This window comes from Miscanthus floridulus, chromosome 1 (assembly GCF_019320115.1).
Source record: "Miscanthus floridulus cultivar M001 chromosome 1, ASM1932011v1, whole genome shotgun sequence".
Classification (NCBI taxonomy): Eukaryota; Viridiplantae; Streptophyta; class Magnoliopsida; order Poales; family Poaceae; genus Miscanthus; species Miscanthus floridulus.
This window is the reverse complement of record NC_089580.1, coordinates 28,840,468-28,912,556: the sequence shown is the minus strand read 5'-3', so window position 1 is coordinate 28,912,556 and position 72,089 is coordinate 28,840,468. Positions and strand designations below refer to the sequence as shown.

The following is a 72,089-nucleotide window of genomic DNA, read 5'->3' as shown; positions in this document are numbered from 1 at the left end:
GTTCATTAACTAACCATTCTATGTAAGCACCTGTGCTACTTTCAAGCATGTGGTAAGCAATTATAATTATTTTACCATCTTTCATCTTTCAGTTCTTACTACGTTGCTAGACTATAGATAAGTCATAACGGATCACCGATGATTCGCGAATTAATGTGTCTAGCTGGATATCCCGAAACACACGCCCCGCTTATATATATTCAGGAGCGGAGGCTTGGAGTCCAAATTTGGACGGAGACCTAGACCCCGTGACAGGACCCCGTGTTTTGCCATTTTCTTTCTTTTTCTTTTACCAAAATATATAAACAATTATGTAATTACAAATATGTCATTATTTCTTTATCACTAATATCCCTACACACCTGCATATATTTATTGTATGTTTAAACGTATACTTATCTATAGAAATACACTCGGGGAGAAATAAGTTTGTACACTACTTTAATTAATATAGCAACATGCTTATTAAAATGAGATACGTGAGTATATATATACCTATATATATATCTATCGGTTTACTAATTTAGACAATTAGCAACATCTAGGCACAAGAAATTTTTTAACAAAGCTCGAATTTAAATTAGATTCAAAAGCTATATATATATATATATATATATATATATATATATATATAGTTCTATTTAATAATATATTTTATTTCATTTCATTTTTGAGTTCTCTTCTAATCTAATCTTGCTCTAATTTATTATTAACAAGTTAATAATTACATGTTTAGGGCTAAACGGTTCATGTAACACTGGAGGTGTTACAACCAATCCCCTAAAAAGAATCTCGTCTCGAGATTCGATGTAAGAATCGGAAGTGGGGAAAACACGATTATATTTCGTAAATCGGAAAATACACGAAAGATGACACGACTTCGAATGCTAAACCACATAGAGATTTAGATATACATGATTAAGAGCAACCGAATACAAACGAGGCTTAATCCAGAAGTCGAGATAGACGAGGGCAATGGAGAAACAACAAGATAATGATTATCCAAAACATGGCGTATGACCAACAGATCCAGAAACAGGAGACTGAGAAGTCAAACATCGTGAACCCTAAGACCGAACTAACCAACGGTAGACTTGATCTTCTTCGAAAACCATATCTTTCTTCTTCTCAGATTACACCATCATCTCAGACTGACGAACCTAGTTCCACAATGACGACTGAATCCCGTAGCTCTGCGTTGTGTTCGAGGGGATGAGGATGAAGAAGAAGAGTAAGGACCAAGGGCATCTTATAGTGGCGAACGAAGGTGGGGCGCAACACACCGAAAGTGGAGATGGCGTGGAGTACACTGACTGTTCACGCTGTGGGGATAAGGTCAGCCATGGTGCGCTCCCTGTGTGAGCGGCAAAGGGGAATAAAGGAGAGAGGAGAGGTTCGCTCGATGAGGGAGGCGTGCGGGTGGCCGTGTCCCCAAAAGAAGAAAGCAGGGAGGGGAAGGGGGGGTCCGGTACGGGGACTAGGGTGAGGAGTCGAGAGCCAACCGCATGCCGAGAAAAAGGAGAAGCGCACAGTATACGAGGACGGCTAGTGCGGCACGATGTTGCGGTCACGTTCAAATGACCTGTTCGATTGGCTGCTAAGCCATGGCAGAAAGTTAATTAATTTATTATGAGAGAAAAATATTATTCATTTACTGAAAATATACGGCTTACCAGCCCCGCCAATCAAAACGACGACTAGGCGGCAGTGGTCAAGCTCGCATGCAGCTACGTACAGTACGTCCAACACGCAATCCATCCATCTGCGTCATGTCAAGCTAGCCGTCAATCTTTCACCGATTTGGAACTTGAACCGCTGCCCTTTTCCTTCTCTAGAGCTGAAGCATCATCGATGAGGAGGCAACTAGCTGGCCATGGTACTGCGTGTTGTGTGACACACACCGGCCGGCATCAGTCACGGAATTTATTCATCACTCTGGCTTTACAAAAAAACAGCTGCACGAGCAAGGAAAGGGGAGAAGACGTACGTACGTCACGCCGGAGGTGACAAACGCAAGAACCCAAAGAGAGATGAAGTCATGGTTTCATATTTTTCATTACATAAAAGTCACTGCAAGCAAAAGTATTCATAGAAACTAACCTTTTTTTTCATTTTAGTCTTACTCTACGTGTCTTTGCGTGTCTTCCTATCATAGAAATTATCAAGAAGTGTATCAGTTGTGAACTCAATTACAATCTCCTTCTCAATGTATATTATCAAGCAATCTCTCATAAATTCATCTCCTATTTTATTTCGGAGTCTTGTCTTCACAAGTTTCATTGCAGAAAATGCCCGCTGTGACGTAGCTGTCAAAACTGGTAGAGTTAGAACAAGCCGAATCAATCTGTCAAAGAAAAAAAATGCTTAGTATTTGCCATCTATAAAAATGATTTGGGATAATAGATGAAAAATGAGGGATGTTATATAACCTGTCAATCAAATAATAATCATTTGATTTTCTAGTTTCAGCTAGTCGACGGCATAGATCAGCAATAGTTGATAAATTCTAGAACTGTGGATTTGCGAGGACATCAACCTCATAATGTTGTAATTGATGTCTCAAGTTATTTCTTTATTTTTCAGAAAAATCAGCGCGTGCCCTCAAACCTAGCTTGATCCGCTTCTTTTTTCATCCGAAACAGTGTTTTTCTCTCACAAATTCCTCCAGAATTCCTCCAAGCGAACGGGGCCAGAACTTTGAAGCTAGCAAGCAAATATCATCAATTTTGAACGATCTAAATGAATCTCTAGGATCCAAAGATGTACACAAAACGAGAAGCTCTGTGGCTTGTTCACTGAACCTGCTATTTAACTCATGTAATTGGTGATCAATAGCAATTGTGAAAATGTCATATTTGTAGTGATGCTCAACTGATAGCTCATTCTCAACACGAGATCGAATATAGTCCACATAGAAGGCATTCATATTTGGCACTTGTATTCCTTGTTTTATGCAAAAATGATGTCACATCATTAAGAAGGGCACTCCAGCCATGATCTCTTAAACTTTGGATCAATTTCTTAGTAGTGGCCACATCATCCATAGCATTGACAATATCCTGAGTTTTTTGCTGTAGCTTTTTGTAAAGTAGGTCTGTGATGCCCATGAGTTCTTTCATAACATGCAAAATAAAAACAAAGTCAAATGACATCATTAATTTAACAGCACCAGCAGCCTTTGCTCGTCCAGCAGGTGTGCTTCCTGAACCTTTAGCAGTAGCAATATGTTTCAATGCTAGAAATGTAGGCTTGTAAAGCTTTAAAAGACTACAAATTGAATCATAATGTGAGCTCCATCTAGTATCCCCGGGACGATGCAAGGTTCTAATCTGGTTAGCACCACTTCCAGTTTCAAGCTCATTAAGTTCAATTAGTATTGACAACAACAACAAGATGTTCAAAAAAAATTATGAACCTCAGTTACTTCTTTGGATGCAGCAACAAAAGCTAACTGTAATTGATGGGCAAAGCAATAAACATAATATACATAAGGACACTCTTCCATAAACTTTGCTTGGAGTCCATTCCACTCTCCTCTCATGTTACTAGCACCATCATAACCTTGTCCATGAATATTTTGGACATCCAAATTATGGGCAGATAAAACAGAGCATATTTCTTGTTTTAGAGTTGCAGAGTTTGTATCGTGAACATGCACAAGATCTAAAAAACGTTCTCGAACAAAGCCTTCTTTGCCAACAAAACGAATAACAACTGCCATTTGTTCTTTTCTGGACTCATCTCTTGATTCATCAACAATCAAGCAAAACTTAGCATCACCTATTTCATTACGAATGGCTATTTGCACATTACTAGCCATAAGGTCCAAGATTTCTTTCTGAATCTGTGGTGATGTGTATTTAGCATTCAATGGAGCATTATCCAGTACCACAACCTTTACCTCATCATCATAAGAAGCTAGAAGTTTTACCATCTCAAAAAAATTATCTTGGTTTTTTGAGTCAACAGATTCATCGTGTCCTCTGAAAGGACAAGCCTAGAATGCTAACCATCGGACTGCATCAATTGATGTTCGAAGACGGAGTCTATTCTTTTTTATTTCTTCATTTGTTTGCTTCTCCACTGCATGCGGCATAGCTGATTCTTTAAATTCTCATAACACTAAACATTGTATTTATGAGTTGAACCATAATCTTTTCCCATGTGAATCATGAAGGCACAGTTTGATCCATCATTGACTTTCTTCCAACTTTTAAATCCTTTCACTGTGAATGCATTAGATCCTATTTTTCCGACTGATTTCTTTGAAAACAGGAAGCATGGAAAACAAAAGGCGGCATCTTTTGTAGGTGAATACTCTAACCAAGGAAAATATTTGAACCAATTAGACTGAAAACTGCATTGATGTTTCTTCGAACCTGAAGGAGGGTACACATCTTTAATAAATTGGTACGGACCGTGCTTCATATATGCTCTAATAACTTGGTCTTGTTCATCTGGCGGATAATCCCAAATTTGGCAACGCGGGCCTAGATCACGCTCTACCATTAAAACACTAGTACCTTCACAATTAACTCTCTGAACTTTAGCTGTTGTTTGCCTTGGAGTCTCCACTGCTACCTCTTCATCTTTTTCATCCTCTTCTTGTTGTGCAGCAAGCCAATTAGCAATTTCATCTTCGGGTGTCTCTTCATCAGAACAAATAACACCAATGTTCTTCTTGTAAAAAGAATCTAGTGTCCTCTTTCTGAGTACCATGATTATCCTTCAGAAAAATAATTTTCAAATACTCCAAATTAGAATATACAAAAATGTTTGTAGCTTCTATAGAGTATAGGCTACAGCCTACTGCCTACATGAACTAAATAAAAGTGATTAACCAAACAAGATTATTTTACAAAGTATAGCTAAGTTACCGTGATCAACTGATTGCTTGATTAGGTCTTCATGGCCTGGCCTCCTGGAGACTGGAGTCTTGGTCGCTGGCCTGTGGGCTCCCTGCTCCCCGATCTATCTCGCGAACTCGTCACTCTTGGCCTGAGCCCTGGGCGCCTCCGGCCGCTCTCCGCGGCTCCACGGTTGGCCGGGAAGGAAGACTGAAGAGACCACCAGGACCAGGGTTAGGGATTTTTTTTATTTCTGGTGAATTGGAAGACGAGGTCGAGGAGGCTAGCGGCGCCGCAGCGGCGATTCGACGAAGGGCTCTCCGTTCGTTGCGTGTGAATATCCCATGAGGCCGTGGCAAGCTCTGCGTGTGTGCTTTCCTGGCTTCCTGCATTGATGGCCGGATGGCCCAGGCCCCCACGAGTCACCCAACTACAACATAGGGGTTAAAAATTTACAGCAGTGTTGGGGGGCCCCTGCTGGCGCCCCCTTAGCTCCGCCATTGGATGCACGTATGCTCTCTCGCTCTAACCAGGGTAAGTACGCGTGGTCCACCGGTGTACCGCTGGTTAGTGAAGGTGTCGCAATGGCGCGCGGATGGCAGCTGTCGGTCAGTCCATAACCATAAGCGTTGCCACTCTTCTTCGGAGATGCATGGACGACCAGCCTTGCAGGCTGCTGGCTGAGTATAGTCGTGCTCTCTCCATCACAAATTATAAGATGTTTGACTTTTTTTTTACATCAAATTTGATCACTTGTTTTATTCAAAAATTTGTGCAAAACATCACTTCTTTTACCGTGGCTGGCTTTATTAATAAAAGTTTTCAAGAATGACTTTAAATTTGACTATGTTTGTATAATTTTTTTAATAAGACGAGTGGTCAAATTTGAAGTCAAAAATCAAACGCGTTATAATTTGGGATGGAGATAATATATCATGTTTTCACGCATAAAACTATTGTTTTTTTACAAGAGCATAAAACTATTGTTTGACTGTGCCTGCGCGCAACAAATGTCAAGAACGTGAGCCCTGAAAGGAGGACCAGGTGGCTTCGGCGACGAATATTCGGTTGTTTTATAGTACGCGTACCGTCCAAACGTCAACGGCAGAGATTTCCCGCACCATCGAGAAGGCCACCCAATATTTCAAATTTTTTTTGTCGACTTTTGATGCTACGTACTACTCCTAGTGCCGTTCGATTCCCCAGAAAGATTCCTTGCTTATCCTTCTCGATCCACATGCTTTAGCATTGTTTAGTTTCAAAAAATTTTTCTAAAAAATACTATAGTAGCCATCACATCGAATCTTACGATACGTGTATGTAGCATTAAATGTAGACGAAAAAAATTAATTGCACAATTTAGTTGGAAATCGTGAGACGAACGTTTTGAGCCTAATTAGTCCATTATTGAATACTAATTGCCAAATAAAAACGAAAGTGTTACCGTAACAAAATTCCTAAATTTCACCCAACTAAACAAGGCCTTAATAACTAGACTTGCTTCTGATCTTCCAAAAACCTTAACAAAGCCTTGCCCTCCCGTGCTGCCGTGCATCTGTTGATACTTGATCCTTATGGGGGGAAACAAGCAACCAGACCTTTAAATTGTTTACAGTTATTCAGCTAATGCCCATGCATCAGCAGGGGGTTATAGCCAACCAACAATTCAAGAATTCGTCGCGACTTTTTTTTTAAAAAAAAAAGAGAACATGACTCATGCAACACAGCAACAAAAACCAAAAGATATTCTAAAAGACACCAGAACATTAAATTCTTGCCTATCTTTAGCTCGTGCTTCAAGTCATCCAACTTTGCATGAGGCGGAGCCCCCACTACGGGCAGCTTGGGACATTTGCCCCAGTTAGCCGTGACAATGTTAAGGGTGTGTGTAACGATACTCCGTAAGTCGGCTCAAGTTGTTAAAGCAGAGAAAGGGCAAGGGCAATTCTCCGAAGGATCGAGAGAAATGATAAGTCATGGTAAAAAGTTGGCTGATTTATTATAAGAAAAAAAATATTTATTGATCGAAAATACGGCTTAGGCGGCAGTGGTCAAGCTCGCATGCAGCTACGTACAGTACGTCCAACACGCAATCCATCCATCTGCGTCATGTCAAGCTAGCCGTCAATCTTTCACCGATTTGGAACTTGAACCGCTGCCCTTTTCCTTCTCTAGAGCTGAAGCATCATCGATGAGGAGGCAACTAGCTGGCCATGGTACTGCGTGTTGTGTGACACACACCGGCCGGCATCAGTCACGGAATTTATTCATCACTCTGGCTTTACAAAAAACAGCTGCACGAGCAAGGAAAGGGGAGAAGACGTACGTACGTCGCGCCGGAGGTGACAAACGCAAGAACCGTAAGAGAGATCGCAGATTATTCACGAGAGTAGATACGGTGAACCCAGCCACGCGGGCATGCATGGCCAAGGTCGCATGCATCCATACATGGCAGTAGTATGGCACCACTAGCGAGTAGCGAGTGTGAGCAGCTGCTATGCCTATGCTAGCTCGTGCTAGCAGTAGCTAGGTAGCTAGGCACTGCTGGTCAGACAGACAGAGGCAGAGGCAGGCCAGGGCTAGCTAGCATTCAGCTTCCAGCGCAGGCAGCGAGAGGCGTGCTTGTACAGGAGACAAAGCAAAAAAAAACAAAGGCGGGCATGCAGGAGAGGAGAGGGTTCGTCTTCGTCTACGGGGCCCTGCTGTGACCTGGCCTGCCGGTCGGCTGGGCACTGGGCTCATCCATCCATCCGGGGGTTCTGAGACGATGCAAATGCAAACGGGCAAGCAGCAAAGCAAGCGCGTCGTTGCTGCTGCGGCCCGTGCTGACCGTGCATGCATGCGCGCGTCGCCGCGTGCATGGTTGTGGAGGCGCGTTTGGCCGGCACGGGGGCGGCCATGCATGCATGCGCGCGCTGTCGTTTGCGTGCTTGGCCTTTTGACCCTACCGCTGGCGCCGTGCCGTACCCAACACCAACAGTGTCGCCTGCGCTGCCATGCGTTTCCCATATATGGCCTGACACCGCGCGAAACGGGCAAAAACGGTCTGCACAAACCAACAAAACGGCCGAGCAGGGAATGCGAGGAGGATTGTACTCCTCGGTCATAAAAAAAAATTGGAACGTATCTGTCTGGTACCATAAAAAAGGATTTTCTAAGCAAGAACAAAAAAAAAAAATCGCTTAGACCTTTTAAATATTGTAGCCAAAAGACAACCACGAGGTCTCCGACTCGCCCGAGGCCCCGCGCGCAAGGCCTCGGACGAGGTACCGGTTCTCCGACTCGCCCGGGGCCCTGCGCCACAAGGCCTCGGACGAGGTACCGGTTCTCCGACTCGCTCGAGGCCCGCGCCACAAGGCCTCGGACGAGGTACCGGTTCTCCGACTCGCCTGAGGCCCCGCGCGTAAGGCCTCGGACGAGGTACCGGTTCTCCGACTCGCCTGAGGCCCCGCGCGGACGGCCTCGGACGAGGTACTGATTCTCTGACTCGCCCGAGGCCCCGCGCCACGAGACCTCGGACGAGCACCCAGTTACCGACTCGCTCAAGGCCGGCTCGGCATCAACCCCGTCACCACCGCCTTGACCGACTTCTCTGACGAGACATCACATCCAACTAGCACGTTCAACCACTCCCGCGACGTCAGCCGAACGACGGCACGATACAGCGGAGTGGCCGACGAGACGGGAGTCACATCGACGCCATGCCGTCCGGGACGGGACGGGGCAGGGGTTACCGGCCGCTGTGCCCACGGCTGACACCCGCGCTGCACTGTGCTACCTAACCCCTGCTCCAAGGACAGCGCGGCGTGGAAAGTCAAGTCCGGGTCCCTGTAGCCTTGAAATCGACGTATAAGGCCAACTGCACCCTCCGAGCCTCGGCTACCCGCTTCTGGGCTCCTGTAGCCTCGGGACTCGCGCCCGCCGAGCCCCCCACGACGGTCCAGCCTCTGCATCGACTAGGCCTCGGCTCTCTACGTTGTCAGCGCTCTGGGACCGGCACGTCGCCCATAGTACGCGCCATGCCCTACGTCGGGCTGCAGGAGCTCCCACGTCGTGCACAAGGCCTAGCTCCTGTAGCCTCGGAATCAGTGCACCCGCGCCGTCGCATCTACCCAGCCTCGGCTCTCCGCGTCGGTCAAACATATAGTGACCAGCATGCCTCCAACAGAAGAAGGCGCGCCTGCCACCACAGGAGCTCCCATGTCGCACAGGATCAGGCGTGACCGGCGCGTCCCTCCAGTGCACCGAGGACAAGACCGCTCCACCGACCATGCTGCCACAGTGACGACCTACCGGGCTCGGACAGCCTCTGCTTATAAAACGTCACGTAGCAAATACATGTACCGCCCCCCTTCGACTATAAAAGGGAGTGGCCAGGGCCGCTTCTGGGGGAGGAGAGGAGACTCACACGTGCAAGCAACGCACAACGCTCTATAACACACACGCTCCCTCACTGCAAGAGATCAACATCTCAAACAATGCACGCCACTCTACGCAGAGACCTGGGACTAGCTCCCTCTCTCGCGCTGAGCTTGTAAGCCCCTACTACAAGCACCTCGGTGCAAGGAATACAAGATCGCTCTCTCAGACTGGACGTAGGGCACCTATTGCCTAAACCAGTATAAATCTTGTGTCTCTTTACATCACCATCCAGGATTAGGAACACGCAGTACACTTTCACTAGTCGGTTGAGGATCCGCCGGACCAAAACACCGACAGTTGGCGCGCCAGGTAGGGGCCATACTACGTGTCAACTTAGTCATCCCAACAAGTTCCGGATGGCAGACCCCGTGCGATCACTGCGTCTCGGCACGGTGATCTAGTTCGGGAGCCTAGAGTTCGTGTCTCTAGGATATTAGTACAATATGGTACTCCTCCCACCTAGAGCCCCATCGACCGACGACGACATCACGCACCAGCAACCTAGGCGCAAGCGGCGCCCGGGTCCCCGCTCTTATCGCGCTCGCCAGGCAAGACATGGGCAGGACCACCCCGAAACCCCACAAGCTTAGGGTGACGCACCACGCTCCGCTGGTATCCTATACTCGACTATTGGTACAGAGTCCCTGGCTGGGAACCTGTCTAGCTTAAGCCTAGGCAAGGGAAAGACGTCGGTGGCGCGCAGCAACGCCCCGTCATCAAGCTCTGCCCCGCCACCTCCCGAGGAGTCGACTCCGGCGAAGCGGAGCCCGGCGACGACACCATCCCTGTACCCCTTCAGGTTGGGCAATGCCGCCACCGCCTACGCTTCCGCCTACGCTTCCACTCACGCAGAGCCCCTAGGATGCCACCAATGTTTTGCCCTCGACCTCATCGCCACAACCTCGACCCACACCCACGCTGACTCCTCGGAGGAGGACGAGACGTTGGCCAGAGCAAACTTCTCTGGGCTTCACGACCCTAAAGCCATGCACCGCTTCATGGCCATGAGCGACTACTGCTTTGGCTACTCCGACTCCGATGACGAAGACACTTACGATCCCACTCGTGAGTGCTTCAACGTCGAGCTTGGGATGCTGAGCGCGAGCGATGAGGACAAAGGGGCAGGCAATCGCTCCCCGCCCCACAAGGGGGCAGGCGACGTCGCACCTCCACGCGTCGAGCCCCTGGCAGCGCGGAGCGAGAACCCCGCCCCTGAAGAACTTCGACGTCTAGACCTAGAGCAGCTCCATGAGCTTCAGGCTAAGGTCGAACAAGACCGACTCCTTCTGCAGCAGCTCCGAGACACTCTCGAGCAAGAGCAGCGGGGTCGCGGTGATGGCGGAGCAGCCCGGTGGAGGTCTCGCGACGTCAACCATCGCATCAACAACGACGAAGGGGGCGAGCAACCCTCTATCTTCAATCACACTAGCCAGAACATCGCGGCAGCAGCGATGCTACTCTGGACAATGCCCGAGCCCTCTACCTTAGAGGGGCGATGGGTCCATGGCGAGCTCCAAGACCTCCTCGAGACCACCGTGGTACAACAGTCCGAAAGTTCTGCCTCTCGACGGCGCGGGGGCGCCTCGAAACTACCCACAGCACCGCCTCGGTAGGATAGAGAGGCCTCGATTCATCCTGAGCCTGCTCGGGCACCAAAAGCCAACAAGGCCCCCTTGGTGCACGACCGCCTCAGCGACCGACGCAAGGCGCAAGGCGACCACGATGTGGTCAGCAGGCGAAGGCGCCGCACCAACGATGGGCCTGCCCGAGGCTACCACCCGCACTGAGGCAGTCGCTTTGACAATGGGGAGGACCGCAGTCCTTCTCCTAGGCCACCTGGCCCTCGAGTCTTTAGCAAGGCCATCCGTGGCGCCCACTTCTCGGTCCGGTTTCAGCAACTGGCCAACATCTCAAACTACAGCGGTGAGACCAACCCTGAGTTGTGGCTGGCCGATTACCGCCTGGCTTGTCAGCTAGGTAGCGCGGACGATGACCTGCTCATCATCCGCAACCTCCCCTTGTTCCTATCAGACTCGGCACGAGGCTGGCTCGAATACCTCCCTCCCTTGCAGATCAACAACTGGCGTGACTTGGTAAAGGTCTTTGTCAAGAATTTCCAGGGCACATACGTGCGCCCTGGGAACTCTTAGGACCTCAAGAGTTGTCGTCAGAGGCCGGACGAGTCTCTCTCAGACTTCATCCGACGCTTCTCCAAGCAATACACCGAGTTGCCCAGCGTCGGCGACTCAAAAATTGTCCAGGCGTTCCTCTCCGACACCTCCTGCCTAGACCTGGTCCGAGAGTTAGGCCGAAACGTACCAACCACGACGGTCGCGCTCCTCGACATCGCCACCAACTTCGCCTCGGGCAAAGAGGCTGTCGGGGCCATCTTCCCCGACAACGACGCCAAGGGTGAAATCCTCACCAACGCTTGGAACATAGAACAGCTACGTCGCTTCTACCCTTAAATTCCCAAGCATTGTATACATTGTTTCTCGAAATAAAATAAAGAAGCGTTCTTTAGTTGTTCTATTTTTTCGAGAAACCTCCCGAGTCCATCGATGGGTGATCGGCGTTACGATAACGCTATAAGGGAGACTCGGCTCTACCTTTATAGAGGTGCCCACCGTGAGGCAGAAACAAGACTCGGCTTTGCCTCTGCAGAACCGAGCCTCCCTCGGGGGCTAGAAGGGGGGACCCTCCCTAAGTCTCAGACACTGTTTTTTAGTCGTTTTTCAAAAAAAAATTCTACGCCAAACTCTCTCGCGTACTCTGACAAATCGGTTGTAAAAAACCTAAGGACCGAAAGTCCGTCTCAGGGCCAAAAGGTCGGCCGAGCCACGAGACGACCTACGCCTCTAGGCTACGGCAACTCCCTCACCACCTTTTGCCCGAAGGGCAGCTTAGGCTCCGAGGAAGTTTTTTGCAAGAGATATGTTCAAAGACGAGACAGAGGGCAGAGGCTCAGAAATACAATAAAAAACGATTAAAAAGCATATACACACAAGTACTTTAAAAGGCCTTGACGACCACCAGCGTCATGGTACAATGATGTAAGTCATAATCTATTTACATGGCCCCTTTGTCTCAGGTCAAAACTCAGGGTCACCAGCGTCGGCGGTCGGCGTAGGAGAAACCACCTCCTCTTCAAACAACCTGACCAGTGCCGTGCCAGTGGCCTCAGCCGCCTCCACCAGCTTCATGACCTCCTCCTCGGCCTTCTCGTCATCCTCAGCCACGACGTAACCGTCGCTGACGGCCTCGAGGTCGATGCCGGCGTAAGTGTGAGGAGACGACAGCCAGGGCGCGCTTGACACCTGTCGGACCAAAACACTGACATTATCATATTTTAGTATATCAAGTTTGACTAAATTGGTCCGGTTCGGCTGGCAGAATTTTAGCTGAAACTGGCTGAAAAATACTGTTCTGGCTGAATTGTTGTGAGAGAAAACACTATTCCGGCTGGAAAAAGAAACCGAACAAGCCGAATATGAAGTAAGCCGAACGGTGCCAATAAATAAAAAAATTATAAATATTTATAATATCAAATAAACACCATTAGATTAATTTTAAAATATATTTTCATAACAAATTAATTTGAAGCCATAAATATAAACAGTATTTACTAGAAACTTTGTCAAATGACACGCAACACATAGTTGAACCTTTTGGTGACAGAATTAGTAGCTGGGTTTCCAACGTATCCATGCATCCTTATATAAACACTAGTACACGGTGGACTTCAATCCCGGTTGGGAACGAAAGCCCATCTCCGGAATCGAAACTATAAAAATAGTTTAAATCCTAGAGACCTATTTCTTGCGCCGCACACTACTTGTGACAAAGTCCTGAGTACTCTGCTTTTGAATTCGACCGTGGGGGATCTTTAGTCCCGGTGATGTTACCAACCAAGACTAAAGGTTGGAGGACCTTTAGTTCGGACTGGTAACACCAGCCGGGACTAAAGAATGGCTTTTAGACCCAGTTGGTGTTACCAATCGGGATAAAAGGGCATTCGGTGCCTGTGAAATTTAGACTCGGAACTAATGCTCGCATTAGTTTTGAACCCAAACACAATCGAGATTAAAAGTGTGAATCGAAAGTCGTTTCTTTAACAGTGAATGGAGAAAATAAAAGTAAAAGAACGCATCCATATCCATGTACTACTTGTACAAGATACCTTGGACTTGGAGTGGAGTCTCCATCGGGTACATTGCTACCATAGCTAGAGCAACTGCACATGCTAGTAGTGCCAAAGGTGTGATTGTGAGGACCAATTATCCATTTCTTATTATTAATTAGGTAACTTAGGATTTTGGTTTTGACTGTTCGTGTAGTACATGCATTTTAAAAAGATATATTAAGCTTCAAGGCTAACGGTATCGAGTCCGAGTCTTATTTTGCACAACTTAATAAATATTATTATTTATATCTATACTTAATATATTATTATCTAATTTATATCTATATCATATCTATATCTATACCTAATATTAAAGAGCAAATGATTTCTTTCATCCTGTTTTTTTTTTACTTTTTTTTTTCTAAAACGCCCTTGCACCCTCCATCTTGGATGTGATCCGAATTCATGGTCCGTGTTCGCACGAGTACGAGTTAGAAAAACTCGTGTCCAGTGGCAATATAGATTCAGATTCCAAGATATATTAGGTTCCATATAACGTATAGATAGGTTAGCTAATTGCTTACTCATGTCCAAGTCTAGGGCTAAGGGAGCTGAAGCATAAATTAATTATCCACATTTCACCATCTTCGTCTTAGCCTTTTATTAAAAAAGTTCTTGTTAGCCTTTAGATGAATATATAATCAGTGAATTCAACTCAATAGTGAGTACATGATTTAAATACTCTTATCGATATTTATTAGATAAAATGGCTATGTGTATTTTTTTGTCGGTATATAGAGATTAGAGGTTACAGTATCTTGTTATTTTCATGCAAATTTAATTTGTCCCCCCACCCCCACCCCACCCATAAATACAAATTAGTGAAGTACGACAAATTTAGGTAAGAAAATGAATGCTCCCTCTGTCTTATAATAAACACACATCTTATTTTCTGAAAAGTCAAAATTTTAAAAAGTTGAAGTATATATATATATATATATATATATATATATATATATATATATATATATATATATATATATGAATTTATTATTCATGATAAAAAAATAAGTGTTATTAGATTGAGCATAAAATATAATTTTATAGTAAAATTATTTAGACATAGAAATGTTTATATTATTTTCTATATCCTTAGTTAAACTTTAAAAATGACGAGTTTTCTAAAATGTGCATTTAGTTTAGGACGGATAAAGTAGACATACATAGTGTACCGAAGAGGACATTTCTGGTGTCCACTCGGGCACTTAATATTGAGTCAACTTAGTAATTGACGGTGTCCACTCGGACACTTAATGTTATAGTCAACTTATTAGTTGTAATTGATGGTGTCTCGTCGGACACTTTAATGCTGAGTCAACTTAGTAATTGACAAGATATACAATGATCCGGCTTTTAAATTGTCCTGTAAAAACTCATAATTTTTCCATTTATGTATATAAAACAAAGAAATGTCGTAACTTATACCGTAACAACTCTGATAGTGCAGGAGTTGTTATTTGGCAAAAAAAAAAAAGTTTTCCTCTTAGAGATCTCTTCTATCCTCTATAACACAGCTCGCAACAAAATTAAAACCCTACACAGCAGGACCTACGAGTCCATTGACGTGTTCTAACAATATATATTTTGCTCACTAAAAGTGTGCAACGATGTAAGGATTATTATGTGCCCTATGCATGATCATGTTTGGTTTTAGTGATTTAGATGACAAGACAATTACTAGAACTAACACGTACGTGTGGTAACATGTGCTCAAAAGTTTAATTCCTAAGATCTAGGGATGCAGGAAATAAAAAAGAATGAAAGATGTAAAAGCCGTGATAAAAAAAAGATGGTTAAATAGACTTGCCTCATGACTTCATAGTTGGTCAAATTTGCGTGATATTTGATTGAAGGTATAAATCACTTCGCAAGCCTTCCAAAAATGTGACCATTGGAGCAATGGTTAGTGGGCTTGTTTCGGGCTATTTATACCCCTCGAATCGATATTTCATTGTGGCTGGAGATCATTGAAGTTTGAGGGACTTGCTATACATGAAGACACGCTCTAGGCTCGTATGAGAACTTAGTGATCATATCAAAGCATAGTAATAGACTAAGAGCAAATAGAGATGATTAGGGCATGTATAGACCTTCGTTATTCGTGTGAAGCAACGACAACTTAGTGTTGTTAGTTGATCTCCACCAACAGACCCAACGGCCTATTGAGCCCTTATTTCTGCTCCCTGATCGGGGGAGCCCAACCCTAATCCGGTTGGTGGGTCCCTGTCGCACAGCACACATAAAAGGAAGGTGGGGGTGAGGGCTCGACGGACGAGGTTCAACGGAGCCGCCACCCACCTACAGCGAAACCCTAATCCGATCCTAAAGAGTGCTGTCAGCGACGGGATGAGTCCGCCAACCCCGCCGCCTCTGCCTCGCCCCTGCAGGACATCGTCGACGTCATTGGACTTCATCTCGCCAGCGCTGGACGTCTTCTACACCGCGGCACCGGCTGCGGTGCATCTACTGAAAAGGCGAGGAGCCTATCCGGATATACGGGTTACACAGAAAGGTACACACACTTCGATTCTAACAATGGTATCGGAGCCAGGTTACTAAGTGTGTAACCCTAACCCTAACCGGGTAAAAGCAAAAAGAGAGAGACTGGGGTACTGTCTACCGGTCACCACCGCCACCGCGTGTGGGGAAGAGAACAGATCCGTGTTCGGATCAGAGAAGAAGAAAATCAAGGACCCTCGGCACTTGAACCCTAACCCTAACTAGGTTAAAGAAAGGGGGAAAAGAAAAGTTTTCGGCCTTAAGATGAACAGAGCCGAAACCCTAACCCTAGAACGAATCCTCATCCCTAACCGGTTGAATCCGAGAAGAATGAAAAGAAATCCAAATCAGACTCGATCGAAAAGAGAAATAGAAAAGAATCAAAGAAGGGGAAGGGAACCGATTCGGATGAACCCCGAAAAGAAAAAGAAAAGAAAATGGAACCGTATCCCTAGATCTTGTTTTCGGATGAACTCTGAAATGGAAAGAGAGACGATCAATCCAAATCGAAGAGAAACAGGGGTCGGCACATGAACCCTAACCCTAGATCCATTCGGATGAACTCCAAAAAGAAAAAGAAATATCACAAAGACAAATCAGAAAAGATGACAGGTCGGATTCCGAATCCTAGATCTATAACCAATTCGAAAAAGAAAAGAAAAATCCAAAGAGGAGAAGAACGGGGGTCGGCACACGAACCCTAACCCTAACCCTATTCCCCACATCAGTTCGAATAAGAGAAGCACAACCAAATCAAAAAGAACTAGGGGAAGGGAGAAGAAATCCACCTGAACCGACCCTTCACCGGCGCGGGAGAAGAAAGGCCGAACCGGGGCAACTGCTCGCCAGGCTCGGCAAAGGGGGCACCGCGGCCAGGCCGCTCAACGGCAGCGTGCTCACCCGTTGGGGAGCACACGCGTCGGCGAGGGGGCTGGCGATGCCGCCTTGCCTCGCTCCACCGTCCGCTCGCTCACCGACTCGCTCTCGTCGCTGGCTCGGTTGTGCTCGGCTGAGAAGAGAGAGCGAAGAAGAGAGAGGAGAGAGTGGCGAAATGACTCTATGGTTTGGCTGTGCACTGGCTGCGGCGGGGTTTTGACCTCCCAAAACGCGCGGGCGAGCCGTCGATCAGATCGAACGGCTGCAAATGATCGGGCCGACCGAGTGGCCCAGGCGGGCGCGCGGGGCGCGATGCTTTGCCGGCCTAGGCCCAGGTTGTGGCCTGGGTGCGGCCTGAGCACGCGCGGTGAGCTAGGCCGAGCTGGCATTTGCCGTTTTTTGGGCCAACAGAGAAGGATTGAGCCCGAGTGAGAAAGAATGATGGGCCGAGCCACTGTGGCAGTTCCGGTCCAAATCAAAGAACAAGTGAGAAATTGTTTTTTCATTTTCCATTGAATAAGGTTTTATTTCCTGGAAAATGAAGGAATGGCTCAAAAGAAAATAGAAAAAGTAATTAAAATGAAAGTTTTTCCAGCAAATGTTTATTTCCTGGAAATTGATTAATGGCTTAAATAAAATGGAAAAGAGAATTTCCCTGTGGGTAAAATTCAAGAAATTGAATTATTTTTCCGCTGCTAAAGAGAATGTGTTTATTCTCCAATTAATTTGTACCAACATGGTATTTAATTGGAGAAAAAGAAAGTTATTCCGCTGCTAAAGAAAATGTTGATTCTTCAGTTATTTTGAACCAATGTGGTATTTAATCGGAGAAAAAGAGTTTTCATATGATTATGATGTTGTTATTTTCTGACCAACGTTGTTAATAACAATATCGTAATGTTAATGATTTATGCATTAATTCTACTTCTGCCCAACGGTGATGTAGAATTAGTATATGAGAACAGATGTTAATTTTAATGATTTATACATTAATTCTACTTCTGCCCAACGGTGATGTAGAATTAGTGTGTAAGAACAGTTGAGAAAGTTAAAGATTTATGCATTAATTCTATTTCTGTCCAACGGTGATGTAGAATTAGTGTATAAGAATAATTGCATGCAAATGATGTTATTTTTATGTTAAGAAAGGTTTTGACCTGGTTTTTTCATCTGGTTTGAGGTGGACTGGGTAGTCACCTCACCGTGTTCCACTGAGTTTGTGGCACCGATGAGGGAGATAAATGAGAATGATGCCATTTGGGCAACTAAAGAAAGGGATTTGAATCCCAAAAGATGTCCTATGATTTTTGAGCATAGGAAGTGGGTCACTGCCAACAAGAAAATTTTGGCTGTGATAAAGAACGTGATTGAACCTGCAATTGTGGGCTCAATCCCAAATGTGTGACACGGTCACCGAGTACCTCGATAGAATAAAGAGTCAGTTCACTGGCACTTCAAAGACATATGCTACTCAGCTGATAAAGCAGCTGGTGACAGAGTGTTACTCTAGAAATAATGGCATAAGAGAGCTCACGATGCGTTATCGAAATTATGGCACTATCGTTCAGGCCATATTTCGAGGGGGAGAATAGAAAGACAAGTTAAGAATGATACTCTTCCTCCATTAAAGCTCTCAGATTAAGAACAATGCAGAGAATGCATAAAAGAAAAGTATGTAAAGAAAGATGACAAACAAAGCACAGGAATTTTATAGATTATTCACACTGACATCTGTGGTCAGCTTTCCTGTAAAGAGTGTGGATGGTTATAATCTATTCACAGATGATTACTCCCACTATGACTATATTTATCCAATCAAAGAAAGAAAAGATGTATTGGATAAATTTAAGATATTAAAGATTAAGATAGTCAGGTCTAATCATGGGAGAGTACTACGGTCGGCATACCCTAAAAGAATAGCATAGTAGCCCAGTATTCTATACCGGGTGAACTTCAGCAGAATAGAGTAGCTAAAAGAACCAATCGTACCCTGATGGATATGGTGGGCAGTATGATAAGTTACTCCACCTTATAGTTGAGCCTGTGGATGGAGGCGTTAAAAACCTCCATTCATATTCTTAAAAGAGTACCAAGTAAGTCGGTGCCCAAAACACCGTATGAGTTGTGGATAGAAAGTGTACCCTCACTAAACCACTTACGTGTGTGTGGAGAAGCCCTGCTGAGGCTAAAGTATTTAACCCAAACATTGGGAAGTTATATTCCAAAACAGTAAGTTGCCATTTGTTTGGCTACATAGAAAAATCAAAATGTTTTCGTTTCTACTATCCAGAGAGAGACACAAAGTTTGTGGAAACGAGACACGCAGTTTTCCTAGAGGATGAAAAGATGAGGGGGAGCATGGTAGCTCGAGAAATTGACCTTAAAGTGAAGCGGGTGTATGCACCCACTTCCATGATTCATGAGCCAATTTTCTCACTACCTGCTGTCACTGCACCGATAGTGCTAGATACTGTGGTGTCAGCACCTGTTGTTATCTCACCTGTGGCAACAATGAATAAAAATGAGGAACCTATTCTTCAGGATCCTATAGAACCTATTGCCACACAAGAGGGGTAGCAACAACAGTATCAAACAAAAGATGTGCCAAATGTGGAGACCCCTAGAAGATCTCAAAGAGTTAGTAAATCAGTTATTCCTGCTGATTATGAAGTGTACAACAGTAAGGAATTTCAAATGAAGGATGATCCCACCTCATTTGAAGAAGCCATGAGAAATGATCATTCATCAAAGTGGCTTGAGGCCATGGAAGATGAAATGAAATCAATGAATGCCAATAAAGTTTAGGGCCTGAATATAATTCCTAAAGGAGCCAAAACAGTAGGCTGTAAATGGGTCTACAGAATAACACTTGACTCTCAAGGGAATATAGTATAGAGAAATATAAAGCGCGACTTGTGGCAAAAGGTTTTATGCAAAGAGAAGGGATTGATTACAATGAGATCTTTTCTCCAGTCTCATGTAAAGTTTCCTTCAGAATCATAATGGCATTAGTGGCACATTACGATTGAGAATTACATCAGATGGATGCAAAGACGGCATTTCTCAACAGAGACTTAGATGAAAATGTTTACATGGCACAACCGAAAGATTTTGTCATGGAAGGAAAAGAACGAATGGAATGCCGCCTAAAGAAATTCATTTATAGATTAAAACAAGCTTCAAGACAGTAGTACTTAAAGTTTGATCCGACAATAAAGAATTTTGGGTTTAAAGTGAATGTAGAGGACAATTGTGTCAATACAAAGTTTAAGAATGGGAAGTTTATCTTACTTGTCATGTATGTAGATGATATCTTACTTGCTAGTAGTGATGTTAGTCTACTACTAAAGACAAAAAAATTTGATATGAAAGATCTTGGCGAAGCCTTGTTCGTTCTAGGAATCGAGATTCACCGAAATAGAAGAAAAATGGTATAAGGACTGTCACAAAAGGTATACATGGAAAAGATCTTAAAGAAATTTAGTATGTACAAATATAGTCCCTCACCTGCTCCTATAGTCAAGGGCGACAGATATGGGGATTTTCAATGCCCTAGGAACCAATATGAGCTCAATCGATAAAGTGAAAGTGGTTCCATATGCTTCAGCTATCAGAAGCTTGCAACATGCTCAAGTATGTACGCGCCCTGACTTGACATTTGTTACCGGTTTTTTTTCTTGGCAGATTCCAGAGCAATTCTAGAACAGAATACTGAAATTGATAAAGAAAGTCTTATGTTATTTGCAAGAAATGAAAGGCCTCATGATGACGTATAGAAGATCTGATTCACTCCACATGGTGGGATATTCAGATTCTGATTATGCGAGAGTGAATGCATATCCAGACGTGGATTTTCTATCATCTCACAAAGGGGAGCTATTTCATGAAAAAGCTCAATACAAACCGTCACTACATCGTCCACAATGTATGACAGTTTGTAGCGTGTTATGAGGCAACGGGCAGGTGAACTAACAAACGAAGTTCATACCCGGTTTGAAGGTGGTTGACGACATCTATAGACCACTAAAGTAATACTGTAATTATAATCTGGCAGTAAAGGATGCTCACAACATAAGTCAAGTGGTGCTGCCAAACACATTGACATAGAGTATTATGTTGTGAAAGAAAAGTCCGGGATCAAGTCATAAGCTTGAGCATATAAGTACAGAAAAGTTGCTCGCGGATCCACTTACAAAAGACTTACCACCCAACATATTCAGAGGACATGGTGTTCAGAGAACATGTAGCTAGCTTGGATTTTAAGGGAAAGCATAAAATATTCCTGGACAAAAGAAGGCCCAAAGAGTATCTATTTCAGAACAGAGTAGTGAGTTATAGCTGTTAAGTCTATCGGCAATGGACCGTGACGATGAGACTTGCTCTATGAGCTAATCTATAATGGAATGAACAAAAGTAAATGATATGAAAGTGAAAGATGGAATGAGATCAAGGGAGAGAACGTTAGTTGATCTCCACCAATAGGCCCAACGGCCTATTGGACCCTTATCTCTGCTCCATGATCGGGGGAGCCCAATCCTAATTCGGTTGGTGGGCCCCTGTCGCACAGCACACATAAAAGGAAGGTGGGGGTGAGGGCTCGACGGACGAGGTTCAACGGAGCCGCCACCCACCTATAGCGAAACCCTAATCCGATCCTAAAGAGTGCTGCCAGCGACGGGATGAGTCCGCCAACCCCGCCGCCTCTGCCTCGCCCCTGCAGGACATCGCCGGCGTCATTGGACTTCATCTCGCCGGCGCTGGATGTCTTCTACACCGCGGCACCGGCTGCGATGCATCTACTGAAAAGACGAGGAGCCTATCCGGATATATGGGTTACACAGAAAGATACACACACTTCGATTCTAACAAGTGTACGCGACAAGAAGATCGCTTTACTTTGTGCAGAAACTCCGTTGCGGACACTGCGTCATGGTGAGACTTTGGTGACTCATGACTTATCTTTGGTTAGCGCCTTAGTGGTCACCTTAGTAATAGTTTAATAGCGTTTTCGGAAGAGTCTTGTTGACCGAGAGCACACTAAAGCCCGTTTGACACGGCTCATTCAAAACGGTTTTATCGGTGAAGCCAAAGCCGATGAAGTCAGAAAAAACTGCTTTTCCCGACTTCTAATTCATTTTAACCCCGGCTTATAAAACAACTTTACACTATAGTGGCTCGATTTACGCAAAAAAGCCGTGCCAAACGATTCCTAAGTTAAACAAACGCTCGTCCAGTCGTCCTGCGTGGAATGCATAGTCGTAGATGCACTTCTCCGACCTTTGGCGTTACCAGCGGATGGGGCCGTAGGAGTAGCTGCTGAGGTAGACCTGCTGCAGTGCGAAGGGCTGCTCGCCTGCTGCTGCCTGCACTACAGCAAAGCACAGTGCTGCACCTGCATGCTAGTAGTAGCAGCTATACCAGCTGCTACTTGAGAGCTGCTTGCATTGCATTTAAAGGTGGCTGTGGCTGTGTGCTGTGGTTTTCCATTGTCCCTTCACCGCTTCACGGGTGGACGGGCGCACAAGATCCAAACAAAATCTAAGGTAGATTTGTACTGTACTGCATCCATGCGTTAGAGAGAGAGAGAGAGACGGTGATTAGAGTGCTCTCAGCTCTGTCTCTGCGTGCCTGTGTGGAGCCAGAAGCGGGTACGAGCTGAGCTGCACCGATGCACTGCATGACCAAAGAGAAGTAGACGTGGGTCCTGTAGGCAGGAGGCATGGATGACTGCAGAACAGCTGCTGGAATTTCTCTCTCACTCTCTCCCTTGCTTTGCTTTGCATTGCAGTTGGCATTGTGTCCTTGTGTTTCATCATGCATGGCGAGCAGGTAGCACAAGTTTTTGAGGGCAACGAGTTGAAGTCTGAACATGCATGGACCAGTTGAAGTCTGAACAGAACAGGCAGCTCGCTCAAGTTTTTTTCACCTTGCACGCTCTAAAGCTTGCCGTTGCTTGGTACTATAGCTAGAAGCAGAAATAGTACTACACCATACCTGATACAAACATGTACGGTACGTACTAGTACACGAAATTCTTGTATGAAGTCATCTCTTGCACTTGCACAAAAAAGGCTTTTAGGGCCCGGCACAGAAAGAGTGTGGGAAAGAGAGACAGAGATAGAGCAGTCGGTCGGTGGGTGAACCGCCACTCGATCAGCCTCATTCCTCTCTCTCTCTCTCTCTCAGTATATATATGAATGAAAATGAAAACCTGTCTCTTTCCAAAATCTCCATCTGTATGAACGATGAACCTAAACGTGCGGGTGCGACCCACCTGCTGATCAGCGGTTGGTACAGTGCAGCACATTTAAGTGTTTCATTAAAAGCAACTTACCTCCCTTGTGCCCCGGCTGCCTGCCAAAACACCCTCTTCATTTCATGTACTAACAGCTAACGGTAGTATGCATGCATGTGAGCATGTCTCTAGTGCTCTGATTCATGTGATCAGGCCACCAGCAGTAGCTAGCACTTAACCACCCCACGCCAGGGAGGCGCCATGCAGAATGATGCAGCAGTAGCAGAGCACATCCGGCCGGCGGCACCGTCCTCCTCTCGGCGACTCGGCGCCTGCTGCCTGTACGAGGGGTCGCCGTCCCACTCCCACATGGGCCGCCCTACACAGGCTACACTACGTAGTGCCCTGTCCTCATGTGCACTCGATCGCAGGACTTTGGTCCTCCAGTTTCACCAGGCAGGCAGATACTTAGGCAGGCACTACTGCAGATACGACAATTAACCAAGCAAATTAGTATGGCTCATCGTCTCATCGATGACACGGGCTGCATCTGTGCACCTGTCCTTATCTACTCTTTGTCTTTAATCACCATGCAAACTCAGCTCAGTTGTGTCCGTGTGCGTGCTTGGGCTGGACCCCCAGCCCGGCGTCCCGGCCGGCCTCCTCTCTCACAGTACTAGCCACTACTTGATGACAGGCAGGTGGTGGTCCACGCACACAAATAGATTAGGCCCAGGTTTTGCTCTGTGTGCGTTTTCGGTTTTAGTAGTACGTCTCCTTTTATCTTGTAATGGCTCCAAATAAATAATGGTTTCACGCATGTCGTATTGTTGTTGTGTATTTTGGACCTGTTTGACGCACCTAACTAAAATTTCAAAGCTACACTTTAGCCGGCTAAAATTTCTTCTAGCTAAATTTTAGCTAGGTTTTTAGATCCTTTGGTTAATAGAGTCAGCTAAATTTTAGCTGGCTTTAGCTGGGTTAAAGTAGCTAAACTCAGCTAAACTTTAGCTGGTTTTTTAGTTGGACCGTTTGGATACCTATCAGCTAAATTTAGCCAACTAAAATTTAATTAGTTGGTGCATCCAAATACGTCCTTTATGATACCAAATAGTATACACATCATCTAAATAAGTTTATATTATAAAATTATCAAGTTTAGAGGTATACGGAGTCGATAGATACTAATACTATTTTCTAGTGAAAACCTGATATTGGTTAACTTGTCAAGTAGCACGAGCATACCCCGTTCGCTCGGAGGAATTTTGGAGGAATTTGAAGGAATCTGGATGAATCTGAAGTAATTTGTGAGAGAAAAATACTATTTTAGATGAAAAAAGAAGTTGATCAAACTGGATTTAAGAGCACGTGAACGTGGCTAATACGTCCTTGTTTCGGAACTGAGGAGTATCTAGGCCCAGTTTAGTTCCCTAAAAATTTTGCAAAATTTTTCACATTTCCCGTCACATCGAATCTTTAGACGCATGCATGAAGTATTAAATATAAATAAAAAATAAAACTAATTACACAGTTTAGACGAAATCCACGAGACGAATCTTTTAAGCCTAATTAGACTATGATTGGACACTATTTACCAAATAACAATGAAAATACTACAGTGCCTATTTTACCAAAAATTTTGGAACTAAACTGGCCCCGATTTGTTTAATTTTGAAACCGTGACAAGATCAAGCAAAGTGTAGGAGCAGTGTACTAGTACTCCTACTCCACGGTAGATTGGCAGTGATGGTTGCATTTCCCTGAGGGAACAGGACAGATTGCAGAGTCAGCCCTCAGCCGGGTACTAGAGGGGAGTACGTAGCTGTACATCGACACTGTCTGATCACACTGGTGTGATGTAAACTCAGGCACAGCTACGACGACCACATCCTCAGCCTACTAGTACGGAATCTACACTGAGCCCTGTTGGCTGTCTGCGGTTGGTTTCTGGATCGATAGTTTTATTATGAGAAAAAAATATAGTTGATAAGTTCTGATTGAAATGCAGAAGTGAATAGGCTAACTGATTCCACACAGGTGACTGGAGGAGCAACCGTCCAAACGAGCAAGTTAAACTCGCCCGATTGCGACCATGATTTTCATTTCAGCTCCCAAGCAAGTCCCAAGTCTTGGCAACATCCGTTCAGCATCACCGTTCACCAACAAAGACGGCCTGAAAAATGATACTGGTACGGTTGTTGCATTGCATGCATTTATTTTCCCCTGCTCAATGCATATTTTATGATTTTATTTTATCCTCCTCGCATACATGTTTCGAAGCACGAAGCTAGCATAGAATAGGCAATGCCCATGCAATGCAAAGGCAGGTCTTACACTTTGCTGCCACTACACCAAGATTAGCAATGAATAGTGAGACGCTAAAAGCGACAACAACACAATCTGATGCTAAAAAGTTATAGCGACAGACTTATATAGACGCTGTAAGTTCTGTCGCTAAAAATCTTTAGCGTCAGACAGTACTTTTAGCGACAGACAGTCTGGTGCCCTGAATATTTATAGCGACAGATAGTCCATTGCTAGTTTTTAGCGACAGATGCTCTATTATCAAACATATACCGACAGATCATCCAAGATAGAATTCCTTATTTGACACTGGAAAAATGATTCGTTTCTTTCTTGGCTCTGAAATTTTTTTCATTCTCTATTTGACACTCACTTCAACTTTCATCCCTAATTTGACACTACCGTCAAATCCATTAGCTAACGGTGTTAACTGGCTGTTAAAAAGATGTTTTTACCCCTAGAAAAAAAAGCAGCGAAGCAAATTTGAGAGGAAAAAAAACTTGCGCCTTTTTTTTGCAGCTGGGCGCATGCATCAGAGGCGGGCGTATATTTTTTTCTTCTCAAATTTGCTTCGCCGCTTTTTTTGGGGCAAAAACGTCTTTTTAACAGCCAGTTAACACCGTTAGCTAACGGATTTGACGGTAGTGTCAAATTAGGGATAAAAGTTGAAGTGAGTGTCAAATAGGGAATGAAAAAAATTTCAGGACCAAAAAAGGAACGACTCATTTTCCCAGTGTCAAATAAGGAATTCTCTCATCATCCAATAGTTCATGTATTTATAGCGACAGATTATTCAATAGGACATTATAAATACACCAAAAAAATAAATATAATTAGAAAACATTTAGCACATATCAAACCCACTTTCAAGCTTAATGTCCATCCAATAATGGTATAGAAGCCAGGCACCAAAAGATTAGATACAATCTGTCTTGCACATCATATGTTTGTGTACTGAAGTCAGGCACCAAAAGATTACATGAATGCACATCACAGCAAGCAATACTAGTATTTTGTGTTTAACATACTAAGATTTATGCACACAATCATTTCTAGGAACTCAAAAACCAAAATCAATGGCTTGCTAACAATAGAGCACATCCACCAGGTTATGTGGAGAACTATTTTCCAAAAACTCAAGCCAAAGATTAGTGCCCATCACTTCCTGAAAAATATAACCACCATGTAATTAGGCAAGTGGAGAAAAAAATGCAAAGCTACAGTATGAGTTTGTAATCAGCAAGTGTAGACAACCATTTTCTAGAAACTCAAGCCAAATTACATGTTTTTTCTCCCACTGCAGTTAAATAGTCATCTACTACAACCAATGAGGAATAAACAACGAACCCCAAGCATGTCAGGATGGAACAAGATGAAATCATCATTTCTGTAGTATTACAGCAGTGAGTTCAATGTTACTAGTCCATGACGCGCGTCCTCACGCGCATCGGCAAATCACCTGGTTAAAGCGCAGAAAAAATATGTTTAATCTTTGGATGAAAACAATATTAGGAGTTTAATGTAGACTGATGAAAGGGCGCGCGCCATCGCGCGCACGTGCAATTACAAATGCAGAGACTGAATTAGTTTGAGATATATCATGAAGTACTTATGGATATTCATAATCTGAGTGAATGGAAAAAATGACGATACATATAGGAACCTAAGCCATTGGTTTGAGATATACCATGAAGTACTTATGGATATTCATAATATGAGTGAATGGAAAAAATGATGATACATACAGGAACCTAAGCCTTTCTTTCGCCTAACTTTGGACTGTAGATAACGAAGTACAGAGTGAAACTTGGAAGGAAGCCGAGACTGCCCATTTTGTAAGGTTGTAGGAAGCACAACAAAAGTAAACTAAATGCAAGTACCTATGGTCAAATGAGTCCGTTGTCGGCAGAGTTCGCATCTGTGCTTTTTATTTCTTGGACACCTGGAAAAGATGAGATGGACAATTAAAAGTGCTGCATAGCTTAAACCATAACTGCGACGCCAAATAATCACAAAAACATTTGCCACTCTCATTTTGTTCATGACTGCGTACTTTGCATAAGAATCGCCAAGGCAACAGTAGCAAGTAGACATTGATCAGGATGTACCTTCTGAATCATGTATTGTAGCAACGCAATATGAATCATAGTCCCTAACCAATCAGAATAGATTAAGTACATAGCAAACCAGAAAAATCACTTTAGGTTAGAAGCAGGTGCACATATCCTATGCAGGTGTATAACTATTTATTTTAAGAAATCAGGAAAGAATATCCTATGCAGGTACACATATCCTATGCACGGGCAGTAACAAAAAGTAGAACTTGCTATATTCAGCAGCATATATATATATATATATATATATATATATATATATATATATATATATATATATATATATATATATATATATATATATATATATATATATATATATGATTCAAAACCCCACAAATATGTCGGTTCGAACACAAGAGCATTAGCTATAGAGCAGCCACAGTTTTAATCAACTTGTCATACGAAGATAGATGTGTGTACTTAACTTTTCGTCAATAATTAGGAGGCCTGTATCTTTTGGGGAACTATCACAGCAGCAGCTAATACATGCCTATTATGACACATCAACCAATACGTGGCCTTTTTTTGGAGCAGCTGGAAAAGATATCTTTGAAATAGAAATTTTATGTAGCATATAATAATATTATGTCATCGTCTGTTAAAGGCATAGATAGAAACAATATACAGAAAATAATATGAAGGCTATTCTTTTTTTATGCTGCTACAGTGAAGCAAGAAGCGTTGGGTATCTTGATTGTATTCCTAATATTAAGACCTAGGAAGGCAAACCTAAAAAGCTGACACCAAATTCACACGTTTAAAGTTAGATTTCCTGACATAGCACGCTATGAAACCTAGGGCCAACAAATATTAGAATAAGAGAGTGGAGCGTGTTTTTTTTGTTTTGCTGAGATGCAGGTTCAGCTGCGATTCCATGTGGCTTGTGTTTCAAAAAAATGTAGTGAAACAAAGCATAACTGGAGACTAAATTAGTGATTTGAGATGAAGTACCTAAGTTGAAAAAATGCAGGTGGACAACACTTATTATGTTGTACAGTCTGCAGAGATGTGTAGCACTGAATCCATAACGGGGTTCATACACGCCTGAAGTTAAAAGAGGCAGCAAGATTTTGACATGTGGTGACCGGTTAACTGGAACAATGTAGAGGCACTGCTGTGTCTAGCAGAAATCATTGCCATTTCCAGGATAACATGTACGAAAGGCAGATGAAGAGGATAACTCACCAAAATAATAAATTGAGCTTGGAAGGTGTTCTCTATGGATTGAGAAAGTGTTGCCCCTAGATAAGCAAGGAATCATGATGGTATCATCTGTAGTAACATGAGCACATGTCACAAACATTTAGGAATTGGGATCTGTACATACAATCTATCAAATTAAATAGGAGCAAACTGAAATGCACTGACGAATAAGGGAAAACAGCCCAAAGAGGGATTTTTACCTCTGGCGGTTCACGAAGCAGCGATAGCCTGCATGGAAATTCCGCTCTTTAGTTAAGACCTTGCATTAGCACCTCAAAAGAATATGATAAATGCAGTTGACAAAGATAACATTCAAAATTTGCTATTAACAAACAAAAGATAGCAAAGGGATTTTTACCTTTGGCGGTTCAGGAAGCAGCGATAGTCTGCATGAAAATTCCGCTCTGTAGTTAAGAGCTTGCATTAGCACCTAGAATATGATAAACGCAGTTCCCAAAGATAAAATTCAGAAGTTGTTATTAACAAACAAAAGATAGCAAATGCTAACTATTTTTTATTAAGCAAAGATGTCCCAATCCATCACCTTTTATTGCACAGACCGTAATGTAAAGATCGCTCAATCCATCATCTATGATTGTTGTGCAAATTAATCTAGCAGAAACGAATGGCTTTTATGCCTCCATAAAGCAACTCTAAATTAAATAATGTCCATGCTCAACAAAGATGCCTGAACAATCGGATAGAAATAACATAGCCAATGAATATCTAGCATATTGCTTTAGGGAAGAAGGGAAGCTAAAACATAGCCTAGAAGCTGCTGAAACACAACTGGAAAATGTTATCATTTGTTTTTAATGTTTCCACTACGGAAAAAGGGAATTACTTCAGTTGTTTTCTTCCATAATCGAGGCTTCTCATGCAAACCGTACGCTACAGTTATAGAGGTATTACTTGATCTTCTTTTTTCCTAGACGCAGCACTGGACGTTAAGTGCACAATTACATAATGAAAATATTAAACATTACTGATTCAAAGCGATCTGTTTATGAAGGTCAAGAAGAGAAGACGCAAGTACCTGCACCAAACTGATGTGCTGGGAACCCATGCTAGGCTGAATCTAACACACACCAATCTACCATGGACAGAGAAACTCTAGAGTAAAAATTGAAACTAAAATCAGAGATGGTCGCTAGGTTTCACGGATCATAGTAGCACAAGAGGACCGGCGGAACGAGACAGCGCCGGGGGTGCATGCCATCGGCGGCCACCGGTGGGGGTCGCGGGCGGCCCACCCGTGCGGCGCGAGGGGGCGTGGAGGAGAAAGGAAACCCTAACCTGATCTCGAGCGCTTGGCTGAGGCAGTCTATGGCTTCAACAAAGTCCTTGTCCTCGATGGCCTTGGCGCCCCTGTCGAAGAGTTCCTGCGCCCGCTCTAGGGTTTGCGGCTCCTCCTCTGCCTCGCCGAGCGCCGCCGCCTCGGTAGGCTCCGAGTTCGGCGTCGGCGGGGCCTGGGGCTGCTCCTCCTCCAACGGCGCACCCGTGTTCTCCGACGAGGTGGCCATGGGCGGCGTGCTGCACGGCGGCGGCGGCTGGGTTCCTCTTCTAGGCGCGGGGAGCTACGGGTGGAAGGGGAGGGGGAGGAAATGGGGAAATTTTAGGGGAACGGACCGTGAACTCGTGGGGGGTATGCAGGGGTTGCCGCCAACAGGGTTCTAGGTTGGGCCCGTATGGGCTTGTTGCGGCTGTGAGTGTGGGCCGTGATGGGCTATTTGTCTTGATCCATATTGTGGGGGCATGCGAGCTCTGCGTGGGGCCCATTTTCTTTAGCGACAGACAGATTGACGGTACACTTGGCTTTAGCGACAGACAGATTGACGGTACACTTGACTTTAGCGACAGACGATTCAACGCTAAATATGAATACCTATAGCGACAGACACTAAATCGCTAAATGATGATTTAGTGTCAGATGGTCTCTAAGTTATTTTTAGCGTCAGATCATCCATCGCCAAATATATTTTTTAGCTTCAGATGTCTGACGGTGAAAGTGTTGTGGCGTAGCGTGCATGCCGATCGACATGGCATGGCATGGCAACGCATGCATGCCATCCCCATGCAGCAACAACATTATTGAAGAAGAAGGTCAGACAGAGCTGGGCAGGGAGGAATCAATGGTGGTTGCACCGAAATGTGCATTGCCTAAAATGACGTTGAGGGAGCCCAGCCCTAACTGCTGCGGCCGGGCACACGTTGAGGGAGCAAAACGGCATGGGTTTGTGTCGCGTCGTGCGTGTGGGACTGTGGCCTCTCCAGTGGGCCGGCCTCCCCCAAAGGCGCGACACGCCAGGACTGTGCAGGCATGCCTCCACATTCCCCACCCCTGACATGGCAGCCCCATCAGCCATCCCCATCAGCTACCCCTGACATGAGAGAGATAGAGAGAGAAAGAAGTAGGCAGGCACGCAGGGGCAGAGGCAATGCAGCCTTGAATGCAAAGTTGCTCGAGTCTTTAGGGCCCTGGACTGCCCATGGCTCCCTGCTCGGCAGCCATAGCTGCAGTGACCAAGGGCTGAGAACAGCAACCCCACTTTGCTGAGCTTCCCATTGCGCAGTGCTCCATCTTTTGCTTTGCACTTTCTTTTTAATTTTCCTCACATTCCATCTCGCTTTAGCTTGTTCGGTTAGGGCAGTATTCTTCTCACAAAGTAAACCAGTATAAAAAGTATTTTTCAGCATGAATAGTGTTTTTTAAGTCCAGTCGAACAGTGTATTTTCATCTTCTCCCCTTGGACTGCTACTACCATGCTAGCTAAGCGACCTTTGCATGCAAAGAAGATTTTTTTTTTTTTGAAACTGCATGCAAACAAGATTGGAAAGAAAGCAAAGCAAAAGCGAAGGGATCCCTAGCTACTCCGCCAAGCAAGCACTAAACTCCGGCTTGTTAAATGTTAATGGCTGATGGCTTTGCATCAAAGATTCCAAAGCTGATTTGATGTCAGTTTCATTCTGTCCACTACCCCGGAGTACAGTCAACCATTGAAACCTGACTGTGCTCTGCTCTGAGCAATGCACTGCCCAATAATAACAGCATTGATCCTCCTGCGCATTTTAAATAAAACAAAATACTTTTTTCAGATAACAACTGCCTTTTTTCCTCTCTTTTTTTTTAAAAAAAAGAGTGACAGTAACCGTTGGTACTATTCATCCCACTGTCCAGGTGGCATGCATGATTCAGGAGAAAACGTGAAAGGTGGCAAAAAAAAAAAAAAAAACTGCTCAGCAAAAATAAAATGCAATACTCCATCCTAAAGTAAATGTACTTCAGGCCATACATCTAGATAAGTGTATGTCCAAATACGTAATTAGATGAAATAAATATCTTGAGTGTCTTGCTGCAGGCTAAACGACTATATATTTATGCCATTGTAGTTACTAAGAGTGGAGTCTAGGACCTGCAATCCATTTTTATATGATATAAAAGAAAGAAATGAATAAAAAGTACAATAAGATTAAAATTTGAAAACCACAATATAGATTCCTAATGTTAAAAAGGGACGCAATAAGAGTTAATATAACTTAAACTATATTTTCAACTAAAACGTATTGAACCCCCTAGAGTATTTGGTAAGTTTATCACAACTTTATAGAGGTTACAAGGCATATAAATGTGAAATGTGTTGGGAAATCAATACATAGAGTAAAGATAATAATCAATGTTTACTAATTGTATATACTTATTTACGTATGAAATTTTTAACATTTATGTAATAAATGATTTTAGGTTGGGCTAAAGCACGAGATGATGGGCTATTATAGTTACTGAACGAACATGACTCATTAGTGGGCTATATTCTTTGTAGTACGGGTAGTGGGCTGTAATGGACTAGAGAAAGACAAGAAAAAAGAAACCAAACCGTCGAGCAAACGGTTCGCCGCTCGGCGACCATTACCCCTTTGCGGTCTTGTTGGTATCATGTAATGCAAAAATAAAAGATGCTTTAGAAAACGGTCAAATTTAACTGTTCCAGATTGATCTAGTAAATTTTCACGGTGGATGTTTTAGCATTTTATATGTCGAATACGCACAAGCACAAAGAGTACTAATATATCTGTTTTAAGAGAGGCACACATCAGTAGCAGAGCATGACTGACCTCTTAAAGTCACGGTAAATTGTTTGGCGGTTTGACTGAGTAGCGGAGCTAGGGAAGTCTTAATGGTAGCACGGGTCAATTTGGACTTTTTTGTATTCTTTGGTAGCAGCGTTGTGGAGCTTGTGAAATCAAAGGTCTTTTCTTGCTTTCTTTCTTCATCGAGCCAATGCGGTCCTCGGCCTGGCAAGGCTAGCGAAGCGAGCAAGCGGCCAAGGAAAACAAACATGCCCTAGTTGAGGGAGTCATGACAAACCAACTCAGCAGTGTGACTAAAGGAGCAATTATTACCAAAAAATTAAAATAAAATGTGGCGCTCTTTCGAGCAGTTGCCCTGTAAAAATCACTCGTCCAATAAAAATCCACACAGATTCTGTTGCGAATCAGACAAGGATAATTTTTCAGTTTACACTTAAAGATGAGAGGTAAAAAAACTGCTCCTTACTATTCCATATTCAATCCCATCATAATTACTTTCCACTTGTTTTCCTACCAGAACCATTCCATCACAGATTCAAAAAGTGGAACTCAACCAAAATGGTAGTTTTATGGCCCTGTTCGACTTACACCATATTCGGCTTGTTCGGAGTGTTTTTCTCTCATAATAATTCAGCCGAAACAGTGTTTTTCAGCCAGTTTCAGACCAGCGAACGGGCCTATATTTGCTACCCCCTCCATTGTAAACCCGGGTGTCTGACTGTCCGAACGCGGTTTAATGGGCCTAAGGACTGGCACAGGCAGCCTCCCCAATTCCTGCGCATAGTCGAAAGTGTTTCCCTACTCCCGAACGAATCGGTTGCTTCCACCGTTGTCTGCGCAGCGACGGCCTCCACCATGTCGTTCGCCATCGCGGCTGCTACTCTGCCTCGTTGCTGCCGCGCGCCCATCCCGCATCACGTGCTCCTCGCCCCCATCGCGCGCACCTCTGGACCAATCCCGGTCGCGTGCGCCACCCGCTCCCCCTTGGTCGCCCGTGCCTCCCGCTCCCTCCTGTCGCAGGCCCTGGTGCTGGTGGTGCTTGCTTTGCCCGCCGCGCGCGCCACTCGCCCAGCAGAGCCAGACCCGGTGCAGGAGGCGCTGGCTGGTGGTGGTGCTCATGTGCGCCACTGGTGTTGGGTGCCGGTGGTGCTCGTGCGCCGCCGCTCGTCGCCGGCTCCAACCCCGACGGCGGGAATCGACCGGGCCCGACCCCCATGTTGCAAATGCATGTTTTAAGTGTTTCTGATGTTTCAAGTGTTTCTGATGTTTCATAGGTATGTTGCAAATGTTTCATACAGATGTTGCAAAAGTAGATTGGGATGTTATATATGCTGCAATGGTTGTACGCGTATGTTGCAAGCTCCTATTCTCAATGTTTCATCTGTTTCTTCCGACGTATGTTGCAAGTGTGTTTATCTGGATGTTGTATATGTTTTCACATATATGATGCAAGTGTTTATCTGGATGTTACGTATGTTTATAATGGTTTCAAGTGTTTTTGCAAGTGTTTCAAACACATGTTTCAAATGTTTCATTTGTTTTCAGAAATACGTTGCAATTGTTACCCCTGGATGTTTCAAAACTAGATCGGGTGTTACATCTCCCTCCTTGCCTTCAGCTGTCTCGCCTCGGTGTCAGGCACGGGAAGTGAGCGCAAGCGGAGTCGGTCCCCACTAGCACGGGCAGGCCCCACGTGCGTGTCGGCGGGCGCAGCAGGCAAGACGTGGGTGAGTCCCACGTGCTTGCAGGCGGACGCAGCTGGCGAGACGTGGGCGGGCAGGCGCGGGATGGGGGGTGGGCGGGGGGGGGGGGGACAGCAGCATGGGCGTCCAGACGAGGGGCTAGCATCCGGACGTCCGGGCGCTAGGCACGCCCTTTACTTTAGTGTTGTCCTAAACAAACCACTGAAATTTTGACTTAACTATAAAAAAATAAAAAAAATAAACATAAGCAAATGCTTTAAGTTTGATATGTTGGATATCCAACTTGGCTTGAACGTCTATATTGGCTTTTTTGGCCTCAATGCCTCTTGCCATGGACTTACTTGTCCTCTATATATTTCTTAATAATTATAATATCATTATTCATATAATTATCATAAAAAAGTACCTAGGAATGACCTCATCTGAAGACTTATAATTATCATGCTCAAGCTCTAGTACATCTGGCTTCGGACGGCACGTTATTCTGACCATTTAAAGACAAGAAAACGTGAGGCCACGGCCAGCGCACAGGGTGGCCACGGTATCAAACGAGATGGCGGTCGTCGGATGCCCATTGGGTGGCTGTGATCGCGCTGACCCAGTGCCGTTGAATAGCTGGCCGGCGGGCGCAATCACCGTACGGTCAGCACACGACCGAGGGTGGAGGGGGACGGGCGCAGGCGATGTCCGGTCAGAGCGCCAAGAGCCGACGGTGTTGTCGCCTGTCTATTGGTCGGCTAGTGTCGCTGTCGTCTCCGCATTGGATGGGATCAGCCGGGCCCAGTCATCAGGTGCAGCGGTGGAGCCTAACCAACCTGCGCCTTCTCCGGTGCTGCTAAGGGCACGTACAACGGGCCTCCGGATGCCCCGTCTCTATGATGTGAAAATTGCAAAAAACGCCCCCGTTCGTAGTAGTAAATGAAGGAAGAGAATGGAGCCGTCTCTTCGCAAGACGACGACAAGCGCTCGTGCTCCGAGACGCAGTGGCCGACGCGCGGATCAGCGTCGCTGGGGTGAGGGTGGCACGCGTCCATGGATGTGCCGCCAACCCCGTCCACTCCGCTTTGACGAGGAAATGCGGACGCTGCCATTTCAGTTGCTCCTCTGTCCTTTGGTCTGCTCAAGGTGAACAGTGTGGCTCCTCGCCGTCTTTCTTTTTTCTTCCTTTTTCCCTGCATCTAATTGTTGGTTCAGTTCGTGACGGGTTCGATGCGTGTGGGTTCTAGGTGTTGGAGAGGGGTGGTGTCGGGTTCATAAACTCAGGGTCCCTCATGGACCTACTTCCCAGCAAAGTCTCGGCCCAGCAGATGATATTGCGAACGACGCGCAACTCCTGGGCTGGCCCAAAAACCTAACGACTGGCCAGAAAGGCGATCCAATCTCCATAGAAAGGCCGTCCACTTCATCTATAAAAGGGGATGCGCTCTCTCCCAACATGGAGGATTGATCCATCGACAACTCTCTAAGGGAGGATTTGAATGATTCGAACAACCAACGATCGATTCACCCTCTACTAGCTTTAGACACTCTAAAGCTACACAGAGCACACGCTCGAATACTTAGCGCACGTAGGAGCTCCCGTCACTCTCGGCCCTTCAGTCCGAAGTTCGACCGGACCTCTTGCACCCCCCATCTTACTCCTTTCCATTTGTAACCCCACATCAAACTTTGAGCACCTAGGCTCAGGAATAAAGTCATCGACTGACTCAAACTGGACATAGGGCACGTTACCTGAACTAGTATAAACCCTGTGTCATTGAGTGCTAGGCCATATTCGATCACAACGTATAGTAAAACTATAGATATTTATGTGTTGGTCACTTTCTGCACCGATAGTTGATGCCGTCCATGGGGAAGACGACGTACGTTCACGCTTTTTGGTCATCGAATGGCCCACTTTTCCGTCACCTTCGCCATGGTGGGCTCAAGCGATATGACTCGCTTCGGCTTACTGGAGTTTCCCGCAATCCCACCTGTTGGGATATGGGATCCGCCCATCTTCGAGCCGTCCCAGGCCTTCCTCTTTGGAAGCCTAGACTTCATCGCCGACTGGCTCGGCGTGCTGCACCTCCATGAGGAGGCACTTGTTCCGGCACCCGTCGGAGGAGGCACGTCCTCCATCGGCTCTAGGACTCCCAGCGACATCAACAACGAGGTGCCTGTGCTTCGCTTCGAGCCTACGCTAGGCTCAAACCCCAATGTGAGTAATGTACATATTGTTATTTACTCGATATTTACTACTTTCCGCTAGTTCTCCAGAGGGACCCTATTGTCCCTGCCGTGGCCGCCATGCGACCGGTTCCCCTATGGCCTCGTGTCCTCCATGGATGCATATGCCCGGGGGCTCCCAAGGATGCTGGCACCGCCCCCTCTAATATCCGAATTCATGGGGATGGCGAGCTACGCTCCTGCCTCTTTTCACAACCTCATGGATGGAGATGTTGAGAGCGATGGCTCCAGCATCGGCGATGTCATGGCACCTAGCCACACTCTGTCCTGGGAGTGCACTATGGCCGCCGGTGGTGGTGGAGTCTCTTCAGACCCACACCCCTCTGGACCCTCGCACGGAGGCCCTTGCGTGTGTGCAGGCGCATGGCGAGGAGCTACGACAACGGTGGTAGAACCAGCTGCCACCTGCACCAGTGTGCTCGGTGCAGCACACTATGCCCCATGCACGTGACATGGCGAGCGGCGCCCAGGGTTGCACCCGCCAGGTCCAGCGCAACATTATCGATGGGGGAACAATCCCCCACAGTTCACTCGGTCTGGCCAGAACATCGCCGCGGCAGTGATGCTCCTTCGTGGCCGTCCCAAGCTAGACAACCCCTAGGAACAGGTGATCTATCGGAACCTCCGGGCCCTGGTGGAAATCGCTGCCTTTCAACAGGCGGAGAGCTCCACATCATGCCACTGACTCGCGGCCGCTCTCCCTACCAGGGGAGTGGGGACGCACCAGACAAATCACTCCATCTGCTCGCCACTGCAGCCACCAGGCATGAAATAGGAGGTCGTAGCTGCTCCACGGCCTGACTTGGTGCTCACTCCACACCGGCCGCCTGTGCGCGAACGCCTCGGGCCAAACCGAGATGCTAGTAGCGTCATCAGCAACTGGTGTCGGGTCCGGCATGATGATGACGTCCATCAGGCGGTAGTAAGGGTAGGTGACATAGATCTCGGATGAACCATCGAGGGGAGCGGTGAAATGCACCCTAGGTAATGTCGCTAGCCAGATGATCGGAGTCCCAGGCCAGATGGCCCAGAACCACGGGCCTTTGGCCGGCACATCCAGAGAGTGTTGTTCCTACTACGCTTCCGACCACTAACCAACATCGCCAAATATATAGGGGAGACAAATCTCGGTATAAGGCTCGAAGACTTCCGACTCACCTGTTGAGCCGGAGGAGTGGATGACGATCACTTCATTATTCAGTACCTCCCCATTTGTGTGGGGGAACATGTTCGAGCGTGGTTCGAATTTCTCTCACACGATAGCATCCACGACTAGGCAGACCTCAAGTGGGTCTTCATTAGGAACTTCCAGGGCATATATGTTCGCCCTGGGAACTCCTAGGACCTCAAGAGCTACCAACAGGAGCCCAATAAGTCCCTATGGGATTACATCCGTAGGTTCTTGAAGCGGTGCAACTCCCTTTCTGATGTCGTCGACGCGAATGTCATCAACGCATTCCTCTCCGGGACAGCCTGTGAGTCCTTGATCCATAAGCTTGGCTGCCTTAAGCCCCGTACCACCCACGACTAGCTCGATGTCGCCACAAACCATGCCTCTAGTGAGGAGGTGGCCGGAGCAGTCTTCAACGGAGGCCGAGACAAGGGCAAGGCCAAACAAGAGGACCAAGATGAGGGCCCTCCACGTAGAGGGTTAAGAAGAATAAGAAGGATCGGTGCCGAATGACCAACTCCATGTTGGTCGCCATAGCTGATTGCACGGGCAAGCAGCCCTAGTAGGACCTACCTAACCACTTTGACAAGCTCATGGATAGCCCATGGATGAAGCATGCTTACCCCGTCAAGCACCTCTATAAGGACTGCGAGCTCCTCAAGTGTTTTCTACGATAGGCCGGCAGGCCAAAAGAAGGAAAAGGCAAGGATACAACAACCAAGAAAGGAGGCATGGTGGGCAAGGATGGGGACAGCTTCCCCGACCCCAAGGACTACATCATGATCTTTGGGGTTCCGATGCCATCTACTCCAAGCGCCAGCACAAAGTACGCTACAGAGAGGCATGCGTTGCCGAAATGGCCGTCCCTACCTTCCTCCACTGGTCAGATTCTCCGATCACTTTTGATCAGAGGGACCATCCATCTCACGTCGCCAGACCAGGGTGCTACCCGCTCGTCGTTGACCCCATCATCCGCAAGAAGCACCTCACCAAGGTGCTGTTGGACGGAGGCAGCAGCCTCAACATCCTCTACATCGACACCCTCAACGCCATGCGCATCCCCTGGTCGGAGCTCCGACCAGTGAGCTCTCCCTTCCACGGCGTGATCCTAAGAGCGTAGGCATACCTGCTCAGGCAGATTGACCTACCCGTCATGTTTGGCGACTGAGCCAACTTCTGCTCAGAGGTGCTTACCTTCAAGGTGGTGGACTTCCTGGGGTCTTACCACGCCATCCTAGGACAACCATGCTATGCTATGTTCATGGTAGTCCCCAACTACACCTACCTGAAGCTGAAGATGCCAGGTTTGAACGGCGTCATCACTGTGGGTAGCACCTTCTCACACATCTTCATGTGCGACCGCGAGCATTTTGAGCTCACCACTATGGTCATCAACTCGTCCGAGCTCCCATGGCTCGGGGAGTCATTGACCCTAGCAGTCCTGGACTACAACAAACCAACCTCCTCAATGGCCTTCCACCCACTCGAGGAAACTAAGGTGGTAGGGGTCGACCTCACTGACACAACCAAGATAGTGCGGATTAGGACCTAGCTCCCTACCAAATAGGAATGCGAGCTTGTCGACTTCCTACACGCCAATCGTGATGTCTTTGCATGGAAATCATCCGATAGGCCAGGCATACTGCGAGAGGTCACCGAGAACACACTACGCCTTGTCCTAGGCTCCAAGCCCACCAAGCAACTTCTGCGCCGCTTTGATGATGAGAGGTGTAGGGCCATAGGTGAGGAGGTCACCAAACTCCTAGCAGCCGGATTCATCAGAGAGGTATTCCACTTCGACTGGCTTGCCAATCCTGTTCTTGTTAAAAAGAAGACCAAGAAATGGAGAATGTGCGTTGATTATACTAGCCTCAACAAAGCGTGTCCAAAGGATCACTTTCCTTTGACACGCATAGACCAGATAGTCGACTCCACCTCGGGATGCGAGAACCTCTCCTTTCTGGATGCCTACTCAGGCTATCACCATATCATGATGAAAGAGATGATCAGCTCGCAACCTCGTTCATCACCCTATATGGTTCGTACTGCTACGTAACCATGCCCTTCGGTCTAAAGAACGCTGGCACCACCTACCAAAGGTGCATGCAGCAATGCTTCACCAATCAAATCGACCCGCTTGATCAGCCTGATCAAGCCGAGCAGTCGAAACCAACAGTTGTCGTCTATGTTGATGATATAGTGGTCAAAACGGCTCTAGCTTGCGACCTGATCGCGAAGTTAGCCACAACATTCATGAACCTCCGAAGGTTCAACATCAAATTGAATCCCAAAAAATGTGTTTTCGGGGTTTAAAAGGGGAAGCTGCTTGGATACATTGTGTTCAAATCCGGCATCGAGGCCAACCCCAAAAAAATCACAGCCATCTCCAACACGGGCCCCATACGCAATGTCAAGGGCATACAAAGGCTCACCAGCTGTTTGGTCGCCCTGAGCCGATTCATCTCCTAGGTCGGCGAACGAGGGATGCCTCTCTACAAACTTCTCAAAAGGATGGATGCATTCATATGGACTAAGGAAGCACAATAGACTTTGGAGAGCCTGAAAACATCATTGATGTCAGCCCCAATCCTCGTCGCTCCCAAACAGGGAGAACCCCTCCTCCTTTACATCGTGGCAAGCAACCACATGGTGAGCGCCACCCTAGTCATCGAAAGAGAGGAGCCGAGACACCATCTTATGGTCCAACAACCCATATACTTCATCGAGGAGGTACTCACTGACCCTAAGGTCCGATACCCCTAGGTGCAAAAACTCCTATACACCATGCTGATGGTGACCTAAAAGCTCCTACATTACTTCACCGACCATGAAGTCACGGTCGTCACTTCATACCCGCTTGGGGACATCGACCGCAACCACGACGCCATGGGATGGATCTCCAAGTGGGCACTAGAACTCATGGGACACGACATCAGGTATATCCCCATACCGCTATTAAGTCTTAGGCTCTCGTGGATTTTGTTGCCGAATGGACGAAGGTCTAGCTATCGACCCCAGACGTCACCCACGAGTACTGGATGATGTACTTCGATGAGTTCATCATGGCACCTAGCTCGGTAGCTGGGGTGGTTCTGATCTCCTGAGATGGGAGTTGGCTCCGCTACACCATTCGCCTCCACTTTTTAGTCTCAAACAACGCCATAGAGTACGAGGCCCTCATCAAAGGACTACGCATCGCCATCGAGCTTGGCGCTATGCAACTCTATGTTCATGGTGACTCAGAGTTGGTCATTGACCAGGTCATGAAGGAGTACCCCTGCAAAAGCCCCCTCATGGCAACATACTGCCAAGAGGTGCGTAAGCTCGAGGACAAATTCTAGGGGATGGAGTTGCATCACATCCCCCAAAAGGACAACGATGCCGCCGATTTTCTCGCAAAATTGGCCGCCAAGCGGGATTTGTCTCTAAGCGAGGTCTTCATCAATGACCTCCATGAGCCATTCGCCCGCATCCTAGAAGGTTTGATCTAGACACACCCTGACGTCAATCGGGCGCTCGAGAGCTCTGACCCCAGTGCATCCATGACGATGTCGCCCACCGACATCGCCGTGTTAGCACTTGATCAAACCGACTGGTGAGCGCCGCTACTCACCTACCTCCTTGAGGAGGTTCTCCCACCCAAAAGGACTAAATCTCAACAGATCGCTCGACGCGCCAAGATGTTCGTCGCCATCCGTAATGAACTCTACAAGCGAAGTCCATCAGGGGTACTCATGAAGTGCGTCCCTACCAACTAGGGGAAACAACTCCTCCTTGTGGTCCATGCCAGAATCTACGGACATCACACGGCCCTAAGGTCACTGGTCGGAAAAGCCTTTCACTAAGGTTTTTACTAGCCCACCGCACTATGAGATGCAGAAGAGGTCATCCGTAGGTGCAAGGGATGCCAATTCTACGCTCGACAAACTCATTTGCTGACATAGGAGCTCTAAACCATCCCCATCACCTGGCCATTCATGGGTTGGGGCCTCGACATGGTAGGACCACTCAAAAAGGGCCTGAGCCACTTCACTCACCTACTCGTAGAGGTCGACAAGTTCACCAAATGGATAGAGGCGAAGCCCATCACCAACATCCACTCAGAAGAGGCAGTCAAGTTCTTCCTCGACATCATCTACCAGTTCGACATTCCTAACTGTATCATCACTCACCACAGAACTAACTTCACCAGGAAGAAGTTCCTAGACTTCAGTGATGGGTATGGCATCAGGATTGACTAGGCCTCGGTCGGACATCCACGTACTAACGGTCAAGTCGAGGGAGCCAATGGCATGGTCCTCCAAGGACTTAAGCCACAAATCTTCGAACAACTCAACAAGTATGCCGGGTGATGGGTTGTAGAGGTCCTAGTGATCTTCTGGAGCCTAAGAATGACCCTGAATCGATCCATAGGGTTCACACCTTTCTTCCTAGCCTACAGAGCTGAAGCAGTGCTGCCCTTCGACATCGACCACGACACCCCAAGAGTGAAGGTCTTCGACCATGACCGGGCCACGGAGGCTCATCAAGACATAGTTGACCTGCTCGAGGAGACCTGCGAGACGACCATCATCCGCTCTGCTCGCTACCAGCAGACTCTCCGCAGGTACCATGAGAGGAAAATCAGAGGAAGGATCCTCGAGGTCAGAGACCTTGTGCTTTGAAGGACCCAATCGACTAAGGAGAAGCACAAACTCTCTCCACCATGGGAAGGACCCTATATGGTGACCGAAGTGATCTAACCAGGCACCTATCGACTGAAGGACGACAATGGCGATGTTCTCACCAATACTTGGAACATCAAATAGTTATGTCGTTTCTTCCCCTAAATTTTGATCTTTACCATTTTTTCATTCAACATTCGCTCCTGCAAAGCACCCTGGCCCGAACACTTTCGGTCCAGGTCGCTCGGGGGCTCCACGGGGGTGCGATACCACCTCTCTCTTTTTTACTATCATATGGTAAATACTTTTTTTTACCTGAACGAACTCGTCGCGACGGCCCCTCTAGACCATAAAAATTTACGAATATATAGGCTAATTTTACTTGTATAGAGAAAGCAAATACAATAATATATTTTTAATTTAATATGTCTGATAATTATCGAGAGCGAGAAACAACATAGACTAAAAGAGCAATATATTTGTACTTCTAGGACTAATAGGATTACCTTAAAGAAGAATAGAAATCCATCATATCCACTGCTTCTTATAAAAAGATACTTCTTCAGGCATTTCTTGATGCAAAATCATCAAGGACGGTATCGAGATCAATAGTGTCTAAGATATCCTTCTCGATGGTGCACATAGCCAAGCCATTTAAACTTTCTTGTGACATAGTTGATCTCAAATAGTTCTTCAACAACTTCAATTTTGAGAAGCTTCTTTTGGCTGAAGCTACAGTCATAGGTACAGTTAAAAGAATTCGATAGGCAACTGAAATATTAGGATAGCAATCTGCATCCATAACAAACTTCAGAATCTCTAGCGCCGACATCAAAGAATCTAGCAAAGTCACTTGCAACACCTTTAATTTTGAAAAAAAAATCATTGATCTCAACATCGGATGAGTTATCATGAGAAAATTTTTTCACAAAAATCTTGCAGCGCAACCAAAGATCAGCTTCATCCAAGGATTTTAAATTTTCTGAGTTGAACAAGAACCCAAAAACATTATCAAATGCTGTCATCTGCTCAAATCTACTAGTCAATGAAGCAATTGCAGAATCAATCATAACTAGAAAGTACTCTCTTCTAAAGGAGTCCACAACAGACTATTGTATTTCCTCGTCTTGGTCATCTTGTTCATCAAAATATTTCTTTCTCTTTCGTTGATGTTTTGTAGGAAATATTGGTTCTATATCCAATTCAGATGCAATGTTTTTTGCTGTATTCATACTAGAAGTGAAACCTTCATCTCTATACTTCTTAAAATATCATATGACATCTTCAATGTGTTTGAGAGTAGCATCTATACTCACAATTTTAGATTGCAACTTCTTGCTAACCTTATTTAGAGAGAATAAAATATCATGCCAGATAACCAAACCAACTATAAATCAAAATTCTCAAGTGCACTCACCAAAGATTGACATTCACTAACTGCCATTGGGTCATCAGTTGAAGACTTCTCTAGCGCTATTAAAGCTGATCTTATTTGAGGAGTTTGGAATCTGATAGCTTGAACACTTTTTATTCGGCTTTCCCAGCGAGTATTAGACCATGACTTAACTGTCAATCCTAGGAATTTGTCAACCAAAATCTTCCACCTTTTGGTAGATTTTGCAAATAGGGTATATATACGTTGGATAATGCCAAAAAAGAAATAGCTTGCCTGCAAGATTTCAAATATCACAAATAGTAAGATCTCAAATAATGGCATATTATATGAAAGCTATATATAACATATAAAAGAAATAATAGTTTACCTGTAAGATTTTCCCATATCACAAAGAGTAAGATTCAGACTATGACATGCACACGGCATATATAGTGCTCTTGGATTAATTTCAAGCAAGCGCGTCTGAACACCTTGGTGTTTCCCCTTCATATTTGAACCATTATCATACCCTTGACCCCTCACATCATCAATATTCAAACCAAGAGAGGCCAATGCACTCTTTAATTCATTAAAAAGACCCAATCCTGATGTGTCATCAACCTTCAAAAACTCTAGGAAGAACCCCTCTACCTTTGGATCATTCCCCGATATATTCACACACCTAATAATTAGAGTCATTTGTTCTTCATGACTCACATATGGAGTACAATATAAAATCATAGAAAAATACTTGGCATCCTTAATGATCTTTAATATAGTTTGTTTTACACAATCTGCAAGAAGAGAAATCATCTCATTCTGAATTTTATGCCAAAGGTAATGATGATGAATCTCATTATTTTGAATTCACCTAATATGGTCTTGCATCATAGGATCAAATTCACCCATCATTTCAACTATGCCTAGAAAGTTACCATTGTTAGCTTGATATAGTTTCTCATTTTGCCCTCGGAAAGCCAAATTATGTTTAGCAAGAAACTTGACAGCAGAAACGATTCTTACTAAAACTTGTCTCCAACGCTCTCTGTCCTTTGCAATTTCTTGTTGCAAATCATCATCAATTGTTTTATTTTTGCTCAACCTCAGCCTAAGTTCATTCCAAGTATTCATGTTTCTTATATGCTCAACAATGTTCTCATGTTCCTTGAGTCTTAAACTAAGATGTTTCCAGTCCCTCAATCCATCGTGTGCTACCAAACTTTTGTTTTGATCTGATTTGAACAATTTGCAGCAAAAACAAAAAACTTTGTCCACATATTTAGAGTAAACCAACTATTTTCTATCAACCACCTCACCATTGCTTAACTTTTTGGAGTAGTAAGCATATGAAAAATGTCTATTGTGAGCATCTACAGGGAACTCAAGATTCAATTCTCTCACTGGTCCTTTTTCAATCAAAATATCTCTACCCTTATTATCAAGATTCTCTCAAGTTCTGGGATCAAAGACATCATGAATAGAAGGTTGCACATCATCAATTGAATTTTCAGATTGAGAGGAAGGCTGTAAATTTTCATTCTCTATAGCATCAACTTGTTCACTTCAATTATCAGTAACTTGTTGTTGCTCTTCTTCTTGATTATCAGGTGCATCTATAGGGTTGTCATCATGCACATCACTACTTGAAACTAAAAAAAACTTATCTAAAGCACCTTGTTGTGACTGAATAAACTGTTCTTCTTGTCTTTTCCATTTTGTTTTTGCAGCCCCTAACAAATGTTTCTTAGGTAACATTTTAAAATTCTTACACCTGACCTAAATTATAAGAAAAACATAACTATATGAGTATAAAGTACTAGATAAAATTTGAACAAGGAAAAAAACCCTAGGGCCTAGATAATTTAGACATGAACTGATTCAAATCCAAGATTCACAAATTATAAAAAGGGCAGAAGGCAATAACCAAGATAAATCTTCAGATGTCGTCGACTCGTCGTCCTCGTCGAGCCCTGCCTCGGGCCCTCGGCTGCCTTGTGAACGCTCGATCGGTGCTGCGTCTCGCCGTTTGCGAAAGTCTGTGCGGGGCTGCGTCTCGATCGGCGCTGCGTCTCACTGTTTGCGCATTGTCGTGCTCGTGCGGAAGTCTGAGCGGCTGGATCGGCGCCTTAGCGAAAGTCTGCGACTGCGTGGTGAACACAAAAAGGGCAGAAAGACAAAGATGCCGACGGCGACAGGCTCCTGGCCTCCTGCTGAAAAGAAACATTGAAAACTGAAAAGAGGCCGAGTGACCGACGGGCTCCTGCCTCCTGGCCTTTGATTCCCTGCGTCGGCACTGATGGGCTGCTGGCCTTCTGGCTGCTCTGTTGCATTAATCTAAAATCTAATGGACTTATATACTTGGGGTATGGGGTCTTCTATACTTGGGCTTGGGCCCCCATCCCGCCTGGGCCCCCGGCCATCGCACCTCCTGCCCCCCCCCTTAGGGCCGGCACTAATTTGGTGCCTTTAGCATGTGCTGCAGTTAGAGGCCCCTGTATGTTGTCTTGCCTGTTGCTTTTAAGGGATCATCAGTATGTTTTCTTTGTTGGGAAGTCCACTAATTTATTTCCTGTTTGCCATGTGTGCTTTCTTATGGTCTTAAGCTTGCCTATGGTGTTAGTTGCTTTGTCTGTGTTCTAACATTTTGTTTATTACTTTTTCCCACTTATTCGCCACAGCCGCTCGTTTGTTGGTGGTATCTGGTGTGTTGTTATATTTTTTTGATTTCAAATTTGGCGTGATCGGTGTTGACGGTTGTTAACAACCATTATAAATCGTCAATAAAACATGAATAAGGGCATGAAAACAATCACCAACGAAGGTCTAGGGGTTTAAACTAACAAATTCCATGAGTTTTGGTGAATCTATATTTTCTACAGGGTTTATCTAGAAAACCGTTAAAGTGGACCTAGATGTCAGATTTAATCGCGCTTATTCGCAGCGAAACAGACACCAGAAGAATCTAGAGGACACTAGAGGACACCGTGCCGAGGCAGAGGCTGCCAGGTGTGGCCGCTCGGCCCCATCTACATGCCGCTCGGCCCCTAAGCCCACCTGTCTGTCTCCCCGTTGTTATGTCGGTTCTCCAACGCCTCCTAGGATGCATCTACACCGTTTATTTAAGTCAATTTGATCTGGGGGCTTAGGATTGACGCTCCGGCCTATATATACCAGCCCCTGCCACCCCTCCTGAGGCATAAGTCATTTGAGAAGATAAAAACCCTAATCATCGTTAGAGCTCCACCATATTTTAGAGCATAGCTAGTTAGGCTAGGTCTAAAGAAAGACAGGCAAACTTCACTTGAATTCCTGATCTTGTTAAAAGCGTGGTTTGGTATAATCTTTGTACCCCCTCTCTTTTATATCTCTCATTACTTTTATATGTTTGCTACAATTGTTATGACAACATTAGTATTCATCTCATGTTCTTCATTGTAATGCTCACGGTTTACTTTAGTTATATGCTTAGTATAGTTGGATTACCCTCATGTTCATGCATAAGTTCGTATAGCGCTCACTCTAAGGTACCATGGGTGAGCGGTTGACATTGTGTAAGCATGATGCTCATACGTTGTTTATCTGTGGATACACTATATATTCCGGGTCATGTGGTAGATCACGGATGTGACACTCCCGTTGAGCCCTTTGTAGTCCACTCCCAGAATATATGTTTGCACATAGTATCCGGTTACATAGGAAGACAAGCTATGTTCTTAATCTTTCTTAGTAATATCTCTTATGTGTAGATACGAAGTTGATCTTAACCATGATTACTAAGTATAATTACACTAACCATAGTATGCTTTGACTTGTAAGAATGACTTAAAAATTATTCCTCTAATATTCTACCTGACCATACTAATACTATAGAAAAGAATATATTTTTATAAAAAATTTTATTTAAAAACATAAATACTAATATTATTTACTATAAACTAAGTTTGAGTTACTTTAAATAACACAAATCCCATAATTACCTTCTTTCTTCCCCTTCGACGGAGGGAGCAGTGCACAGCATTCCGATCACTATACGGTCGCACCCGTGTCCCCCGCGCGGTGCACTGGATACCCCGCCCGGCGTCGCGTTGCGTCGCGTCGTGTCCGGCCGTCCCGCTCTCTCCCCAAATTCGCACTTCCGTCCGGTTCCGGCGTCACCGCGCCGCGCCACCCATCAACCATCATCCGTCCATCCGTCCATCCCGATCACGTACGCCGCCCATCTTATCTATCCCCCGTCACATCCTATCTACTAGTACCTGTACTGCGCCATCAATTTGTGGGGCATAATAACAGCATGTGAAAAGAAGAGGCGAGAGCCAGCGGATGACCACGACAGACAGACGACGACCGAGACGATACCCTTCGTTCCTCTCTTGGCGCCGGTCGGCTGGTGCAAAAACCTGCCCGAATTCACCCATGGCTGCTCAACATGAACATGGAATCTTTTGTGAGCTTCCGTGGGCCTTCACATGCATGGCCGCTGGTTCCGGGTACCGCTGTCAACTGGTGCTGACTTCTACTCCTACTTCTGGGCTCTGGCAGCAGCATCCCGTCACGAGGTCAGTCGGTCACCCCTCACTCATCCACTCGCCGGTCGCCGCTCTGTATTGCACTTGCACCAAGCAAAGCGACAGTCAAGAAGAAAGAGACATGGCGTGTTGTGGCAGCAGGCTACGCTTTGCCTAGCCTTGCCAGTGCTAGAATTTATACATGGCCTACACACTCCACCACCATCCCATCCCTCGCTAGAATGGATCAGAAGGCCAGTCGAGAAGAAAAGAAAACGAAGGAACCCTACGCAAAGGAAAAGGTGCTTGCTTCGCTCGTGATCTTTGATGAAATCTCCACCCGATTCAGTCAGAAAATCGATTCAGACAGATGGGTCACTCCAAGCAAATCAACCAGCCTGTTCGTTTGTCTGTGGCTTATCGTAAACGATCGTAAATTTCCAGCCGGAACAGTATTTTTCTCTCACACAAATCAGCCAGCAGTACTTCTTCATGAACCAGCAACGATACGAACCAGCCAACGTTTTTGCATAATCTCTTCTGACGATTACTTAATCCGTTGCATTTCAAGTTGTGAATTTTCTAGGAATTGCATATTCATCCCCTCCCTCCCTCAAGTCAACATCTCGGTCCTTTCGTTCGAAACAACAAGAGCATAGAAATATATCAATTCAGCTACTCTTAGATTTTTCTCTCACTCACATGTACTTAGCTTGCATAACAATATCAGTGTCGGGGATCAGTATTAGACATACCCGAAGAAAGGATCTGAGGACAACAGACGACAACTTGTCTAGATAATCAAGGACGTATTTCAATCTCGACCGACCCCAACGGTACGGGAGCCGTCTCGCCCGACCCTGAGGATATAGGCTCCGTCTTGCTCACCGGCGAGGGCTCCATCTCGCCCGACGGGGTCCGTACCACCCCCAACCACTACGGGTCCAAAGCGTGTGGGCCTGGGTCAAGCCTCTGACACCAGAAGGGGCGCGACCACGCCTTGACGTGACCCACGGCTATGACAGGCCACGCCCGGGGGTTCGCATCGCCAACAGTGACGGGTGCGTGGGCACTGTGCTGCCTAATCCCTGTATGGCCGCTGACAAGCACGTCGGTTCACCATGCCGTCCACCGGGACGAGATGGAACGCCACGATCAGCTGATGACATCGAGGCATAGCACCAGTGGTGAACAGGAACCCGACGTGGAGCCGTTCCTGTCACCATCTACAGCGTCGGTGGGACCCACATAAAGGAGAAGAAGGACGCGGCGGTCCCAAAGGGCTTCTTCTCCTCGATTTTCTCCCCCCCCCCTCTCTCTCTTCTCTTTTTTCTAATGTAACCTACATCTTTCCCTTCTTCTATAAAAGGGGAAACACAACGCAACACAACAGGAGGGAGAGAGAGGCACGAGCACACGGCTGAGCAGCTGAACAAACTCTCAGCACTTTTCAATCCTTCTACTAGAGACCTGGGATCCGCTTCCTCTCTCGCCCATCTGTAACCCTTACTACAGACAGTGCCAGTAACACGAGCAGCAGCAGACTAGACGTAGGTACGTGTGATAGAACCGTCGGGAATAACACACTTTCGGAGGAGCTTGTCTTCCACTAGACACTAAGCACCTCGAGAGTGGACTATACCGGACAATTCCGTCGACCACATCCTAAGGGAAAACTAGAAACAATCCACGTTTTACATCCAGAATACAATAATAAGTACGGGCTTACAATACTTAGTCCATTTCATACAACCTAGAGTCTTAAAAATTATTTATTACAATACCAGGGTTTAGAGTGCGATAATTAAACAGCAAAAATATAATAATCATCTAGCGAAAACGATACACGGATCCATCTGTGTCCACTAGAAGAATCCTTCATAAAAGAGCTAACTCCTCAAGCTGCACCTGCAATAGGATAAAATAACCCCTAATTACACAATGTACTCGCAAAACTTACCAGACTAGTGGGAATAGTTTTCTGACTAGCATGGAACATGATAGGCAATATGGTCTGCTGTTTTCTTTTGTTTGCGAAAAAGCATTACTAAAAGTACGTCCTTAGGGTCAAGTTTTATTAGCAGTCATGATTACTTAATTAGCTAACCATTCTAGGTAAGTACCTGTTCTACTTTCAGAAAGGGCTGAGCAATCAGAACTATTTCACCATCTTTCATCTTCCAGTTTTTACTACGGTGCTAGACCATAGCCAAGTCGTACCATCTCACGAAAACAGTGATTCGTAAAAAAATATATCCCAGCTGGGTACCCCAAAACACATGCCTCGCTTGTACCCCAGGCACAAACGAGACCAACCCACTCCACTCCTGTCGAGGGGTCCAAGTCCCCGTCTAAACTTGGACTCCAAGCCCCACACTGGAGACCCGGTCTCAGCATGGTGCTCAAACCTCCACCTTTCTCCGCCTCCAACCAGTCAGTCTAGAAAGAACCGGAACCCACGACAAGAGCGCAACGAGCCTTCCCGCTCCCATAAGCAAGTATGTGGTCCGGATAATAAGTTTGTGACCTGACTACCATCGACATCAACGGACGGTCCTCAATCGACACGGACAGGGAAAACAGTGTAACCAAGCTAAGCCCCATGGCCGCGGGACATAACTTGTTACACCCACCAGTAACCCATGCCATATCCCTACCCGGTTGTCGATAGAATATCATCGGCAGTCCACCGAGGGGTATCCCATGATGGTAGATTTGTCGGTGGGGGTGTACGTAATCAGGAACCGGATGGTGACACAAGGTGCAAAGACAGCGATTTAGACAGGTTCGGGCCGTCTGATCGACGTAATACCCTATGTCCTGTGTCTTTGGTGTATTGTATTGAGCTGTAGTAGATAGATCTTGTCCACTAGGGGACCCCTGCCTCTCCTTATATAGTCTGGAGAGACAGTGTTACAAGAAAAGTATCCTATTTGGTACTATACAATAGCTTGTGGTGCACGCCGAGCAGCGTCGTGTACGCCTTGATCTTATGGGCGGGCCACCTCTGATGGTGCGGCCCATGTCTTGTCTTGTAGATACCGAGGGCCATACCCCCACAGCTAGTCCCCGAGCCTGACAGTAGGTGACGTAGTCACATGGTGCCAGGGTCAGAAAGTAGAAGACCAGCTAAGTAGGCAGCCAGTCCCCGAGCGTAGCCTCGAGAAGAGAACAAGCACATTCACCGCAAGGTGAAGTGTGTCCACTTAGTCCCCGAGCCTGCTAGAAGATGAAGAATAAATCTTGTAGCAGGGTCAGAGAAAAAGAAGTCTGAAAGCTTGCCGACGTCATCTAACATGCACGTATCAAGACCCTAGACGTGTTGCCCAAGATCAGCACCCTGATCCGAACAACATGGAGCATCTTGCTAGCACACCGACGAGACGTAGCAAGATCTGAGCAGCAAGAGAGTCCCTGGCATCGCTGGCGATGACCAAGGAGCGAGGAGTCCCAGCGTCGCTGGCGATGTCCGAGCACCGAGGAGCGAGGAGTCTCTGGCGTCGCCGGCGATGACTGAGCACCGAGGAGTCCCCAGCATAGGCAGCAATGTCCGAGCACCGAGGAGTCTCCGGTGAAGCTGGCGATGTCCGAGCGCTGAGGAGCGAGGAGTCCCTGGCGTTGCTGGCGATGACCAAGCATCGAGGAGCGAGGAGTCCCTGGCGTCGCTGGCGATGACCGAGCAACGAGGAGTGAGGAGTCCCCAGCGTCTCTGGCGATGACCAAGCACCGAGGAGCGAGGAGTCCTCGGCATCGCTGGCGATGACCGAGCACCGCGGAGCGAGGAGTCCCCGGCGTCGCTGGCGATGACTGAGCACCAAGGAGCGAGGAGTCCCTAGCGTCGCTGGCGATGTCCGAGCATCGAGGAGCGAGGAGTCCCCGGCGTCGCCGGTAATGACCGAGCACCGAGGAGTCCCCGGCGTAGGCGGCGATGTCCGAGCACCGAGGAGCGAGGAGTCCCCGGCGTCGCTGGCGATGACCGAGCACTGAGGAGCAAGGAGTCCCCAGTGTCGCTGGCGATGACCGAGCACCAAGGAGCGAGGAGTCCCCGGTGTTGCTGGCGACGATCGAGCACCGAGGAGCGAGGAGTCTCTAGTGTCACTGGCGATGATCGAGCACCAAGGAGGGAGGAGTCACCGGCGTCACTGGCGATGATCGAGCATCGAGGAGCGAGGAGTCCCCGACGTCACTAGCGATGACCGAGCACTGAGGAGCGAGGAGTCCCTAGCGTCGCTGGTGATGACCGAGCACTGAGGAGCGAGGAGTCCCCGACATAGGCGGCGATGTCTAAGCAACGAGGAGTCCTCGGCGTAGGTGGCGAGGTCCGAGCACAGAGGAGTCCCCAGCGTAGGCGGCGAGGTCCGAGCACCGATGTAGCTGACGATGTCCGTGCGGTGAAGTGTGCCCACTTAGTCCTCGAGCACGAAGTATCCATGCACCGAGGAGTAACCGGCGTAGCTGGCGATGAAGCATGAGCGACGATCAATCTGGTCAACTGGTCGATGGCGAAGTGAGCATTGAGTAGAAGCGATCGGTGAACAGTCCGATCACTGGTCGGCGATGGAGTCCATGAACCAAGCGGTTCGACTAGTTGATCGGTGGAGAAGTCCGAGCACCAGGTGGTCCGATCACCTGGACGATGATCCTACAATACAAATATGTAGAACGGCTAGTACATGATGTAAAAATATATGAACTCTGAAGAAAAATCAGCAATGGTGATGAAATGACGTATGCAGTTCAGCGATCAGTTGGTGTGAAGATATATTTATATTTAATATAAATCTCCTAAACAGTTAGTGTGTAGCTAAGTCTCTAGCCCTAGCTAGCCCGTTAACCATAACGCGGAGCGCGAAGCTCGTGCACGTGTAGGAGAAATAGGCGTGACCAAGGAGCCACTGCCGATCACCCATAACGCAGAGCGCGGAGCCCGTGGCACGTGTAGGGAGGAGCCAGAGACAGGGCCATCTCTGGAGGCGTCCGAGCATCAACGTGACTGTTCGAGGGTTCAAAAAATCGTTTGGAGAGCAAATATGGAGAAAATAGCTCAGAGAAATATTATGGTGATATACGGAGATTGGAGAATATTTAGAAAAATATTAAAGCATGACTTAGCTTTGGACGGAGTGTCTAGTCAGTGGCGTATGGCGTTATCTGGTTGGCGATGCAGGCAGCTCGCTTAACGGCTCGCTTGACTGCTCGGATGGCTTGTTGCATGGCGGTGTAGATCAGATCTGAATCATAGTTGGTAGGAGCAGCTCTGTGCATGTATATGCACGTACATGAGCACATGCAAATCCTTGTGTGCATGGCTGATGCATATTGCCTTCTTTGGTGATTGCTTGGAGCCTCTTGCGTGTATGCAGAAACTTCATCGTCAAGGCCTTTTCTAATCCGTAGCCTGGCCCCTTCCTTAGCCGCACGCTACGGCAACATGAGGACCTAGGACTGAGTCTGATCTCGCATGCTAGTTGGAGCTGGGCTCTCTGCCTAGTCATGGTGCTTGCCGATGATGTTGTCGATGATTTGACCGAGTGCTTCATGAATAGGACGAGGCGATCGCACCGGCCCCTGGCGCTCTGCATACCGAAGCATGCGAGAAGCTGAATCATCGTAGACGATGACGATGAGGAAATTCCCATACAGAATCGAAGGTCGATCCCTGAGAACTTAATGTTGATCTTGAGGTACGCCATCTGGCTCACCGGAGGATTAGGCGCATACCCCTACCTGGCGCACCAACTGTTGACAGAATATCGTCGGCAGTCCACCATGAGATATCCCGCGATGGTAGATTTGTCGGTGGGGGTGCACGTAATTAGGAACCCAATGGTGACACAAGGCGCAGAGACAACGATTTAGACAGGTTCGGGTTGTCTGATCGATGTAATACCCTATGTCCTGTGTCTTTGGTGTATTGCATTGAGATATAGTAGATAGATCTTGTCCACTAGGGGACCCCTGCCTCTCCTTATATAGTCTGGAGGGACAGGGTTACAAGGAAAGTATCCTATTTGGTACCATACAATAGCTTGTGATGCACGCCGAGCAGCGCCGTGCATGCCTTGATCTTGTGGGCCGGGCTACCTCTGATGGTGTGGCCCATGTCTTGTCTTGTAGATACCGGGGGCCATACCCCACACCGGTCTCCATTATCTATTCATCGTTTTTATTATAAAAGTAATAATAATCATCTATTATGAGTAACGGCAGGTTACTCACGCTACCGACAACCTAAGCATAGCAGCTACTCAAACCTGCACTAGTAGGACTCTTAGGATGGATATATATGCATGTGGTTTCCATAGAATTCCTGTAACGTAAATGCACATCACATATATTTACGGCGATTATAAAAAATAAGGGTTATGCACCGGGGCTTGTCTTGGGCAGGCGTGGTGTCAGCTGAGTCGGTCAGTGATAGCTCTGGGACCTCCCCCTGCATGAGAATCTTCTCCTCGTACTCCTCGAACTCGGGCTCATCGGTGGTCATGATCTCCGCCAACTCATTCTATATATGCATGCGATGATGATGATGCAACAATTCAATATTTAGACAACAACAACTCTAAAAATAAGAATACACATGTTAAGCTACTAAGCTAGCTCTAATGACTAAGATACTAAGCTAACTATCATCTTCATCAAGCAAGATATTGAGTTCAACTAACAAGCACCTAGTTTCGTAATTCAATGGTATGCCTTTATTTCTATTAAAGATTTAATGTATATTTAAAATAGAACATTTAACTACCCTAATGTTTAGTCCAGTCTAAGGCTACAAAAATTACATTGAGCACATAATAATACAATGAAGCCACTGTAGAAATTTTAGGATTAAAGCTATCACCAATTTACCACAAAAAATTCCTACAATAATTACCTTAATAACATTAAGCACTTTTCAAATGATTTAATAGCCTTTAGTATCAACACAGATATGTATGAACTAACTATACTATTAGGTAGACAATGATTTTAGGAACCTAACAAAATTAGTTTCATAATTTTTGGACACCTATACAAATTTATATTAATTATAAAAGTCTAGCACATAAATTAAAATAGAGAGCTATTACCTATTTCTAAGAGAAAGAAAAAAACGAAACCGACCTCATAGCCCACAAATGCGTGAACCACACGCGTCGGCCGGCCCATCAACGCGCCCCAAGAGTGAAACCCGCGTGGGCGCAACTCTTTTGCAAAAGAGACCCTGATCTTTTCTAAAAGTACGCCGCCATCCGTTTACTAATTCTTTCTCTAACCTCTTTCACTTAACGCCTTGGCCTTCCTCTATTTTTGCCCCACACGCACCCGGCTAGCCCATGCATGGTGGCGCGGCGAGTATTGGCATTGTGTGGCTACGCCGGTCACAAGAGGCTCACACAGGCCCATCGGTCGGGCCGACCTCCAACTATGGTGTAAACGCCTATCCTAAACGGCAACGCGGGGCGGCGGGACTCATTGGAGCAAGCTTCAGCGATGCGTGGCTATCCATGATTGTGGCACCATTGTTCTAGCAAACTAGGGCATGTAAGGACCTAACCAGCTAGCGAGCGAGCACCAGTGACTTACCGCGGGCTCAACCGGTGTGGTAGTTGTAACAGAGGAGGCCGGGGATGGGCTAGCCACATGTGCGCGGCAAGCTCAGCAACGAGCCACGGTAGACAAGGCCACATCGGTGGTGCTGAGGAGGCGTTAGTGGTTCTACTGGCACATGTAGGGTACAGAGGGAGTCAAGGCCAGGCTAGTGGTGCAGATGAATTTGCTATGGGGGTCGATGGGGAACTACCATCGGCTTTTGACGCACATGGCCTTATTCGGCCCGGCTGTGAGGAAACGCCAAAATTGAAGCTAGGTAGGGCTTAATCCAAGGTGGGGTGGGTCGGGTGGCTAGGCGACTTGATGGCGAAACTAACGACTTGATGAATCAGCTCGAGATGATCTATCCTTGATGGATTTAATGGCACGGCCCAGCCGACCATGGAAGCAGAGAGAGAGGTAGGTGGGGCTCAGCTCGACTTCATCTTGGTGGGATGTGGCCGACGTGATCGGGAAGACACATGCACAGAGACTACGGACCAAACGCGTGCGTCCACGGTGGGGCACGACCTGCTTGGATGTAGTGCCATAAATGGCAAGATGACGGCAAGCCCAGCCATGTGCGCATAGCAGTGGCAAGCATCAGACTGGGCAAGCAGCGGCGTGGAGGTGCAAAGGGTGCAGACGCGATGGCGAGGCGACGGCACCGGCAGTAGCTACTCCATAGCACAAAGCAGGGGAAGCAGTGCGGCAGGAGTGGCAAGGCAGCCAGCAGCATCGCACGTCTAGGCGAGCAGCAGCGGCTCCACACGATAGCGGCCAGTGGTGGCCAGGCCGCAACCAAGCCACGGTCGTCCGAGGGCGACCCTAGCCCAGCAATGCGGTCCCATGCACGTGGCCCAGCCGGGATGACCACGGCGAGCACAGGCGCATGGTGACCGCGCACACAGATTGAGCAGGTGATGTGCATGAATTTTAAAGCGTCAATAACAACCGAACTATGGAAGTTGAGACCAAACCACCTTCACTAAGCTAAAGCGGGCATATCAGACTACCAACATGAGCTAAAACATGACACCACTGTCTAGCTAAATTGCATAGGATTAATTCATCAATATAGCGTCGTCACCCTGTTTTTAGACTTGAAAATCTTCTATCTTGAGCTGGATTTAGTTTTAGGTTCCATTTTTAGGCCATTAGAAATACTAGCTAGCAATGCTCTTTTTCTATAGCAAGAGTTGCATTGTCATCTATAAAGTTTGTACTTCAAATCTTTTTAGGTGTCACACACATGTTCGACAATACTTTTGCTTAATAAAAATTGGTTTTCAACCCTACTTGATATACATGAGCTATTGAATCAACTTTCATTTAATATTTTTATTAGTCATTTTAGGCTACAAGAAATTAATCTACACACTTTTATCACATAAACATGATGCTCATGACATGGTTTAGTGGTTTGTTTAGGGTGTAACACCGAGGGTGTTACAAGACATTCTGCTCGAACCAGTATAATCCTTGTATCCTCCGAGCACACCATCCAGACCAGACGCGCAAATTAGAAATTCATTAGCCAGTGATCTGAAACACCGACAGTTGGCACGCTAGGTAGGGGGGTTTTGCGTGTCTCGATGTCCACATCATGCGTTAGATGGCTAGTCATGGTGTCAGCTGGGTCCCGAGCGCGTACATGTGCCTTGGGAGCCTAGACTTCATTGTCATGACAGAGGGAGAGTTGGCGTAGGCTCCCACCGTCATCTAGCCTCTCCACTTTGCCAGCCTTGATGCGATCATCGAGGTGCTTAAGGAGCTATAGCTGTATAAGCTAGAGGCCCATGTCCCCTAGGGTGACTGGCTCCTTGGCTTCGACTATGGGAGGCTAGAGCGCCAACTCGACGCCTTCCTGGTACCCCAACAGTCTTGAGAGGAGTTGTGCTGCCTTACTTTCTCCTTTGCCAATGCCATGATGCAACTGGCCGGAGGGGAATCGCTCTCCTTGGAACGCCTCACCTAGGGCACCCCGATAGCGTTCCTGTTTGGTCTGCGCAATGCTATGGGGACCGTTGGCCACCTCGTGGCGTAGTGCATGCACCCATCCCCAACTAACGATGAGTTCTTGGCGATGACCAAATACATTGTGGAATCTTTCCACGACCTTCTCATGGGAGTTTCAGAGTCACTCTCTAACTCTGACTCCAGCAGGGGGAGCCATCACCCCTTGTGAGAATGTTTTATGGCAGGTACCCTCGAGGGACGTGTCGAAAGCATCCACGAGGGAGGGGCTACCCCACCAAACAACCTCGACGATGAGGTCAAGGAAGACATAGGGGACCTTCCTCGCATGTGGGTGGAACCACTAAGGGCATGACACCAGGAGCTCAAGGATGCATGACTCCAACTCGAGAAGGAGCGCGTAGAGCTTGAGCGAGAGATCGAGTGCCACAGAGACGGTGGGCGTGCGAATGCTATGGCCCGCGACGTGAACCGAAGGATCATCAAAGACGATAGAGCCCTCCCACACTTCACCCGAGCAAGCTAGAACATTGTTGCCATGATGGCCTTGCTCCTAGGGCTCCTAGAACCCATGACACCCGAGGGTCATCGGGCCCATAGTGAGATCTGCATGCTGCTCGAGCACGCGGCGGTGCAGCAGGCGGAGAGCTTGTTGTCTCAGTGAAGCGATCTCGACGCCAGTCAATGCGCGCCCTCAGGATGACATGTCAGGGATGCGTCTATCCACTAGGGCCTGCATGGTGGTAGGGGGCACATCATGGACCCATTGCATGAGCATCTCAGCCTCCACCATGATGCACGTAACACCCTAGATGCCCATAGGCGTGGATGAAGCGTTGAGAGAGAGGAAGACGGCTATAGCTACCACCCTTGTCGTAGCGGATGCTACGACAACAGCGAGGACCAGAGCCTGAGGCTCAACCTATCGGGACCTTAGGCCTTCGGCTAGCACATCCTCAACGCTGCCTTCCTACCATGGTACCTACCGCTGACTAACATACCAAAATACTCCGAGGAAACAAACCCTAGACTATGGCTTGAGGATTATCGGCTTGCTTGCCAAGCTGATGGAGTGGATAGTGACAGTTTCATTATCCGTGACCTCCCATTGTTCCGGGCCAATTCGGCGCGAACATGGTTGGAGCACCTTCCGCCCAACCGGATTCAAAGTTGGGCGGGCCTAAAGGAGATTTTCGTGGAAAACTTCTAGGGCACCTATACGCGTCCTAGGAACCCATGGGATCTCAAAAACTATCGACAAAAGTCTAGGGAAACTCTTCATGAGTACATCTGGTGCTTCTTCCGATAGTGCAATGAGCTGCCCGACGTCACCGACGCCGACATTATAGGAGCCTTCATGTCTAGGACCACCTTCGAGTCCCTGATTCACAAGCTGGGACACAAGGGCCCACGAACCACCAAGGAGCTACTCAACATCACCACCAGCCATGCCTCGGGCGAGGAGGCGGTCGGAGCGATTTTCGATCGTCCCAAGGGCAAGGTGAAGCGGGACGAGGACACTGACGAAGGCGCCTCCAACCGCCCCAATAAGAAGAAGAACAAGCAGCGGCGCGAGGGCTCGCTCGTGGCTACTACCGACCACAAGGGGGGTTAGACCACTTCAAGAAGCTACTCGAAGGGCCATGCCTTCCCCATCAAGCACCTATACAAATACTATGCCCTCATGAAACGGTTCCTGTCTGGTGGCTCCAATAAGGGGGAGCATAGGAAGGAGCCCAAGCTGAAGGTAGACGATGCTGAGGGGAAGGATGATGACTTTCTGATGCTAGATGGCTACCTCATGATCTTCGGGGGGTCGGTGGTCAACGACTCCAAGTGCCACTAGAAGCTTGCGCGCCATGAGGTCTATACGGCTGAGCTAACCACACCTTTCGTCCTTCAATGGTTGGAGTCTGCCACCACCTTTGATCAGACAAACCACCCAGAAAGCGTCCCTTAGCTAAGAAGATACCCACTCATGGTTGACCCAATCGTTGGCATGAAGCGTCTCACCAAGGTGCTAATGGATGGAGGCAGCGGCCTCAACATCATGTACGTTGAGACGCTCGATGCCATGGGCATCGACCGATCATGCATCTAGCCAACTAGGGTGCCTCTCCATGGCATCGTGCCTAAAAAGAAGGTCATGCTGCTCGGGCAAATTGATCTGCTTGTCACCTTTGGGAATCCAACCAATTATAGGACATAGACCCTTACCTTCAAGGTGGTCGGGTTCCATAGGACCTACCACGCCACCCTGGGACATCCATGCTATGCGAAGTTCATGGGCATCACCAACTACACCTATCTAAAGTTGAAGATGCTAGGTTCACGTGGGGTCATCACTATCGGCACCTCCTTCCAATATGCCTATGAGTGCGAGGTTGAGTGCTGCGAACACGCCACGGTGATTGTCGCCCCTAAAGAGCTTGCTGCCATCATGGAGGAGATCGTCGAAGGAGCACCTGACCCCAAGCGGTCGGCTAGGCCTTTTGAGCCCATGGAGGGCGCCAAGGAGGTCCTCATAGACCCTAGTAGCTCTAAGGGCAAAGTGGTAGTCGACACACTGGTAAAGATGGCGTCTGGCCGAGAGCCATTGGCAATGGGCATTTTTGCCAGCGACTACTACAAGCCCTCGGTCCGCTACGAGGAGCTAGAACAAACTAGTGATAGGTTGCCAACCCTAGGCTCGAGGGCTGAACAACCCTCAGCTTCCCCTGACCTCGAGGCCATGGAGCTTCACATAGACCCAGTGGCAGAGCCCTACCCTCTTGCTAACTGGAGGACGCCTTACCTCAATTACCTCCTCCATGAGGTGCTACTGACGGAGAAAATGGAGGCTCACCGGCTCACACATCATGCCAAGTCCTTCATCGATATTGAGGGGGAGCTCCACAAGTGAAGCTACACTGGGATCCTACAGCGCTGCATCCTCGTCGAATAAGGGAAGTAGTTGCTGAGAGATATCCATGGTGGGGTCTGTGGGCACCATGCCGCACCTAGAGGCTCAGTCGATCTTTGTGATCAAGTCTGAGCAAGCCATGTAGTTCTTCCTTAACATCATCCATTGCTTTGGAGTCCCAAACTCCATTGTCATGGACAACAGCACATAGTTCACTAAGAAAAAGTTCCTTCGATTTTGAGATGAATACCACATTCGCATCAATTGGGCCACCATGGCGCACCCCCACACGAATGGGTAGGTCGAGCACGTGAATGGAATGGTCCTACAAGGCCTCAAGCCTAGGATCTTCAACTAGTTGAACAAGTTTGGTGGACGATGCTCTAGAGCCTAAGGATGACCCCTAGCCAGGCCACCGGCTACACACCCTTCTTCATGGTCTACGGTTCTGAGGCTATCCTCCCGATCGACCTCGACTATGGAGCGTCGAGGGTCAGGGCATAAAACCAGTAGGGAGCCAAGGGGTCCCTCAAGGATGCCATGGATCAGCTCGACGAGGCATGGGATGTTGCCCTCCTCCGCTCGTCTAAGTACCAGCTGGTGTTGCATTGGTATCACAACTATCGGGTGCGGGGTCAGGCCTTCAACGTCGAGGACTTGGTACTTCGCCTTGTCCAGAGCAACAAAAACCGTCACAAGCTCTCTCCATCATGGGAGGGACCATACATCATTGTAGAAGTGCTCTGACCTGGCACCTACAAGCTCAAGGCCATCGACAGTAATGTCTTCATCAACGCATGGAACATCAAGCAGCTATATCCTTTTTACCCTTAGCATATGCATGTACCCATGAAAACTAAGAACGGTGTTTCTGAAATACAAAAATGCTTTCTTTTTCGCTATCTTGTCCTCGATCCATAGTGACACCCGACCCCAGCAATGGCACGGGGCTAGGACTCACTCGGAGGGCTAATAAGAGCATACCTATTTAGAAACAATCGCTGTGCCTGACCCATCCTCATGTTAAGATCTAAAAGTGAGAGTTGTGGAAACGAACACTGAGTAAAGTTGGTCAGACTGCAAGGAACCTACGCCCCAGCGGCTACGGCGTTCTTGCTCACCAGCATGATTAGGGTTCTTTCACCCACGTCTTAAGCTTGTAGCCTTAACAATAGAAAAGGGTCAGAATCCAGTAACTTTTTTATAACACAAAAAGAAAAATGTACCCAAAAGTTTGTTTGACCGAAACAAAAGAACTAAAACTTGTTCATTTATTACAAGACTACCACTTCGTTTATCTAACCAACTAATTTTTTGGAGGGATGATCTCATCCTCTATCTTGGTAGATATGTCCTGTGCTAGAGGGGCCACCTCTTTCTTGATATCCTCTAGCTCAGCGTCAGAGTAGCTAAGTGCATAGCCTTGGCACATCGTCTCTAGATCAATGTTCTCATAGTGAGAGCGAGCGATCATGAATGACCAATTGACGCCAAAGCGGAGCACGCCCCTCGCAATGTCGTGCACCCGATTTGTGATCTAGATGGAGCGAACCATGAGCAAGCTTGTCTCCTACACCGGGGCTAGCTCAAGGTCGCTGCAGACCAACTAGATGGCTACGCGTAGGGCATCATGCTCTTCGCTCTCCTTTAGGAGGGTGGCCTTCACCTCATCAAGCTCCTTCTCTAGGCTATGCCTCTTCGTTACCTCCATCGTGAGCCTACCGTCAAGTCCTATCCAAGTCACACGACAACCACATCAAAGGACTCACCACGGGTTCCAAGGAAAAGGACAACAAGGCAAACCAGAGGATTACCATCCACATCCGCCAAGGGCTTACACGCCTTGTCACACCACTGGGTCACCTCGGCCTCCAAGTTCTGGATCTACTCTCGGCGCTGACTGACCTCCATGGTGAATCTAGCGATCACCGCTTCTGCCACAACCTTTAGGTCCTTTTCTCCCCAAAGCTCACTCTCCAGGAGGCAGATTCATGGCTGGGTGTTGGCACGCTCCTAACGAGCCAGGTCACGCTCGATGTGGAACCCCTCTACGATTTGGAGTAGGTCATCCCACTCCTTCCATAGCCACTCAGCCTCTGTCCCATTGTAAGGTCCTAATGACTAGAGGGGGTGAATAGCCTATTAAAATATCTACCACAACACTTAGCAATCCAGTTAGACAAATATGAGGCGATGCGAGTGTAGAGCTAGCCTACTAAAAATGCAAGACACCTACCACAATTCTAGTTTCTATAGTCTCTATCCACACAATGGCTATGTCATTACACTAAGTTAGTGTGCTCTCAAAGGCTAACTAAAGAGCCACAATAACCAAACTAACAAGCTCTCACGACTAGCTACACTAAAGAGCTCGACAACTAGTTTGAGATAATGTAAAGAGAGAGAGAGAGCAAGATGGTTATACCGCCGAGTCGAGGAATGAACCAATCAATCATTAGAATGAAGACCAATCACCTCGAAATCAAATGATGACACAATGATTTTTTACCGAGGTTCACTTGCTTGCCGACAAGCTAGTCCTCGTTGTGACGATTCACTCACTTAGAGGTTCACGCGCTAATTGGCATCATATGCCAAACCCTTAATAGGGTGTCATGCAACCAACACAAGATGAGGATCACATAAGCCATGAGCAATTTACTAGAGTACCTTTTAGCTCTCTGCCAGGGAAAGGTCAAGAACCCCTTACAATCACCATGATTGGAGCCAGAGACAATCACCAACCTCCGCTCGATGATCCTTGCTGCTCCAAGCCATCTAGGTGGTGGCAACTACCAAGAGTAACAAGCGAATCCCATAGCAAAACACAAACACCAAGTGCCTCTAGATGCAAACACTCAAGCAATGCACTTGGAATCTCTCCCAATCTCACAAAGACGATGAATCAATGATGGACATAAGTGGGAGGGCTTTGGCTAAGCTCACAAGGTTGCTATGACAATGCAAATGGCCAAGAGAGTGAGCTAGAGCTAGCCACATGCCTTTAAAATAGAGCCCCCAATGAAATAGAGACGTTGGGCTCAGAGAGCACCCTACTGCGCACCGACCAGACGCACGCCACCTAGCGTCTGGTCGCGCTATGCGTGCCACATGGCCCCTCGGTTTAACCTTGTCCACGCGATCTCAATGGCTAGTCTGCTTCATGCCACATGTTAAGTTGCGACCAGATGTGCTGCTCAAAGTGACCGAATGCTCCATCACTAGAGTCCGATCATTTCCAGTAAGGTTCTAGAGATGGTTTTTCGTGACCGGACGCGTCCGATCACGCTCGACCGGACTCGCCCAGCATCCAATCACTCACCCTTTTCTCTATGCGTCGCCATGTCAGTAGGACCAGATGCTAAACATTGTTCAGCCAGAGTTTGGCCACCTACATCCAGTCTCTGGCCAAGAATTGCTCGAGCACTCCACTGTTTTTTATAAATGATCGGATGCTGCTTCCTCGAGTCTGGTCACCACGTTTTTCAGTGACTACCACATCCTTCATTTCACCAACTTCTCCACCCTTGCTCAAATATGCCAACCACCAAGTGTATCACCTTGTGCACATATGTTATCATTTTTTAACAAAATTTTCAAAGGTGTTAGCACTTCACTAGATCCTAAATGCATATGCAATGAGTTAGAGCATCTAGTGGCACTTTGATAACCGCATTTTGATACAAGTTTCATCCCTCTTAATAGTATGGCTATCAATCCTAAATGTGATCACACTCTCTAAGTGTCTCGATCACTAAACCGAAAAGCTCCTATAAATTTAACCTTTGCCTTGAGCTTTTTGTTTTTCTTTCTTCTTTTCCAAGTCCAAGCATTTGATCATCACCATGCCATCACTATCATCATGTCATGATCTTCATTTGCTTCATCACTTGGAGTAGTGCTACCTATCTCATAATCACTTTGATAAACTAGGTTAGCACTTAGGGTTTCATCAATTCACCAAAACCAAACTAGAGCTTTCACCCGTCCATGCGCATCCTCTCAATTAGGGCCATGAGCTTCTCCCTAGCCTCTTAGGCATCAACGTGAGCCTCCACTTCCTTGATCCAAAGATCGGCCAACTCCTAGCAGACGAGGGCAAGCTCAGCCACATCCTAACAGGCGGTGGTGAGCTATGCTTCTAGTTCCTCACGTCGTCGCTTCTCTTCGGCGAGGCAGTCCCAAACATCCTTCTCGCGATGAAGGAACAAGGACTTCTCCCGGCTGCGGTCCACGAGAGACTATGGAAAGGACATGAGTTAGGAGGCACAAAGGAGAGAGATGAAGGTCAGGAGACACAAACATGACATACCTAGCCGACCGGCGTGACGATGTCCTGCAGTGAGTTCAGCGCGGTGGTTAGGGCATTGACCATGATCCTGACCCCCGAGTGAACTTGCCCCCACTCTCTCTCCTCTACGGTGTCGTCGTGGGTGAAGAGCGATGCCCTTGGGTTCCACGGGTCAGTGCACCAGATGTGGGGTCCTTCCTAGGCGTGCGGGTCACCACCAACCTAGACCAGAGGCTAGGATGCCTCAGCACTGACCCTAGGCAGCGCCGATCCCTCTCGCGGCAGCAACTCCTCTAGAACAGGGCCCCAATAGTAGAGGGGATAGATGATGCAGACGAGGAGGCCTATACCACCGTCGCACCTGCCAAGGATGCACCGGGCGCGGCCTCCTTAGTCCGCCACACCATAGGGGCGGCCATCTATGTGGACAATAGCCCTGGCTACGCCATCTCCACCAACGATGTCATGGCTACTCCCGACCACGCCACGTTGAAAGCTCTAGTTTGGTTTTGGTTAATTGATGAAACCCTTAGTGCTAACCTAGTTTATCAAAGTGATTTTGAGATAGGTAGCACTACTCCAAGTGATGAAGCAATGGCAAAGATCATGACAATGGTGATGGCATGGTGATGATCAAATGCTTGAACCTAGAAAAGAAGAAAGAAAAAAGGCTCAAGGCAAAGGTATAAATTATAGGAGCTATTTTGTTTCGGTGATCAAGACACTTAGCGAGTGTGATCACATTTAGGTTAGATAGCCGTACTATTAAGAGGGGTGAAACTCGTATTGAAATGCGGTTATCAAAGTGCCACTAGATGCTCCAATTCATTGCATATGCATTTAGGACCTAGTGGAGTGCTAACACCCTTGAAATGCTTTGTGAAAATATGCTAACACATGTGCACAAGGTGATACACTTGGTGGTTGGCACATTTGAGCAAGGGTTAGAAACTTCACCGGTGGAGTGTTCGCCCGTAGAGTGCGGATAGTCCGATGGTGCCACCGGCGCCCTATACAGAGAAGACACGATTTCACAGAGTGACTGGACACTACTCATGTAGTGACCGGATGCTAGGTTCAGCATCTGGTTAGTGACAGCAGTGAGCATGTGGTCTCGGTCTTCTGACCGGACGCTCAGGATCTGAGTCCGATCAGTGCTGTCATACGCTGACGTGGAGCACACAGAGGAGACATTGAGTGACCGGACGCTGGGTGAGTCTAGTTGAGCATGATCGGACATGTCCGGTCATGAAAATTCGCGTTTGGAACCTTACTGGAAACGACTAGACGCTGGGGTCCAGCGTTCGATCACTTACTAATAGACGCGTCCGGTCATCACTTGACCGTTGAAGTCGGGCGCTCAATATTTGAAGAGAGGGGACACATGGCGTGTATCGCGTGACCAGACGCTGGGGTCCAGCGTCCGGTCGGCCCATGTTTAGTGCAGTGAGTAGCCCAACGGCTCTATTTCATGGGGGCTTCTATTAAAGCCCCATGGACGGCTTAAGCTCACTCTCTTGGCCATTTGCATTGACATATCAACCTTGTGAGCTTAGCCAAAGCCCTCCCACTCATCTCCATCATTGATTCATCATCATTGTGAGATTGGGAGAGAATCCAAGTGCATTGCTTGAGTGATTGCATCTAGGGGCACTTGGCATTCGTGTTTCACTGTGGGATTCACTTGTTACTCTTGATGGTTGCCGCCACCTAGACGGCTTGGAGCAGCGAGGTTCGTACAACACCTCTTAGCTGCCGAACCACCAAGTGTTGGTCAACACAACAGGGACTAGCATGCCGACAAGCACGTGAACCTCGAGAGAAAAATTGGTTGCCTCTTGCCCTTTGGTATTCTCCCAGTGATTGATTTAGTATTTATCTTGTGATTGGTTCACTCCTCTACACGGCGGTAAAATCACCCTACTCACTCATTTATATTCTTGCAAACTAGTTGTGGCAAGCTCTTTAGTATAATTAGAATTGAGAGCTTGCTTTATTGTTTTAAGTTCATCTAGTGGAGCTATTTAGAGTAGCAGGATTGAGAGCTCTTAGTGAGCAGTAACATTGCAAGTTGTGTGCCTAGTAATCATTGCAACTAGAATTGTTGGATAGGTGGCTTGCAACCCTTGTAGAGCTAGAGCAAGTTTGCATTTCGCTATTTGTTATACTAATCAAATTGCTCTAGTTAATTTGTAGATTTTTAAATAGGCGATTCACCCCCCTCTAGCCATATTAGAACCTTTCACATGTCCACCAAGGATGCCTTGGGTGCGGCCTCCCCCATCTACCCCACCGTAGACGCACCCGCCTATGCAGACGATGGCTCTAGCCGTGTCATCTCCACCTATGATGTCATGATCGTGCCATGCCCACCTCGGGCGCCCCGGACGCGCCTTCCACTGTCTGCCCTCCCATAGACATAGCCGTCGACTGTGCCTCTCCGGTGGACCCCACGGTCACCCCGACAACGCTCCCACCGGCATTCGGCACGGCACCAGATGGGTCCTGGTGCGCTCGCCAAAGGGCGAGAGTCTTCAGGAGGGTCCCATATACTCCAACGCTAAGGAAGGCTCTGCGGTCAAATCACGGTGAAAAAAATCATTAGAAACAAAAGGACAAAAAATTCTTAGCCTACCTTGACGCCACCGGGCACCGACATTTTGGGGCCGACCCGCCTGACCCCAGCTGTGACTCCTCGCCGCGCTGCCGCTTTGAGCCCTCCCTTTGCTTGGGAGGCTCGGATGAGGCAGAGCCGCTAGCTCCCCTTGGATCTGGGCCGCCATATAAGGCCCGAATAGAGCAGGACGACTCGCTCCTACCGTGTCTAGGGGTGTGTCCTCCCCCTCTTGCTACAAGAGATGCCATAGGAAGGGCCCCATGTGTGGTGAAGGTGGGTCCTTGTCCACGCCGGCCAGATCATCCCATGGGATTGGTGACCTAGAGCCATCCTCCTCCTCTTCTTCTTCCTCCTCCTCTTCCTCATCCGATGAGCCTTAGCACCGCTTCCCTTGCTGTGGCTTCGCCTACTCCTTCACCCATTGTTTCTTCTCCTCATCATCCTTATCCTTCTTCCTCCGCTCATTTGTGGCATGGTTCGACGCCCTCATGGCCACGTGCTCCGACAGTGGCATGACAGAGGCCCAAAAGCCTAAATCCGCCAGTAGCTTGATAAAGCCCAGCTATGGCCACATCACGGGATGTCTCAGGATTGGGAACACGATGTCAAACTCATCCGTCACATCCTTGAAGCAGCCCCTGGGCGAGCATCGTCCCATAGAGTTCCACAACCAGCATCATCCCAAAAAATGGGAGGGCATGCGCCATCAGCGGCACCACCCTCCTTGCGTGGTATGCTCCAATGATGCCAGCCCCATGAAGGCTATGGCTCCTCAGGGATGCGACTGCCTCAAGGATGTCGCACATCCTCTTCTTTTCCTTGTCGGGTGGCCCCATGGCCATGTTGGCGGCACCTCTTTGATCAAGTGTCTAGTAAAGTCTGACAAGGGGGCGGTGGGGTCGTTCTTCAAGTAGAACCACTGTGCGTGCCACCCCTTGTTGGATCTGGACAGCTAGAAGGGCATGTACTCGGCCACCCGCTGCCCCCGGAGGTGGATGCCCTTGCATCCCATCAGCACCGGGATCTCCCTACCTATATCCTTCTTCCTGTGCAGGGAGATGGCGAAGAAGTACCTCCATAACTCGAAGTGTGGCTCGATCCCTAGGTACCCCTCGCACATCGCGATGAAGGCCACGACGTGCTGGATCCCATTGGGGTTGATGTGCTACCGCTCGATTTGGTAGTGGTGCAGCAGCCCCCAAAAGAATGAATGAGGAGGGATCGTGAGCCCATGCTCAAGGAAGGGCGCGAAGGAGATGATGTAACCATTGGGCAGCATTAGCACCTCCTTGTGGCTGAGAAACAAGACTCCATCGTGTCGGTCCTCCCACGAAGAAGACCACGCTTGATGAGGCCCTCCATGCATGCGTAGGTGACATCAGAGCAGTACCATGACTCCATGGAAAGCAAAGATGGCTGAGAACCGATGTAGGTAAGGAAGGGATACGGGGCTGAAAATGCTCCCACGGTCCATTATGGCCCACGAGTTCTAAGGTTAGCCCACCGATGGGTTCACAACCGCTCTAGGGCACCTTTAGAGCGAGGGGTGGAAAAGGATGGGCCCATTAGCGGCCAATCCCCAAGCGCATGAGCGCTATGGGCATCTTGGCCCACGACTGAGTCTAGGCCAGCACGCTGTCCATGGTTTTTCCTCGAAGAAAGGCAGTGAACCCTTGGGTCCGGACGAATGGATCCAAGAATTATATGGACTGCCCATTAGGAATCTAGAGTCGGTCACCAGCTAACCCACGCTGGACCCCCATGAATGGGATGCCGAGGCCCCACTCGAACCAACCTGTTAACAGCTAATCGAGCACCATGGTTCGTCCACCGAGGAAAACCTAGCATGGCTCAACCCTCCATTTTGTTGAAAAAACGCTTGAGGGAGAACAATTGCAAGATGAGGTGACCCCTTGATCGGACCCCCACAAAGCGCGGGGGCTCCAGGGGAATTGGACTCACGAAGAGACCAAATACGCGATCGCATGACAATGGCGGATCGATTGGGTCCTAAGAGGGGCCAGAATTAAGGAAAATCCTCTCTAGTCCCCAAAGAAATCCCACAGCTACACGCCCTCAAAAGGAGTCTGGTCACAACAAAAAGGGATCATAACCCACCAAGGCGTCCTGTGGGCAGCAGAAGATCAAAGCCCTCGAAGTGGTGCGTGGCTCCGTCTCGCCCGACGGGGTCCGTACCACCCCAACCACTATGGGTCCAAGCGTGTGGGCCTTGGTCAAGCCTCTGACACTAGAAGGGTGTGAGCATGCCTTGACGTGACCTGCGGCCACGACAGGCCATGCCCGGGGGTTCGCATCGCCAACAGTGATGGGTACGTGGCCGCTGTGCTGCCTAATCCTCGTATGATAGCTAATAAGCATGTCGGTTCACCACGCCGTCCCCCGGGATAGGATGGAACGCCACGACCACCTGATGACGTCGAGGCATAGCACCAGTGGTGAATAGGAGCCCGACGTGGAGCCATCCTTGTAACCATCTACAACATGAAGGAGAAGAAGGACACGGTGGTCCCAGAGGGCTTCTTCTCCTTGATTTTCTCCCTCTTTCTCTCTCTCTTCTATTTTTTTCTGATGTAACCTGCATCTTCCCCTTCTTCTATAAAAGGGAACACAACGTGACACAACATGAGGGAGAGAGGCACGAGCACACGGTTGAGCAGCTAAACAAACTCTCAGCACTTTTCAATCCTTCCACGAGAGACCTGGGATCCGCTCCTCCTCTCGCCCATTTGTAACCCCTACTACAGACAATGCCAATAACACGAGCAGCAACAGACTAGACGTAGGGACGTTCTGCCCGAACTAGTATAATCATTGTGTCCTCTGAGCACACCATCTAGGCCAGGCACGCAAACTAGAAATTTACTAGTCAGTGATCCAAAACACTGACAATTAGGCATCTCTTTTACTATGAGCAATTTGAGTAGGTGCATGTCCAACCTGAGTGATGATCATTTGCAAGCACTTTAGATGGTTTTGTTCTACTCAAAGCTACGATGAGAGATTCATTATTTAAGACACCTAACTGTGCTTGAAGGTTATAGTGATTCGAACTGATATCTGATGTTGATGAGTTTTATACCATAAGTGGGTATGTGTCTACTCTTGGTAGTGGTGCGGTTTCATGGAGGTCTTGAGAATAGACCATTTTGATGAGGTCAACCATGAAAACAAAACTTTTCCTGCTTTGTATACAACTACTGCAGAGCTAGAATAGTTATGTGAGCCCTTTATGGACTTTAATGTGATTGAAAAACAAAATTGGCTATCCTTATGAACCGGACAAGAAAGCAGTTGTTGTCAAAGTGAAGAGTGGTAAGGATTGCTTCAAGTATGTCACGAAACTCCAAAGTGAAAGTTGTGGCTTATGAACTAGTGAATCATGTGATAAAAAAATACATCGAGGGCTATCACAGAATGTCATAGAAAATATATCGAGGGAGATACATTTAGAAAAACCTAGGAGATACTTTAGAAAAGGGCTACACAAAATGTGATAGAAAATATATCGAGGGAGATGGGTATGAGCCCCGTACGAGTTTTACCATAGTAATAATCCAACTTTTTTTATTGGAGATCCCTTGACTAGACGTGGAAAAGCCAAGTTGTTGGTTAAAATAGGAGAGTAATCTACAACCCACTCTAAGTAAAGATGTAATACTCTCATAGTTGTAAGGCAGGTTGACGAGATGCTTTAATGTGTTTCTAATGGCTTTAACAAACAAAGATGTTATCATACAGAGCATTTTTGGAAGAACACAACAGTATGAGTCTGGCTGTTAAACATTGCGGTATATGAGACTTGGATGATCTCTATATAGTAACCTCATGAAGAGACCAGGGAGTATGACGAATGTGCCACAATGGCTTTCTATTATTGATGATCTCCCCCTATGTTTTTATTATAGTTGTCGATGTCTTTCTTTGCCTCATGCCCAATGTCCCAAAAGCACTATTTCACAACGTATCATTGATGATCTCCCCATTCCCCATCCTACGATCATAGATGATACCCTTTTCTCCTCCTTGCTTCAGCATAGGTTGTTCATTTGGTTAAGGACAACCTTGATGCTTTTGCCAATGCCACTGGTCTAGAACCAATTACCACAAAACTTCTTTTCCTCCCATTAATGTACCTCCTAGTTTTGTAGATCGGTGATCGCAAGGTGGACATTCTTGGTGCTTTGGTTGGCTCCTTTCAGTAGCTTTACCCTAGGCTCCCCCATACGACGTGCATGATCATCGTCGACTGCCGCCCTCTCATTGCTAGCTGTGACAAAT

At 47.1% G+C, this 72,089-nt stretch overlaps 1 protein-coding gene and 1 pseudogene across 1 annotated transcript; both read right to left on the bottom strand.

The window, feature by feature from the left end:
* Positions 1-3,397: 3,397 nt before the first annotated feature.
* LOC136453797 (uncharacterized) lies at positions 3,398-4,719 on the bottom strand (annotated as a pseudogene).
* A 39,582-nt stretch (positions 4,720-44,301) lies between these two features.
* LOC136453791 (uncharacterized) lies at positions 44,302-54,118 on the bottom strand. Its single transcript, XM_066454341.1, has 4 exons — positions 54,067-54,118; positions 44,853-45,149; positions 44,447-44,711; positions 44,302-44,305 (listed from the first exon to the last, which is right to left on the bottom strand). Exons 1-4 carry the CDS (start codon positions 54,116-54,118, stop codon positions 44,302-44,304), a joined length of 618 nt encoding a protein of 205 aa, XP_066310438.1.
* Positions 54,119-72,089: the final 17,971 nt, after the last annotated feature.

Coding starts and splice junctions, on each gene's coding strand:
- LOC136453791 (XM_066454341.1), bottom strand. CDS start 54,118: ATGGCGTACCTCAAGATCAACATTAAGTTCTCAGGGATCGACCTTCGA. Junction 45,150..54,066: donor AGGGATCGACCTTCGATTCT/GTATGGGAATTT, acceptor TGTTCAAATCAG/ATCAAAACAAAAGTTTGGTA. Junction 44,712..44,852: donor ACTATATCAAGCTAACAATG/GTAACTTTCTAG, acceptor CTCTTCTTGCAG/ATTGTGTAAAACAAACTATA.